Here is a 72089-nt window from a genome sequence, read left to right as displayed (position 1 = left end):
AAATCATGACAACAGAAATATATTAATTATCATTTATACAGAAAGAGTGATTCTGGGAAGTCAAAAATGAAGAAACTTATCCAAAACTGTGATCCAATTTGAAAATAAGACAACGTTCTTTCTCTTCCACATTTTTTTGCCTGGTAATTGCTAAATAAGTCTCAATTTCAAGAACCCCCAAGTCATTCACTCTTACCTTTTTTTCTTATACTCAACAAATATTTATTGAGTGCCTCCTATATGTCAGGTTCTGGACTAGGTGCAATAGGTTTTGTGATAGGTATAATCGACCAAGTCCTTGCCTTCCTGGAATTGATACTCCAAAGAGAGAGAGAGAAAACCAAACTGAACAAATACTTTATGTTTCAGAAGGCTGAGAGTTTTGGAAAAAATACACTGGGAGTAACTCAGATTTGGAGGCTACCTTAGAAGGTAGTTAAGGAGACTTCCATGAGACGGTGTCATTTGAGCTGAGAGCTAAAGGATAAGGAGGAAAATGTTAGTGGAAGACCTTGGGAAAGAGAAGCATAGAGAACAGCAAGTGCAAAGGCACAGAGGCAATAGGGTTTAGGATGTTTAGGAAACTCAGAGAGGCCATTGTGGCCAAAGGCAGAGATGAATGTGAAGCTATGAAGGTGAGAGGGGAGAAGGGAGGGCCAGATCCACAACCTTGGAGGCCTTGTTAGGGGTTTGGATTCTGGTCTGTATCTGATGAGAGGGTTTAGGTAAAGAAGTGATTTGAAGTTCCGGTTGGAAATTTCTCCCTTGGACATCTACCATGCCCTGTCATAGCACTCACGGGACACTTAGTGTCACTGCCTGGTTACTTGCCTGCCCGTCTCATGCCCACTGGACTAGAAGGTGAGCTTCCTGAGGGCAGGGTTTGTGACTCTTTCATCATAGAATCTCATGTAGGCATCCAGTCCAGTGCCTGACTTTGCTAGGCACTCAAGAAATCCTGTTGGCCAGGAGCGGTGGCTCACGCCTGTAATCCCAGCACTTTGGGAGGCCGAGGTGGACAGATCACTTGAGGTTAGGAGTTCAAGACCAGCCTAGCCAACATGGTGAAACCCTGTTATCTACTAAAAATACAAAAATTAGCCAAGCGTGGTGGCGCATGCCTGTAGTCCCAGCTACTCCAGTGGCTGAGGCAGCAGAATTACTTGAACCCAGGAGGCAGAGGCTGCTGCAGTGACTAAGATTATACCACTGCACTCCAGCCTGGGCAACAGAGTGAGACTTCTTCTCAAAAAACAAAAACAAAAAAAAAAAAAAAGAAAAGAAAAGAAAAGAAATACTTACTGAATTAAATAAAATATGAAAAGCGAATGAAAACGATGAGGGAGCAGATTCCAATACCAAAGTGATCAGATGCTCAGGACTGAAGGTGTTTGAAGCAGAAGCTTGTCACTTCCAGCTGGGATGGTCAGGGGAGGCCACCTGGGAGAGGGGGCCTTGCGTCAGAGACCAGAAGCATGAGAGGATGGAGACGGGGAGGGGAGGGGAACCTAGGCAGATGAAACCACGTGTTCAAGGACTGTCAGCCTCTCACAGAATTAAAACTGATAAGTCTTAATTTCACCAAGCTTCCAAAGCTAAGTGGATTGAAAATACACACAACAGATAATTCTGGAGAACTGAGCAAGTGTGAGCTCCCTCCAGCACGCAGATCCCCCTGTGAGTTTATCCAGTTGACTGTGTATGCCCTAGGGGATTCAGAAAAGAGTCTCCCATTCCATCAGCTGGTAAATCTCATCCTCGTTGTGACAGCAAAACCACCAACTGGTCCCATCCCTTGAAACGTCCCAATATTTCTTGATAGACACTTCTGTTGTCTTATGTGCAATAGAATTGTAATCACCTGTATTTAAAACTAATGGATTTGAAATAACCTGCAGGCTTCCACTTTAATGAGAGTTAGATTAATGAAAAAGGACCTTTTGCCTCAGATTGCATGACAACATTTTCAAATTACATTCCTGGAACAGAGAATTCACTTATTCAGAGTAATTGGATGCTGACTTGGGTTAATACGTACAATGTCCTTAAATGAAAATGTTCTATTGTAAGTGGAACTGTATGATACCTGAGGCTTTCTCAATAGATTTGGTTGGGCTCTGAGTTAATTATACTGCATGCTATTTTTTGAATGAATTCAAGCATGAATTCTACACGGTAGAGATTGGGATAATTATATTCAATTCTGCTTGGTGCCCCGCTGAAAGAATTGACCTTTTAGATAAAACGAGTCTCCCAAGCAAGAAACCTGAAGAAAGTCTACACAAAGCCGGCAGATGCAAGAGCAGAGAGCGTCTTAAGTAAGAGGGGGAAGTGGGGGCGGGGTGGGGGGAAGCAAGCTCCAGGAACAGTAGCATCAGCAAGATTGATTTTTTGTCACGGGAAAGTATTTCTGTTTTGTAGCTTGTTTTGTATCCTTGGTACATAAAGGTATAATTTAAAACCATTGATTTTACTAAGCTGTTTTCTCATCAGTAACACGGCTAAAAAGTAGCAGCCTGAAGAATGAGAAGCCGACAGAAAGCAGTCTCTGGAGGCGAGGCCCCTAGGAGGGAGCAGAAGCGACGGGCACAGAGAGGCCAGCAGGGTCCTGACTGCCAGGCTATCTGACCTTGAGCCGTGGCGTGGTGCTGAGAGCGTGGGCTTAGAGGCCAGAGAGCCTGGGTTTGGAGCATGGCTCTACCATTTACCAGCCATGTGGAGGTAGGCCAGGTGCTTACCTGCTCTGTGCCTCAGTTTCCTCATCTGCCCATGGTGTAAACCGCATAAAGTTGCTGTGAAGCACCTTGCGTGGTGTGTGCCCAGTAACCACCAGCTGCTGTTGTTAATACTGTGATTCTTGGTAGTGAAATCTCTCCCCGCCCCAGGATGATGAAAGAAAGGTAACCCATTAAGAGGATTAAACATATCAGGATGACTCAAAATATTTCTCCCTTTGGGGCCAGGAGAACACTGTAGAGAGTGGGACCTGCTGGACACTGCGTGCCAATGAAACATCCTTCGAGGGCAGCCACAGGACAGGGTGAGATAACCGAGCCTTATTTCCTGCCCAGCCCAGGGCCAGCCAGGCATGCTAGCCAGAGGGCAAGCCATGCTCCCCGCTATAGGACACTCCGCACTCCAGTGGCCCTCGGGAAAGCAGAGGACATTGTTTTGTCTCCTTGTCCCGAGCAGCTTTTCTCAGTGAGTAACAGGCTCCATTATTCCAAGTGTGTGAACCGGCAACATGACACATGTAGCATCCGTCTTGAAGGAAGTCCTGGGCCCTGACCACCACTGCGGGTCAAGAGATGACTTCATCCCTCCATGGGAATCTTTGGGTGTTGGTGAAACTTTTGCTGACAGTGTGACCACATGCCCTACTCATCAGCTTTGCCGTGGCTACACTACCTCCATCCCAGCACTGTTCTTGTTCTCCCTTCAGTCCTGACCTCACCCTTTCTGCTGTTGTACACACTTCCCTCATACTGTCTGCATTCGTGTCTTGTGGCCTCTATAACAAATCACCACAAACGTGGTGGCTTAAAACAAATGAAGCTGGTTCTTTCACAGTTTTGGAGGCCAGGAGTCTGAAATCGGTGCCACTGGCCCAGGTCAAGATGTGAGCAGGGCCACGCTCCCTGTAGGGGTCTAAGGGAGAATCTGCTCCTCGCCTCTTCTGGTTACTGGTGGCTGCAGGAATTTCTTGGCTTTTAGCTGCATCACTACGATCTCTGCTTCCACTGTCACACTGCCTTCTCCTCTTTCTCTGTGTCCAATTTCTCTCTGCCTCTCTCTTACAAAGACCCTTGTGATGGCATTTAGGGTACACCTGGATAACCCAAAATTATCTCCCCCTCTCCAGATCTTTAACTTAATCACTTTTGCAACATGGCTACCATAGAAGATAACATGTGGACAGGTGTGGTGGTTTACAACTGCAATCCCAGCACTTTGGGTGGCCAAAGTGGGAGGACTGCTTGAGGCCAAGAGTTTGAGATTAGCCTGGGCAACATATCTAGACCCCATCTCTATAATAAATTATCCAGGCATGGTGCTGTGCACCTGTAGTCCCAGCTACTCAGGAGGCTGAAGTGAGAGGATTGCTTAAGCCCAGCAGTTTGAGGCTGCAGTGAGCTGAGACTGCCCCACTGCACTCCAGCCTGGACAACAGAATAAAATGCTGTCTCAAAGAAACAAAAGAAAAGAACAGGCACAGGCGCCATGAATTAGGACTGGATGTCTCCAGGAGCCACCATTCAGCCCCCTCCATGGGCTCAGGATTTTGCATCTGCCTCTGTCTCCTCCATGGATCAAGAAACTTTAACCTCATCAGCACCAGCTTTTTCTTTGCTGTATGTGGAAACATTCATTGACCACTGACCTGGCATGAGCTTCGCAGGAGCCTGTTCTATCCACCCCTTCCTCCCAGGTTCAGTTGCCAAGCTTTTAACCACCTCTAAGGTACTATCCAGAAAAAGCCCCAAGTTCTCTCTGACTTCTGCTGGTAATCCTATGGTGTTGGTAGCAGAGTGGTGGTTTCCTTTTGGGGAACCATCTCCTCCCACTGTGCCCATGTAGTATGAAGGGACTGACCTTTCCTGTCTTTCCAAAGCTATACCTTGAATGATATACCTTTCTTAAAACTTACTGGTGGCTTAATAAATCTTAGTAGGAGTATATGGTGCCTCGTGTGGAACCCAGCTGGGCCAATCAGAGGGTTCCATTGCCCTGGGCCAGAGTAAGTGCTTCTGGGATGAGCGTGTGTCACCCAAGTCACAATATGACTCAGACCTGGGTGGGGAGCAGTGGCTCATACCTGTAATCCCAGCACTTTGGGAGGCCGAGGTGGGAGGATTGCTTGAGCTCAGGAGTTTGAATCTAGCTTGGTCAACATAGTAAGATCTCATATTTACAAAAAAAAAAATTAGCCAGGTATGGTGGTGCACACCTGTGGTGCACTACTCAGGAGGTGGAGGCAGGAGGATCAACAGCCCAGGAGATTAAGGCTGCAGTGAGCTGTGATCACGCCACTGCACTCCAGCCTGAGCAACAGAGTGAGACCTTGTCTCAAAAGAAACAACAACAAAAAAACACCAAACACTCAGACCTGGATATCTGCAACAATTATTGCAAAAGGGATCTCTCCCGTTCTTTGATAGACTTGCTGTTGGGAGGATACAAGCCCACAGCTGCCAGGCACTACCATATGGGGGGTCTGCCAGAAAGTAGAGCCAACAAGAGGAGCAAAGAACCAAAACACAGAGGGAAAGTCCAAGATCCAATAACCAACTTTCCGAGCTAATCATGCCTGAGTTTATATCTCACTTTGGCATGTTAGTTCCATACATCAACCTTTTTTGTTTAAGTGAGTCTGCAGTGGGCTTCTGTCCAGTTAGAATTCTTTCTACTGTCACGTTTGTCATGCCAGGAGTTGACGGCTTGAGTCTAAGCAGGAGACCACACAACACGATACAGTGTCCAAAACCCACCTGCCCTGTGCTCAGTACTGTGTTTGGACCTGACACACAGAGAGTAAGCCTCCATCCCTCCTCTCAAAATTCTCCCTTCGAGCTATGGAGCCAAGGACTCAGGAAACAAGGGACACCATGCTTCTGGAGAATCTCATTTATGATGTTTTTTGTTTGTTTTTGTTTTTTTGTTTTTTGTTTTGTTTTTTGTTTTTTCTCTCTCTTTTATTTTTAGAACTCTGTTGGCTTCTTCACTCTGACCTTCAGATCTTTTTCTACTGTATAAGCGTTAGCCAGTTCTGCCTTACCTCTCCTAATACAGTCGGATTTTTTTTTTCTGTAGGTCTGGGTGCTCAATCGATATTGTTAAAAAATCACTCTGATTAATTGAGGTCAGTGGATCTTCAGTTATGACCCAAGAGGGCTGGTTTCAGCCTGGAGGAGCTTGGGATCTGCTTCTTTATGGAACTGTCTGAGTATGGGGAGAATACACTCTTTCTCTGCTAGTGTCATGCAGACATAAACTATGCCGCTCTCTTTTCTTTTAGGATGGTCAGAATTGCCTTAGGAGCTGCTGGAACTCTGAGGGATGGGATGGTGGGAAAATCTCAGGCTCTTCTATTCTCTTCCCAGTTCTGACCACTTGCCACCTTCTGATTTTGGGCAATAGCCTTCTTTGGTTTGACACCTCATTTCTTAAAGGAGTGATTTGAGCTTAATCAGGTTTGACATTATGTTTCACTCATCCCACACATTTCTAGTTGATCTCTATGCTTTTTGTTGCTGAGCCTAAACACAGCCTCAGAATCCTTCTCCACACCAAGCTAGATGATCTTGAAGTTTCTCCTAAGCCTTAACATTACATGATGCTAAGATTTCTGGGCCAAGAAATAGACATTTTCATTAGATGTAGATTTTAAATATTGATTTGGCAATGTTCTCCCTTTTCATTAGTATTTGTGATCCCTTTATCCAGAGACATGGGGCAGGGATAGGGGCCTTGTATCGTATCTCCAGATTCAGGGATGTCAACAGCATAGCTCAGTATTGTGAGATGGTGGCTCACTTAACAGCAGAAAGATATTTCCATAGCTCCATGGAGATTTGGAAGCAAAAAGACTCCGTCAATTAATTCCATTATGCAGTTAATACAATTAGTCAGATTTATGTATAAAACCCAACATTTGTGACTCAAATTTTTTCATTTTTTCCCCTCTCTTTCCAAAGGTTCCAGTCTCTTAAATTTGTACATTATCTGTGACTGATATATCATTTATCTAGAGAATACAGTTGTCATTCACTTCATTTAATTAGCTTATGGGTTCTAAATTATCTGCTACCATAAAATGGGATTTTATACTGCAGATTACAAAGGTTTTCAGAAATTTAATATGCCACTTTTAATTGGTGAAAAGTACCCTAAAGGATTCATAATATTTTTTACTGCACTTGCATTTAGGCTCAAGAGAGAGAGAATGAAGATATTTAGGAAGAAATGGGATCTGGGTCAGTGAGATTGGTGATGATTTATTTGGAATAAAGGCAAATCTGAAGAGATGAAGTTGTAAATATAGACGTCAGAGGATTGTGTTCCAGCAGTGAGACCAGTGAGATGAAAACTGAATATCTCCTGGTTTTCATATCCCAGTTAGTCACTTTGATGGGCTAACAATGTATTTATGGCATATGGCTCCACATTTGCAGTCATGACTACGAATAGCCTATTTTCTGCTCTGCTTTTTCAACCATTTAATCCATAATCTTCTATGTATATGGTATTACCACATCTTCCTTAAATACATTCTTGGCCTTATTGATGCCCTGGCTCAGTTGTACAGCTGGGCGGGTGTTTGTTCAGCAAAAACAAACAGCTCTTTTTGATCCTTAGACTATGGAAATGCCATCCATGGTGGGGTTACGGGCATCATTAGAGGCTGGGTTATTGGGGCAACTTCAAGGATTTCCATATGCACCTGTCATAACGCACTGCCAGTAAAAGTTCATAAAACATGATAATGAGCTTTACAAATCTAGAGCCTTAAGGGGAAGGGTTGGGAGGGGCTAAAGGCCAGGAAATGTGAGTGAGACTGGCGGTTTCCACTCCCTTCTGGGACCCTCCCTCTCTCGGAAACTGGGTTCCCATCAGTCTGTAAAATCAGCAAATTATGAAGCCTAAACTTGTGCTTTTAGGTTAAGGTGTTGAAGATTTCTGTTCAAAGTGAGTGTGGAACCACTATTGAGTCAATATATTCATAGTAGTTAATGTCATTGGTTGAATTTGGCTATGAGAATCTGATTATTGTCTGGAAGGTTTTCCTGGGGGAAAAAGGAAAAAGAGAAGACTTTGGTATTAGGATAGGAAAAAGACCAGGGCTTGGGAAGGTCAAGCTAGAGTCGGGACTGGAAGAGGGGAGGTGCAGAAAATAATAACAATAATAATATTATCATGAATATATCATAATGTCATAATGATAGTAATAATGAATCACAGTCATAATAGTATAAATGCCTACGTTTTATTGAGCACCTACTATGTGCCGGGCACCATGCTGGGCTCCTTACATGCATTACTTAGTTATACTAGCCCCAGATCCTATGACATAGGGTAAGAATATAGGGTACATTTTACAGACAGGCAAAAGGGGACTTGGAGATGTGAAGTGACTTGGCTGTGGTCTCACAAGTAATATTATAAAAATCCTTGAAGTTGCCCCCATAATCTAGCCTCTGATGATACCCATAACCTCACCACATTTGGCACTTCCATAATCTAAGGTTCAAAACAGTGAATATGATATTATTATTGTTGTTGCTATTATTATTATTTTTCGCACCTCTTCTTGTTCAGCCTCTAGCAGGACCTTCCCAAGCCCTGGTCTTTTTCCCAATACCAAAGTCTTTACCTTTGTCTTTCTGCCACATGATCTCACCATTGGCAGAATTGGGATTTGCACACAAGTCTGTCTACTTTGAAGGCTTTGAAGGCCCACTGGGCTAAAGAAAATCTTCAAGCAGTGATAAGAAACAATAAGAGGTACCCTGGGTGAGGTTTCTCACTCAGGCCAGTCACTTCCAGAGGGCAGCCAGGGCTCCCCCAGCTTAATTCCACCCTGATGAAACGCGTCCTCCTGGAAGCAGAGCACTGCTCTGGGAGAGGGAGTCCGAGGGGAATGAGAAAGAATCTCTTTTAGGACACAGCACTCTAGCTCCTTTTGATTTTCTCTGTCTGGAATACACTCACCCTTTTTTTTCAGTAGGTATACATAGGGTATAGATTCCCTGTGGTAAGCTTTCTTTTCCAGGCTGAAAAACATCTTTGCCTTTTTCTCACAAAAAGTAAATGTATCACCTAATTTTAGAAAAATAAGAAATACAGGCTGGTTGCAGTAGCTCACTCCTGTAATACCAACGCTTTAGGAGGGGAGGATCGCTTGTGGCCAGAAGTTTGTGATTAGCCTGGGCAACATAGTGAGACCCCATTTCTAAAAAAATTTTTTGTTTAATTAGCTGGGCATGCTGTTGCTCACCTGTAGTCCTAGCTACTCAGGAGGCTGAGGTGGGAGGATCGCCTGAGCTTGGGAGTTTGAGACTGCAGTGAACTATTATTGCACCACTGCAGTTCAGCCTGGGTGACAGAATGAAACCCTGTCTCTGAAGGAAAAAAAAAAAAATAAGAAATACAGATAAGTAGGCCAAGCATGGAGGCACACACCTATAGTCTACTTGGTGGGTTGAGGTGGGAGGGTCACTTGAGCCTGGGAGGTCAAGGCAGCAGTGACCCAAGATTGTACTACTGCACTCCAGCCTCGGTGACAGTGTGAGACCCTGCCTCAAAAAAGAAGAAAAAAGAAGACAGTCATAAAAAAGAATGAGTTCATGTCCTTTGCAGGGACATGGATGAAGCTGGAAGCCATCATTCTGAGCAAACTAACACAGGAACAGAAAACCAAACACTGAATATTCTCACTCATAAGTGGGACTTGAATAATGAGAACACATGGACACAGGGAGGGGAACATCACACACTGGGGCCTATCAGTGAGTGGCATGAGGGGAGGGAGAGCATTAGGACAAATACCTAATGCATGCAGGGCTTAAAAACTAGATGACGGGTTGACAGGTGCAGCAAACCACCATGGCACATGTATACCTATGTAACAAACCTGCACGCTCTGCACATGTATCCCAGAACCTAAAGCAAAATAAAAAAAGAAATAGAGACAGTTAAAATGAAGAAATAAAAACTCATTATCTCACCACACACGGAAGAAAACAACTGGCTGTGTGTGCACGAGCACAGGGGTGTGTGTGTGTGTGTGTGTGTGTGTGTGTGTGTGTTACCTGCTACTGCATTTAACAAGAGAAAATATGACATGAAGTGATTTCAATTTCACCCCTTCTTAACCTCAGATTTCCTACCTATAAAATAGGGCAAGTAATAATGCCTTTCTTACATGACTTTTGTGATTGCTGAATGAAGCAAGTTGGTAAAGGACTTAGCAGAGTGGCTGCATGTAATAGCACTCAATAAATATTATTTATACTTTTTAGTATTATTATTAACACCATAACATAAACATTCCTTAGTGGTATTAAGTATCCTTGCATAGCATCACTTTAGCACAATTTTATTGTTTTTCATTATGCAAGCAAATATACTTATTTATAAAACTAGGGATAAACAAAATGATAAACAATAAACCATCCATAATCTCACTGATGGAGAAATAACTACTGTTAATTATTTTTTCTTTGAGACAGAGTCTCACTCTGTCAACCAGGCTAGAGGAACAGTGATGCCATCACGGCTCACTGCAGTCTTGACTTCCTGGGCTCAAGCCATCCTCCCACCTCAGCCCGCTGAGCAGCTGAGACTACAGGTGCATGTCACTAGTCCAGGCTAATTTTCAAATTTTTATATAGAGACGGGGTCTCACTATGTTGCCCAGGTTGGTCTCGAACTCCTGGGCTCAAGCGATCGTCCCACCTTGGCCTTCCAAAGTACAGCAATTACAGGCATGAGCCACCATGCCCTGCCACAACTATTAAATTTTAATATATATATTTCCAACCTCATTGCATGTTTACATATAAAACAGACATATAATGAGGTTGGAAATATATATATATGTGTGTGTGTGTGTGTATCACAATATATAAAGTTTTATACACAAAATAGATACAAATGTATGCATAATACATCCGAGCCCATGTAGCACTTGTTATTATATTACCTGCTTTTTTTGTCTTAAAAGTATATTGTGAATGTTATCTTATGTAATTTTAGGATTTTCTACACATGAAAAATTCTGATGGCTAAATAGTAGTCCATGGACTAGAATTAACATAAAATACTGAGCCAACTCCCTGTTGCAAATGTTTAGGCTGGTCCCAATCTTTTGCTTTTGTAAACAATGTTGCAGTGAACAGCTCTGTAACCAAATCTTTGGGTTGCAAATCTTGTTAGAATAAATTCCTTGAATTGGACTTTCTGCGTCAAAGCATTTGCAGATCTTTAAGGCTCTCAACAAAGAAGCAGCACCACGTGCTCTCGGGAGACACGGCATGGCACCATAAGGTGATGATATTGGTGCGTGAGTGCAGGGCTTCCTCTGCTGCTCTGCGGCATATTTGGAATCCCAGCCTGGTTACTGTATTATGCTTTGTGCTTCTGGGCCACTAACCCTCATGGTCAGCTGAAGGGTAATCAGAAAATGCCTGCTCCCTTTTGTGTGTGTGTTAGTCTAAGGATAGCAGAGGGCATACTTGAAAGAAATAAATGATTAGGATCGACAATGGAAAGGTAAACAGAATCATATTTCATGAGATTCCCCATTGTTCTTTTCTGACTTGCATTCTATAATCATAAAGCAGGCATAATCGGCTATTCAATTCAACAGATTCTTCTTGAACACCTACTTTGTCTAAGTCTGGGGAGAGAGGTGCGAAAAAGTAATACTGAATATTTGTACAGTGTTCACACTTGACAAAATGCTTTCATATGACTCGGGGGGGAAAAAAAAAAAACAGCCCCAGAGCCAGGACTCAGGAGACCTGATTTCTAGAACTGTCCCTACCATTTAACCAACATATGACCCCAGGCTGATCTCTCTGCTTCTTGTTGTAAATCAGGCTAAGAGAATCCATGCCTTTTCTGTTGTACAGGGGTTAAGTGACGCTCATGTGAGGTGCTATAAATGCACAAATTTACAGATTTCCAGAAACTTCAAAATGGACAGTGGTATTTAAAATATTTTTCAGTTAGACCTAACCTGAAAAAGACCTCGGAGATCATTTAGGGCAGTGACTTTTCTAGCCGTGTTCTGGAGAGCACATGGGTGCTGTGGGGACCAAGGGGATGGAGGTTGAACAGGCAGAGAGTGACTCTCTGCTGCCCGCCCGAACCTGGCTCCAGAACCAGGCTGTTCATGTGTAGCTCTGGGCAAGTTCCTTAAACCCCTCTGCAGTCTCATCAGCTTTCCCATCTGTAATATGGACACGGGGCTGTTGTGAAGCTTAGTGAAGTTAATAAGTATACAGTGGTCGGGACCGTGTAGGCACATAGCTAATATTGCTGTTATTTTATGGCCCACTTTGGGTTTTTTTTCCTAGGGTCAGGTTTCACTGAAAGTAATGTTTGAAAAAAAAAAATCATTGGCTTCTCTAACTTTTTAATTTTACAGATGGAAAATTTACAAGCCAGAGAAGCCAGTGTTGAAATGCACGCTGAGGATCTAGCAAAAGCGTACACACGCATGCACGCATGCACACAGACGTCCTCCTCCTCCTCCTTGGCACTGTCATCATTGCAATCCTCTATAAGCTGCAGCACCCGTCACCAGCCCCTGGTGACTACTCACTCACCTGCTGGTAAATAACAGGACACGTGTGATGACTGGTTTACGTGCTATTTCTGGGGCTTATGAGCGGCCTCAGAAGACCTCACCATCTACGTATTGAACAGCAAAGCTCTTGTAACTGAGAAACCAATATCCTCTCTGACAGCACTCATGTTTCCAAATGCCCAACAGATATTAACCTTTGAGATCTGGGGACAAGAACTTGGAATTCCTCAAATTGTAAGTTATACTTAAAATACTTTGAACATTCTTCATACTCTTTTCTTTAGTAATTATCACGAATACCTAAAAACGTTGATGGATATATGAGAAATAGTAAGTTGAATAGAATCTACTGAGAGCTTTACAAAGAATTTATTAAAAAATATTTGCCTCTAGCAAATATTTAAATCCTGGAAAGTGCCAGTGAACATTACTGGGTAATATTTGAATAATGTGACATTCAGTTCTCCTAGCAAGGTTGAAAACACTACACAGATTCAAGAAGTTGCCACAGAACTTACTTTGCTTCCAACCTTGTAATTTCTTGGAACTCCACCCACAGGACTTGAATAAAGTACACTATACATATAAATACATTAATATTTTATTTTCTTTGCAAGAATGGCTCACATTAGCAGCCTACAGGACCACAAACACACAACTGCAAACAAGCCTGAGTAGGCGATGACTGATTCGCTCCTGTGTACTCTGCTTCTGGTTCCTGGAAATGTCATCGGCTTAGGCTTCATGTGCCAGTGTCTCCGTTTCTGGCTTTCTGCTTGACATCACTAGATTGCTTCCAACAAGTAATGCCCGCATATTGATTGCTAAGCTGTCATGCTCGCGGGAAAATTAGAATACTTTTTCTCATTTTCTCACTTCCTTGACTAATTATCCTCAGGAGTTGGAAAAACATAAATTTCCCGAAAAATGTTGGAAGGGAATTCCCACATGGAAGTACAGCTTGGTACCACCGCCTCAACCCCACTAGGTAGAGCTGGAAAAATTCCTTTTGCATTGCTGTGTCATGCATTACTGAGAGTTTCAGGTGAAGGATGAATGAAGGCATGTGCGCCAGGCCAGGGACCTGGTTCTAGTGCTGAGTCTGCCATGAACTCACCTGTGGCTTGTGGGACCAGTTGTAAAACCAGAGAAGGGCGTACACACAGAGGAGGTGTACAATTGTTTCAAGGTTGGGAAAGCATTCCAAATGGTACCTACTCCAGCTGATATCAGGATGGCAAATGGCAAGTGCGATTATGAGCTCTTTGCCCCTCACCCAAATAGACAGTGTTCTAAGATATCTGCCCTCAGCCCCTGGATGCCATCTGCTACATACATGTACTTCCAAGTCCTTGTCATAAGGTGTTAGTTCACTTCAGTTTGATATCTGCAAAGGCTAGAATCATTTCTTTAATGATATAGGTAAATATTTCCAACGTGTGTGTGTGTGTGTGTGTGTACCTTTCTTTCTCCCTCCCTCCCTCCTTTTCCCTCCCTCTCTCCCTTCCTTCCCTCTTTTTGCTCACTCTCCCAGGGCACAGTATCCAAAAGCTCATGGCTAGGTCTTTAACAGGAATTAAGGTTGCTTCCTCCCTGTGACTTGTGTGTCTGTTTCATGACCTCTCCTGTAAGTCACAGCCCCTGTCTGAAGGTATTTTCTGCCTACTTGGAAAAACAAGTCACAAACCTGGAAGACAGGAAGGAAAATAAAGAAAACTGAGATTCTAGACCACGTGTTTGGTACAACCACAGTTAATATAAGTGTTTGGAGAGGAAGGAGCTGCTTGGGAGTCAGAGTAGCCCAGGAAGGCTTCTAGGAGGAGGTGGTAGTTGAGGTAGGGCTTGCAGGATATGTAGAGTTTGAAAAGGTAACAGAGCAAAGAAGAGGCATCCCAGGTAAAGGAGAAGCCTGGCAAAAAGGGGAGGAGAAGATTGACTGCGTTTAAGAGAAGGGCACACTTGTGGGGAGAAGAGAGTCAGGTCAGGGTGGACCAAAGAAACCAGATGTTATTAATAATATCCCAAGGATAGTAATGAATTGGTCTGTTTGTTGGTTGGTTTATTATTTTTGCTAGAATTTTTAAACTATAAAAATAACACATGGGAGAAAATTCAAATAATTCAGAAGGGTATAGAGTGAGAAACAAAAGTTCCCCCACTTGCCTCTCAGACTCCCAGTCCTGACCAGTGTTCTCTTTGAGTCTTACACAAGCACATACATGTAATAAATGCTCACTTTCCTTTTAAGCACCTGCAGGTCTTTGTCTTGAGTTTTGCTGGCTGCCCAGGGCTCACTGCAGGCCAAAAGGGCTGGGGAGTTAATGAGCAGCCCTCCCACAGCAGCCTTTGACGAGTGTGTGATGGGAGCTGGTGTGTAAGTACCTCAGCTGTCTCTCCCTCAGATCCCATAACTCTGAGAGTTCCCCTCCCCTCCCGAGTTCCTCTGTGGAATTAAGCTCTAGTGACAAAAGTAACTCGATTCATTTCTTCCTCTTCCCTCTCCCCTTCTCACCTGCTCCTGGATTTCCTGGGATTCCTCCTAAACCAACCACTTCTACTAAAACATCTCAGGGTCTGCTTCTGGGGGTTCCAAATTAGACCAAATTTTAAAACTTTGCCGGTCTGCTTTTAAAAGATAATGTTTTAATTTTCATTATTTTCGTTGTGGATAAGATTGGACTTCTTTTCCTGTGTCACTGGCCAAATGTGTTGCTTTTCTCTGCTATCTGCCTGTTCCTGTACTTTGCTCATTTATCTATTGGGCTGTTTGTCTTTTCCTTATTGATTTGTAAGAGCTCTTTGTAAATAATAAAAATTAGCCCTTTGTCTATTATGTGATGCTGTTTCCCACATTGCTGCTTGGCTTCTGACTTTGTTTAGGACTTTCTCTCTCTCTCTCTCTTTATTTTTGGCCATACAGAAGTTTAAAATTTTAATGTAATCAGAGAGAAGATCAGGTTTTAAATCACTGTTTCTTTCCATTTATTTTCTGCTTGGCTTTACCTCTTCCCATAAATGATGGATGGAACTCTAAGATGAGAAGGAGCCCTGTCAGAGCGCTCTTCTGTATACAGACAACTTTATATGTATAGCTATAAATTATATATAAAATCACACACAAACACACACAGTGACGTTCACTGCTAATCTCTCTTTCCTGGAAATTATCCACGTGTGACTACAGAAATTCTCTGTTCTGTGTGCATTTCTTTCTTGTTTCATAAACCGAGGTTTGCAGCATCAATATGCTTTTATGTTACAGCCCGGTCTGGGGGAAGAAGTCCACCTGCATTTAACACCGGTTGCACAGAATTCTCAATTCTCCTGTGTGCAACTGCTCAGAGTTAAGTATTGAGAATAACCAACTGCATATTTAAAGTTCTATCCATCTCTCTTCTTTAGATCTTAAGAGTTAGGGTTTGTTTTCTCTCTCCCTTCGTTGCATCCTACAGAATGCCTACAGCCCTAGTTTGGGCTGTTTGGTTGGTGCTGTACATCTAGACCTGCCTTTTCCTGGCTCAGCTGTGTCTGGGAGTTAGTCTAAGCTACAGGCGTGGGTGGCAAGAGGGCTTCACTGCACTCAGGCTGTGGATGGAACTAGCAGCTTAGGCTGGAAAGCTCGATGGAGGTTCAGGGCATGGATTCTTGGACTCTCTGCTCCATTATCAAGTGTTCCCCTTGGCCGCTGACATTTGCATGGGTGTGGGGTAGAGGGAGGTTGCTCTTTAACCATTTCATGTCCACCGTAGCAGCATATGCTGTAAGTGAGGACACCAAACTAGCTATTTCCCACAACTTCTCTAGGTCTCCAAATCAACTAAGGAATAGAAAGGCATTTCTTTCTCTTCCTTGACAATGTCTAGCTTATTCTCATCTCGGCGTATCTACTTGCCCTCCCCCACTCACATTATTTTAGTCTTTACTCAAATGTTCCTTCTCGGAGTGACAATCCCTGCCCACCCCATCTAGAGAAACCACCTCTCCCACCAACCATGCACTGTCATTTTACTATTTTATTATTACTACTTTTTGCAAAGCATTGATCTCTACTGGGAACTGTGGTATGTATTGATATGCTTGTTTATTGTAACCTGCCTCCTGGAATGTCCTCTCGGTGAAGGTACAGACTTTGTCCCAGATGCTAGCACCTGACAGATACACAACAGGTGCTCCGAATGATTCTCAACAGGATTCTTCCTCTGAAATGGAGGGGCCTAGGATGGATAGGGGAAATCAGTGCAGACTCTTCAGCTGGGGATGACCTGGCACCCTCTCACAGGCTTCATGATCATGGTGCCCATGGAACAGACACATCTCATTCTCCCAAGAGGACTGAGGATCCAGTCTAGACTTCGTCCAGAGTGTCACTTATGTTTACAATTCCTAAAGGGAAATGATTAACCCTGTGATGTCAAACAGAACTTGAAGGCTGCTCTAGGAGGTGGAGCTAAAAGAAAAACACGGAGTTGCTAGAAAGGAAGGAGGAAAGTCATTCGGAGAAGGCATAGGAGCCTAAGAAGGCACTGTTTGAAAGAGGAGATTCCATGGTAAGGGCCCCGCAAATGCCCAAGAAGAAGGGGTGATCAGCCTTTCAGACACCTGTAAAACTTTCCAATGCATGGGCCAGTTGACATATGACCAGGAAAGAACATGTGCAACTTAAAGGGAACAGTCTCTTGGGTATAAGCTATTACTTTTCAAAGCAGCCTAGAGAAAGAAATTGCATTGTGTTATTCTTATTCTCTCCCTCAATGTCTTTCCCTCTGCATTTCTCTCTCTCTCTCTCTCTCTCTCTCTCTCTCTGTATGTCTTTCTGTCTCCATCCTTGTCTGTCTTACTCTTGTCCTGGAGCTCTCTACTTTATGTTCTCTGTGTGTTTTCTGATGTCTGCCTCTCTTCCCTTCTGAGATCCTTTTCTGATGAATGTGTGAACGGATGGTTTTGCATGCAAGCTCATCAGCAGTCACTTGAGTGGATTCCGTAAAAACTTTCTGAAACTAAATCAAATGAAAGCCAGCCCATAAACTGGGGGAAACAAAAGGGCTCTTTGGACTTGAAAAGGTTAGAGAAGACTGCAGGAGCTGCACATACCGTTCGATCGTGTTCGAAGCTGGGGTTTTAATTTAGTTTTCCTATTTACCCCGTTGAAGTTCCTCACTGCTCAACTGCTAATGCATTTCCCACTGAAATTTTGTAAATTATATTGGGAAACATTCTCAGCTAGAGTAGATTGTGCAAGCTCTCCTAATGGCTTCCTGCTGCTGCATCTGGCAATATGGGGCTCTTTGGGAGCAATGTGTGTGTGGACTCACGTCTTTAAGAACTCTTTCCACTTTATCCCTCTTGGCCAGAGGCTCTGCACTCTCGGTGCCTGACTGTGAGCAGATCTAGACTTTCCATCAGCCCTAAAAGCAGGATCTTGGCACTTCTTCTTTTCCAACTTGACAGGATACCCCCTCAACCTTTTCTTGTTCGTCTTTAATAAAATCACTCCCCCCCATGACTTTATGAGCTCTTCTAAAGGGTAGCCCATGCCCCTGCACCAAACCCTTCCAAGGCGCCCTGCTGCCTACAAAGTAAAATCCTGGAGGTTTGGTTTGGTTTTTAGCAAGCCATGTAAGGTTACCACAAATTTCGACCCCAGTCTATTTTCCTAACGATGTATACCATTCCTTCTCTTCATGGATAAGATGCATCTCATTGCTTGCACCCCTCTGTGTTTTCATCCTAGACAAAGGCCTCATCTCTCACCTGGACAAGTGTGCAGCCTCCTACCTGGCTTCTGCACCTAATATCTGCCCCACCCCCAACCCACACACAATTCACCTTGCAAAGGAGAGTCCATGGTAAGGACCCTGGAATGCCCAAGAGGAAAGCATGAACAGCCTTGTAGAACCCCCGATATGGTTCGGCTCTGTCCCTGCCCAAATCTCATCTTGAATTGCAGTTCCCACAATTCCCACGTGTCATGGGAGGGACCAGGAGAGAGGTAATTGAATCATGGGGGTGGGTCTTTCCTGTGTTGTTCTCATGATAGTAAATAAGTCTCATGAGATCTGCTGGTTTTATAAGGGGGAGTTTCCCTACACCAGTTCTCTCTTGTCTGCTGCCATGTAAAACACACCTTTTGCCTTCTGCCATGATTGTGAGGCCTCCCCAGTCACGTGGAACTGTGAGTCTATTAAACCTCTTTTTCCTTATAAATGACCCAGTCTCAAGTATGTCTATCAGCAGCATGAAAATGGTCTAATACAACCCCCTTCCTGTGATTTGCCAGGCTCTTCGTAATTGTTCTCTAAGTTGCTTTGCTCAAACGCACCAAGCTCATTCCTCCCACCCATCCAGGGCCTCTCATTTGCTGCTCCCTCTGCCCGGAACTCTCTTTCCTTAGGCAGCATGGGAAGATCTACCTTAATGCATTTGCTCTCTGCTCAAATGTCATCTCAAGAGCCTCCCTGCCCACCTGACTTATGATGTAAAAGTATGGGCAGGGCACAGTGGCTCATGTCTGTAATCCCAGCACTTTGGAAGGCCAAGGTGGGCAGATCACCTGAGGTTGGGAGTTCAAGACCAACCTGACCAACATGGAGAAACCTTCTCTCTACTAAAAATAAAAAATTAGCAGGGCGTGGTGGTGCATGCCTGTAATCCCAACTACTTGGGAGGCTGAGGCAGAAGAATCACTTGAACCCAGGTAGCGGAGGTTGCAATGAGCTGAGATGGTGCCATTGTACTCCAGCCTGGGCAACAAGAATGAAATTCTGTCTCAAAAAAAAAAAAATATGTATTTATTGTTGTCTCTCCCCATGTGAGAAAAAGTGCCCCTCTAAATCCATCCTTCCCTTCTCCCTGTTAGTAATAAAACCCCCAAGTTTTATCTGTGCAGATACCCAGCCAGCTAAAGACTACATTTCCCAGGTTCCCTTGCAGCTAAATGTGACCGTGTGACTAAGATCAGACCAATGGGATGTGAGCAAAATTGACTTGTGTGCAGCCCTCAGGTCAAGTTCTTGAAGGATACTGCCTGCCCTACACTGTCCTATTTTCAACTTTGGTCATGTGGTTGACAGGATGCTAGGAGCTGGCAGAGGAGGGTATAAGAAACCTGAGCCCCTGGATGACTTGTGGAACAAAGTCACCTGCCCCTCAGATAGCCAACCAACGTAGGCTCTCAGTGAGAAAGAAATAAACCTGTCTTGCTAAAGCATCATTACTTATTTTCTGTGAATGCACCTGAGCTAATGTAGGAACTAAAATACACCCATGAACTACCAGCTCCAAGAGGACAGGGGCAGGGTCTGTATCATCAGCACTCAGACCAGTGACCGGGTGTCATAGACACTTAGTCTCGGTTTCTCCCGTTGTGAAATGGAAGTATGGTAGCTACTTAATTCCATCAGGAAGAGGCAAAGATGCTCATGGGTGGGGTTACTTGAGAAGGACCAATGCCCCTGTGGGGGAAGGGCTGTCACTGTTTGACCAGGACTCAGACACTTCACCCTCTTCCACCAGAGCTCTGCATGCCACCAGATTACTTTCTGGAGGGAGCTTCCTTCCAGCTGCCACCCATCCCACAGGCTGGGCCTCTACCCACAGAGTAATGGTGGATGGTTGTCCAGACTGCAGGGGAAAAGCCAGGCTTATCTGACCAGGAGAGGAAGGGGATTGGGTGGAATGCATTCACTTTTGTACAGTCACAGACAATCTCTCCAGGTCTGATTGCCAGAAACAATCAAGCCTGTAAACTGATAGAGGAAATACATATAATACATTTTTGCGGGGGATGGGAGAGATGGAGTCTCGCTCTGTCACCCAGGCTGGAGTGCAGTAGCGTGATCTTGGCTCACTGCAACCTCCACCTCCTGGGTTAAAGCGATTCTCCTGCTTCAGCCTCCTGAGTAGCTGGAATGACAGGAATAAGCCACCACACCCAGCTAATTTTTGTATTTTTAGCAGAGATAGGGTTTTGCCATGTTGGCCAGGCTGGTCTCAAACTTCTGACCTCAAGTGATCCGCCTACCTTGGCTTCCCAAAGTGCTGGGATTATAGGCGTGAGCCACTGTGTCCATCAGGAAATACATTCTTAGAGAGAACCCCAGGCTTTCAATGAGAGTGAGCCCCAGGACCCATGAGAGCCACATCCTGACCTCTGAGTGGTCAGCATCATCCACATCTGAGTGAAAAGGGGAATTTTACTTATTTACTCATTTGTTTATGTATTGGTTTACGAGGCTCAGCCGCTCAGAGAGCAGCCAAGTGACTTTTAAGGTTTACTCAGCCATTCATCAAGCAAATATTATGTACCTACTCTATACCCTGCACTGTGTCAGGTGCTCTGAAAGGCAAGGAAAGGAGAAGGGAATGGGCTTTTATTGGAGGTACATCAGGTTCCAGATATTATGCTGCATTTGTATGTATTTTATTATTTTGTCCTCAGAGCACCCTCAGGAAGTGCATAGTATTCTTACAGATGGTAAGGTGGAAGCTCAGACAGGTTAAGCAACATATTCAAGGACACACAGCCAGGAAGAAATAGAACGGGGAAGGGTCCTGGACTAGCTGGTCCCAAAGACCATCCTCTTTTCACAGCAAGTTCCTGCTCCTTCAGAATTCTTGGTCATTTGTTAATAGCAACAATAATTATTGGGCATCTGCTTAAACAGTTTTTATTGGAGTATAACATACTCCACATATCATATCAACATCACGTATCAAGCCAGGAGCAGTGGCTCATGCCTGTAATCCCAGCACTGTGGGAGGCCAAGATGGGTGGACTGCTTGAAGTCAAGGGTTCAAGACCAGCCTGGGCAACGTGGCAAAACCCCGCCTCTACAAAAAAATACAAAAGTTAGCCGGGAAGAGTGGAGCATGCCTGTAGTCTCAACTACTCATGAGGATGATGTGGAGAATCATTTGAGCCCAGGAGTTTGAGGCTGCAGTGAGCTGTGATCATGCTACTGCACTCCAGCCTGGGTGACAGGGTCAGACTATCTCGAAAAAACAAAATAAAACAAAACAACACACATCATTAGGGTGCAGCTCAATGAATTTTCACAAGATGAGCACATCTATGCAACCTTTGTAACTGTTTCTTGTAATGAAACAGAAACAGATCATCAAAGCACCCACCAAGCCACACTTTCCTCTTTCCAGTTACTACTTCAACCCTTCAGAGGAACCGCTCTCCTGACTTCTAACAGCTCAGATTAGTTTTGAGCTTGGTGTCAGTGGAATCACACAGGCTGTTCTCCTCCACACTTGGCTTCTTTCACTCAGCATAAAGCTGGCGAGCTTCATCCAGGTGGCTGTGTATGGTTGCATTTCTTTCACCCTCATGACTGGATAGGATCCCATTGTGTGAATGGACCACAGGCTATTTATCTGTTCGCTGTTGACGGGCACATAGGCAAATTCCAGTTTTGTGCTGTTACAAACGGTGCTCCTATGAGCACAAACATTCCAGCACATGTTCTTCAGTTAGGCACATGGATACATTCTTGTTGGGTGTACAATGAGGAGGGATGTGCTAAGAGTCTTACAAGTAATCTCTCACTGACCTCATGAGCTGGGGCAATTATTAGCCTAATTTTACAGATGAGAGGGTTAAGTTTAGTGATATTCCCAGATAGAAAGTAGTAGAACCTATATAATTCCAGGTCTTTGACTCCAGAGCCTGAACCCTTCATCATGACATTGTGCTACAACATGCTGTGTGTCAGTTCTTCAACTATGAGCGTACAAAGTCCCGAACAGACAAAGGAGACTGACTTTAAGAGAGGTGGCTAAGAGCACAGACAGACAGCTGGACTGCTTGGGTCTAAATCCCAGCTTCACCACTTACCAGCTCTGTGACTCTGGACAAGCTATTTTACCTTCCCGTGCCTCAGTTTCCTCGTCTGTAAATCGGGATTGTTGCGAGGATTAAATGAGTCGATGCATTTAAAATACCTAAAATAGCATGCCCAGCATGGGTGAAATACATAGTAAATATTAGCTGTTAGGACACTGTGAGGTAAGTAACATGTGGTTATGAACAAAGCAAAATTGCCCTAAAAGTAGGTTTAACATTGTGTGGTTTGCACCGGATCGTTACAGTTGGAGGGGAGCTCTGTGATCTCCAAATCCAAAGTCCCCCCTTTACAGAGGGGAACGCTGAGGCAAAGGGAGGCAAGGGAAGGAGAAGTCTTACTCCAGGCCACCCAGCCAGTTAATGGTAGGGTGGGGACTCGGATGGCTGACAGGGCTCTTTCATGACAGTGGTGCTGTGGATGAGGGAGGTCGTCAGATTTCTTCCTTTTGCCCCATTAAAAAACCTCGAAACCAACAGCAGAACTTTTCGGCTCCCATTTCACCCTCCAGCCTCTGATCTCGGTTTCTCCTTTGTCAAGAGACGCTTTGCAGGTGGGGTGACCAACTCGTTCTAGTTTCCCTTGGACATTCTAAGTTTTAATATTGAAAGTCCCACTTCAGTCCTGGGAAAACCGGGAGAGTTGGTCCCACCTCCTAGCCAGCCTGCTGCCTGGCTGTTGTCCTCAGAGTTAATCATTCCTGGAGCCTGAGTGGTTTGCTTCGATGCCTCGTTGCTGCTGGAGAGCAAGAAAGCAGGCAGCCAAGTCTGGAATCGAAGCAGTTATTTTCCCAGTAACGGACATGAGCTACCCTTTCAAAGAGGAGTGAACAGAAAATGCAATAAACTTTCAGAAATATGTAGATGGACACGTGCCTGTCCCACATGGCATTCTGCAGCTTATCGCTAGTTCATGCATGTATCTCAGTGGCTGCTCACTCCACCCGATGAGACTGTTCCTATGTGTTCATGCACACATGTACACAGGCATGCACACGCACTCAAATACCTATTTTGTTAATCTATACACACATCTGGCTCATTCTTCACTTCTCCCTTCAAGCTATACACAAAGGGTACTCAGTAAATATTCGTCAAATGACTGAAAACATTTATGTTTGATGTCTGCAAGACTATGTCATGACCCACTGGAAGAGCCACAGGATGGGAGCAGAGGAATCTGGCGTTGAGTCTCAAGTCTATGGATTTTAAAGGAGCTCAGACACAGATGGAAACAGGAGCCAGTAGGAATATTTTTAGAATCCACGAAAGGGGGTTAGACCATAGAGACTGGGGATCCCTTATTCTATCTAAAGGGGGCAGCCTCTACTCACTTCCAATATTTGCTGCCAAATAACAAATCTGATTTTTTTTTGTGGGGGAGTTGGGGGAATAGGGGTCAGTTTTGCTGATTTTTAAATGTTGGAAACAAATAAAAAGCAAAAACAAGTAAAAAATAGCGTGTGCCAAATCAGACAGAACTGAGGCCTCTGTTGACTTCTCAAGCCCCTGAGCTTGCAACCTCTGACTTACAAGCTAGGGAAGCTTGGGCACATCACCACGTCTCTCCAAGCCTCAGTTTCCTCGGCTATAAAATGAGGAGGCGATTCCTTGCCCTGCTTTTCTCTCTGCCGGGCAGCAAGGCCTTTGCATGAAAGCACACATAAGATATTATCACTCATTGCCACCTGGGGTAGCCACTTACTTTTAGCATTCTCTCAGAATGTATACACTTATTGGTGCATGCACATTTTCTAAATACATTGCAAATTTGTAATGCTTCTCCCACACTGTCAGCTTATAGCAGATTTTTTTTTTCTCCTTTTCTGCATTTCCACAGACATGTTGAGCTGATAATTTTAGGTAGGAAATTTATCAATGGCTTTGAAAGGAGCCATTTTGCTGAAGTTAAAATTCCTCTAAATTTAAAGCAAACCCACCCAGTTGATGGAATGAAGGGAAACCGGATAATTTCGGTAGAGTCCAGCCCCTGGGTCAGGTGCAGGAGGAGATAGACGCTGGCAGATATATATATATATATATATATATATATATATATAATTGTTTTATTATACTTTAAGTTCTAGGGTACATGTGCACAACGTGCACGTTTGTTACATATGTGTACATGTGCCATGTTGGTGTGCTTCACCCATTAACTCGTCATTTACATTAGGTATATCTCCTAATGCTATCCCTTTCACCCTCCGCCCACCCCACAACAGATCCCAGTGTGTGATGTTCCCCTTCCTGTGTCCAAGTGTTCTCATTGTTCAATTCCCACCTATGAGTGAGAACATGTGGTGTTTGGTTTTTTGTCCTTGTGATAGTTTGCTGAGAATGATGGTTTCCAGCTTCATCCGTGTCCCTACAAACGACATGAACTCATCCTTTTTTATGGATGCATAGTATTCCATGGTGTATATGTGCCAGATTTTCTTAATCTAGTCTATCATTGATGGACATTTGGGTTGGTTCCAAGTCTTTGCAATTGTGAACAGTGACGCTGGCAGATATATTAGTCAAGTTTAATCAGGGAAGCGGAACCCACCAGGACATATGTGTCTGCTACATCAGTGTGACCTTACGCACAAGACAGCTGGTCAGGTGGGCTCTGTCAGGCCCTGCTCCTCATGCCTGATGCTGGGACTTGAAGTCCACAAGGCAGTAGTTGGGAAGGGAAGATGGAAGTAAAGTGGGAAGAGCAGGAGGAAGTCAGATGCACGGTGTGAGCTGGAGCCCAGGAGGACAGACTGAAACCCCTGTCAACTCCTGTTGTCTCTGATCTCAGTGTTGTGGGTGTCCTACAGGAGAGAGGACCCTTCATCAAAGTCCAAGAGGCTGGAGGAGGAACCGGGGGAAGTGGCGCCTTGCAGGCTTAGTTGTAGCCTCACACCAACGAGGTGAGTCAGCAGATACGAGGTGAGTCAGCAGATCCATGAAGGCATGTGGGAGCCACAAAAGGGGCTGCTACCTCCCCTCTGACCTCCATGTCTCCCATGAGATGCTCCTTTCTGGCCTACCCTCACCTGCAATCTATAGGGAAGGGTATTCTGGGAAATGTAGTTCAACCTGGAGAAACTGACCCCTTACAAAGCCATCACAGCAGATAAATTGGAATTCAATGACGTCAAACAAGAACATGTTTTCTCCCAGTGATGAGGCTGGAAAATCGACAGCTGGACACTGGATGTCTGGTTGTTCTTATGTCCAGAGGGTTGGGTTTGGGCCAACTGATCACATACAACAGGTCTCCAGACAGAGAGAGGTGAGGATCAGAGCAGAGGGGAGATGGGCCAAAGGCTTCTCTAGTAACCCTGGTTCTAGCTCCAGGCAGGGCCATGCAGGAAGAAGAGCCTTGTTGAGCAGGACAATGGTGGGAACTGGGGTGTCTTACTCCTCAGAGGCCAGAGGTGGAAACGCAAAGCGATTCACCATTTTTGAGCAACAAAAAGGAGGATGTCAGGGAGGTAGAGCTCTTCAGAGGGTGAACAGGAGGGTCCTTGGGGCGAGTGGTGATGATGTCTAAAGCTTGGTCACCACCTCAAGAATTTTGTGGCATGAGAGAGAAAGACCAACTCATGGTCAGTAGACGATAGCCTATTTCAGAGAAAAGGATCACAGGGTTAGAAAAATACAACAAACAAAACAAAATAGCCTGCATATAGCATTTTATAGTAATCCCCTCCTTCTCAGAAGCCAACATGGACCACCTCACCCAGTCTCCAGCCTCCTCAGCCCCGTCAGTGACCAGTGACAGCCTCAGGTTGGGCACCTGGCTGCAGGGTGGCTATCACTGATGTGCTGAGCTGGGCAGAGTCGCCTCTCTCCTAGGAACTTAAATTAGGAGACACTGAGAATCGGGAGGGAATTAAACAGAGGACCATGGGGCTTGAAGCAGAAAGGCTGGCAAATAGAAAGGGCCAGCTAGTTGTTAGAGAAAGTGGCCATCTTGGGCCCTGCCTAGGCTGGGGTGTGATGGGAGAAGCCACTCAAAAGAGAGCCAGAGGGAGGTGAGAGGGGCAGAGATTGTCTAAAAGGAGGCTGTCTCCCCAAGCCTCTGCACCCCGAAAGATATACCCATTTTAGGACTTTTCTATTTCTTTTCTTTTCTTTTCTTTCTTTTCTTTTCTTTTCTTTTCTTTTCATTTTCTTTTTGTTTTTGAGATGGCGTCTCACTCTGTCACCCAGGCTGCAGTGCAGTGGTGCGATCTCGGCTTACTGCAACCTCCACCTCCCAGGTTCAAGCGATTCCCCTGCCTCAGCCTCCCAAATAACTGGGACTACAGGCGTATGCCACCATATCTGGCTAATTCTTTTATTTTTCGTAGAGACCGGGTTTCACCATATTGGCCAGGCTGGTCTCAAACTCCTGACCTTGTGATGTGCCCACTTCAGCCTCCCAAAATGCTGGGATTACAGGCGTGAGCCACTGTGCCCGGCTTCTTCTTCTTCTTCTTCTTCTTCTTTTTTCTTTTGAGACGTAGTCTCGCTCTTGTCACCCAGGCTGGAGTGCAGTGGTGTGATCTTGGCTTATGGCCACCTCCACCTCCCAGGTTCAAGCGATTCTCCTGCCTCAGCCTCCTGAATAGCTAGGATTACAGGCTCCTGCCACTACACCTGGCTAATTGTTTTTGTAATTTTAGTAGAGACAGGGTTTCACCATGTTGGCAAGGCTGGTCTTGAACACCTGACCTCAGGTGAGCCGTCCGCCTCGGCCTCCCAAAGTGTTGAGATTACAGGTGTAAGTCATAGCGCCTGGCCTCTTTTTTTTTTTTGAGACAGTGTCACTCAGTTGCCCAGGCTAGAGTGCAGTGGCACGATCATAGCTTGCTGCAGCCTCTGACTCCTAGGCTCAGGTGATCATCCCACCTCAGCCTCCTGAGTAGCTGAAACTACAGGTATGCACCACTATGCCTGGCTGATTTTTTTGTATTTTATTTTTAGAGATGGGATCTCATTATGTTGCCCAGGCTGGTCTCAAACTCCCGGGCTCAAGGGATCCTCCAGCCTTGGCCTTCCAAAGTGCTGGGATTACAGGCGTGAGCAACTGCCCCCGGCCCTCAGGGCTTTCCTAGCCCCTATAAACTAGTTCTTATTTATAGATGCCTGCAGAGCCCTGTAGCCTTATAATAATTCCCACCCACCTCATTCCCCTTTCTTTAGCTCCATGAGGAGAATTTCTGTTACTGCAGCAAGAGCTCCTTGATGGATCAAGGCTACGCCTCTACCTCACCCCATCCTCGCAACGAACCTAGGAGAAAGAGGCCATCGGGATCCTTCTCTGGAAAACCCGGGTACTAGGGCCGAGGCCAGACAGGGCGTAGGGGGAGCCGGGACTCAGACCCAGGCCTCCAGGCAACAGTCTTTGCTGTTCTTCTTCATTATCTCGCCCTCTAGGGTCTGGACAGTTGAAAGACGCTGGGCAGGCAGTGTCCGTGCCTTCCCTCTTAGGGCTGAAGAGGGTCGAAGAGAGCAGAGGCCCGAGGGCTCATGGAAGATGCAGGAAGCTGCACACCCTCCCAGCTTCTGCTTCTGGGGTGTGGTGGGGGGAGTTCACATTCAGCAGCCACATGTGTGAGCCCTGCCAGAGGCTCTGGAACGAGGTGACAGTTCTGAACTGACGTGAGGAGCCTTTGGTTCTAGCTCCAGGATGCTGCCCCTCACTTTCAACAGACGGGAGCAAAGTGGGCCCTCACATCTGCTGAGGGGCTATTGAGAAAGAGTGACGTTTAAGTAAGAGAGTGCAATGTGGTCACACTGATTCTGAAACACGCACAGAAACGAAAGGCTCCAACCCTTGGAATCTTCCTCTTGGGACTTATTTTAAGGAATAAATCCAGAGAAAGAATAAAAAATTCTGCATGCAGAAAGATGTCCAGGGTGTGTGCTGTTTTCAATCAGGGCCCTGCTTTTGGGTCTATAAAATGAGGTCTGTGAGGTAAGGGCACCCATCACATCACTCCCTGGGGAAGCAGCATTGCTGGGCCCCACACCAGCCTCCCCACCCAGGTCCCCAGACCTCCTGCCCCAGACCCACACAGGAAGACAGCCTCGGATTCTTCAGGCTGTGAGCTTCTGCCTCCTGAGTTGCACCTGGTGCTGGGCCCGCCACGCCTTTCATGAGGCTGCTGCCTTCTCCTACCTCAGGCCCCACCTCTGCCTGGCTGACTAGTATCCAGCCCCAGCCATATTTCTGGTCTTTCAACATACCGAGTACTCCCTTTCTTCAGGGCCTTCCTACCTAGTTCTTTTTGCCTGGAACTTAGATGTCCCCTTCCAAAATACCACAGGCCGGGTGGCTTGATTGATAGAAATGTATCTTCTCCCAGTGCCGGAGGCTGGAAGTGCAGGAGCAGAGTGTCAGCAGGCTTGGTTTCTGGTGAGGTCTCTGCCCTTGGCTTGTGGACGGACACCTTCTCGCTGTGTCCTCACGTGGTCTTCCTTCTGTGCGTGCGTGGCCCCCGGTATCTCCCTGTGTGTCCAAATGTTCTCTTCTTATATAAAAACACCAGACACATTAGATTAGGGCTCACCCTAACAGCATCATTTCAACTTCATCACCTCTTTAAAGACCCTATCTCCAAACACAGTGACATTCTGAGGTTCTGGGATTAGGGCTTCAACATATGAATATGGGGTGAGGGAGGGACAGAATTCAGCCTGTGCCACCACCCTTCAAGTCTCTCCTCCAGTGGCATTTTTCCAGGAGTGTTACCAGAGGCCTCTCATAGGGCTGCCTGGGCAGCTCGCTGCGGGTGCTGCATGGCTGAGCCCTCTTCTGCTGGCCAAGACCCTCGCGCTGCGTGGAGCTCCACCCATCCAGGGAAAGGAGAGCCTTTTTCTTTGCCAAAGGCGCCGTCTGCTCATGAAGCCATGCATGGGTTCTGTCTGCCCTGGGAGAACCCCATCTCTAACTCTAGTACAGGACCCCCATGAGCACTTGAAAACACAGATTTCCCTTCTTCCCATCCTGCCACCTGCGCCCTTTCAACTCTCCCCCATCACCCTGTATGTTTTCTGTGATACAGGCCAATAGCTCGTCCTGGTGGTTGAGGGTTCTGCTCTGTATTTGACCATCTCAACCTCTAGAAAGAACCTGGCCCTATTCAGTGTCACATCCTCCTCTTAGTGCCAAGCCTGGCATCTATGTCAATTCACCGGAGGAAGGAAAATGCCCTGCTCACCCTTCGGAGCCCTTTCTGGCAGATGCCAGACTCCCCTCTGCCCACATTTGTTCCCAGCTCTGATGAGCTCACCCCAGGAGGAAAGAGTAGTGAGTGGGAGAACCGAGGGGCTGTCCAAGGAATGGGCAATGGGAAGAGTTCACCAGAGGTCAGGCGGCTGCTGGCTGCCTGAACCCCAGCGGGTGAAAATGCTGAGTGAGATGGAAAAATGTCTCAAGCAGAGAGGAAGGAGCTGAGTGAGCCTTGGAGACGTATAAGGTGCACTTATGGGAGGAGAGGGAAAGAAAACACAACAGCCATGTGAAAGAGCCCACAGTCTGCGGGAAAATGCCACCAAAGGCAGCCCTGGCCTCAGATGGGTGGGAAATGTGCAGGGCCCAGACGACCGGGGCCAATGCCTCGGTGAGGGCCGCCCATAATACCTGCAAGGCCGGCATGTAAATCACTCACGTGCATGGCATGTCGCAGAAGACATTAGCCTCCAAGGAAAATCCCTTCCTGACCCACTGGTTCATCTATTTCAGGGGTGTTGTTTTTGGAATAATTTCGGGCATAGAACTCACAGGAACATCATTTGGATGTTTTTCTTGAGGCCTGGTGAAAACAGGATTGGCCGGCCGGGTCGCTGCAAGCCCAGAGGTACCTTTCTGAGATTTCCTCTTCATGGCTTACAGGGCCATTGTAAATCCAGGGTAATATTTTTCCTTGCAGGTGAACATATTCATTTTTTGGGTTGTTGTTAGGTCACACAAAGTCCTAGGAAGTGGCCTATTGTTCAGGGTTGGGAGGCAAAGGCATATAAGTAATGACATCCTTATTAGAGGTTTGATGAATGAAATGCAATAATCGAGTTTCTTTTGTTCTTGCCTGTGGGGTCCACAATTGTTAATCTATAACTTGCTATATGGATTCAAACTTATTAATCATTTTAAAGCAAAATTCCACTTAACGACTGAAATAGAAAATGAGACCTTGATGAAATGAAATGTCAGTCTGGTCCCATTGTTCTCCCCAGTGGATGCCAACTGGCAGATTCTTGAACTTCCTCCCCAGAGAGGGTTTGGAGGAGCTGAGGCTGTTGAGACAGGGGAAGGTGGGCGGAGCTCAGGGGTGAAGTGTCATCTTTGACCCATGCACAGGCGTGGACAAGGCCTTATGGCTCCAGGTGAGACCTCTGGTGTCTCCGCATCCATGCTAGCAGTGGCTTCCTTAGAAGGTGGGCCTCACCCCGTTTACTGCCACAGTTTGCTGTCAGGACTAGAAAGCTGGGCTGAAAAGGGTTCAGTCTTCCTGGACAGAGGTCATCAAGATAATTCTAGTTTCTTTTCTTTTCTTTTTTTTTTTTTCTTTTTTTGAGATGGAGTCTCGCTCTGTCTCCCCGGCTGGAGTGCAGTGGGGCAATTTCAGCTCATACCAACCTCCGCCTCCCGGGTTCAAGTGATTCTACTTCAGCCTCCTGAGTAGCTGGGATTACAGGCGCCCACCACCACACCCAGCTAATTTTTGTATTTTTAGTAGAGACGGGGTGTTGCCATGTTGGCCAGGCTAGTCTCAAATTTCTGACCTCAGATAATCCGCCTGCTTCAGCCTCCCAAAGTGCTGGAATTACAGGCATGAGCCACCGCACCTGGCTGGGAATTCTAGTTTCTTACATCTGTAGAGCTCTTTAGAATCTGTGAAATATTTTTACAGCTGTGTCCCAGGTAACCTCACAGGATTCTTGGGAGGTAAGTAGGACTTGTTTCTCGGCTCCTTTGAGATAGGTGAGTAAATCGAGGAACAGGGTAGCAAAGTGACTCGGCCCTCACCAGATTGAGGACTCCAAGCCAGGTCTCTTCACTTGCAGTCTGGTGCACCTTCCCAGCCCACAGCGCACCAGGCTGGACCCATCCAGGGACTCCAGCCTCAGTCCCTGGGGAAAGGAAAATGGGCCTGTCTCTCTTTACAATGGGCTTGTGAAACAGAAAGTTCTGGTCCTGATGGTCTGCAAGAAGTGGGTATGGCTCATCTGGTTTCTTGTCTGTCTCTACCACTAGAAAGTGAGAAGGTGAGTGAGAGAAGGGACATTGGTCTGTTTTGTTTACTGTGTTTCCCCAGTGCCTGAAAGAGTGCCTGGCACATATAGTATGTGCTCAATAAATATTTGATAAATGAATTAGTGGACGAACAAATGAATGAAGCAACCTGTCTCAGGACTGAGGCTCCCCCACATCCAGAAACCATCTAATGGTCCTTCTCTGGATCCTCAAGACCCTTCTAGCTCTTCTGTCTGAGAGGTTCTATGCACAGGGACCAAGGATCCTTGCTTAGAGAGCAGAGTCGGCACCTGTCAGCATAGCCTGTCCTAGAAGGGGAACCCTCTGCTGTGGCCCCATCCCATCTCATACTTCCCAGATATTCTATTCTTCAACACTTACAACAAATCAGCACAATATTAGTTTGTCTATTTTTTGGAATCAAATCAATCAATGCAATTATTCTGCAAACATTATTGGAGCAGTACCTCTGTGGCAGGCCCTGCACTAGGCTCTGCAGGAGCTGCCGGGGACAGGCTGGGCCCCGTGTGCCAGGCCCCTTTGTGCAGGAGCTCTGAGGGCACAGAGGGAGACAGCTATGGCCACTGGCAGCCTAGTCCCTTTCCCCAGAGCTCTAGTTGTCTGTGTTGCATAACACTGTACCTTCAGTTTATTGGAGTAAAACAAAAATGACCATTTATTATTATTATCTTTCATGGCTCTGAGGTTGACTGGTGCAATTAGGTGGTTCTTGTCTGGGACCCTCATTTAATTATAGACAGGCAGTGGCTGGAGTCACCTTGAAGGCCTCTTAACTCTCACATCTGATGGTTTAAGTTGGCTGTTGGCTAGAACCCATGAGGCTCTCCTTGTGTCCTGGGCCTCCTCACAGCATGGTCAGTGGGTTTCAAGAATAAGTATTTCAAGAGAGCCAGGTGGGAGCTGTATCACCTCGTGAGACCTAGGAAGTCACTTACAGTCACCACTGCCCTGCTCTGTTGGTTGAGGCAATCACAAAGACCCACTCAGGCACAAAGGGAGGCACAGAGATTTCGCTTGATGGAGGAGTGGCAAGGCCTCACTGTTAAGAAGAATCTGCAGGATGGAACAAAGTGTGTGGCCACTTAGGCCAATCCAATCTGCCATTCCCAGAGACCCTGGGGTGGAGGAGGAAACTTTATTCCTTTATTTTCTTTCTTTCTTTCTTCCTTCCTTTCCTTCCTTCCTTCTTATCTTCATTTCTTCTCTCCTTCCTTTGCTTCTTCCCTCCTCTCTCCCCTCCTTTCCTCCTTCCTCCCTCCCTCCTCCCCTTCTTCCCTCCCTCCTTCCTTCTCTGTTTCCCTCCTCTCCCTCCTACCCTTCTTATTCCCTCCTTTCTCCCCCATCCCTCCCTCCTTCGCTCCTTCCTCCCCTCCCTCTCCCCTTCCTACCCTCCTTCGCTCCTTCTTTCTTTTCTGCCTTTCCTCCTTTTTCCCTTCCTCCCTCTTTCCCTTCTTTCTTCTTTTTTTCCTTCCCTTTCTCCCTCCTTTCTTCCTTCCTTACTCCTTCCTTCCTTTCTTCTTCCTTCCTTCTCTCCTTCCTGCCTCCCTCCTCACCGCCTGTCCCTGCCCATGCTAAGGCCAGGCTGGGAGGGGGAAGGGCTCTTGTTCACCCAGTTTCTTGAGATAGCTGCCAGGTCCATGTGGCTGCCAGGTCAGCTCTCAAGGCAGGAAACATGGAGACCTTGCCTCCTCAGCTGTCAAATCAGAGGAAGAGGAAGAGCACAGGCCTTGCCTTCCTAGCGCGATTGTTGTCATGAGTGTAGGGGCCAGAAATGGCAAAATATTTAGAGTCTGGCAACCTGGGTGTGAATCCCAGCTCTTCCCATCCTAACTCTGTGCCTTCGGGACAAGAGCAACTCTAATACTGAGTATTTGTCAGGCCTGGGTCCCAGTGAAAGCTCTTCATGTGTACTTTCCTGCTTAAACCTTATGACAACCCAGTAGGTGGATATCATGGTACCCTTTTTGTAGATTAAGAGACAAAGGCTCAGAGAGGCTGAAACACTTATCTCAGGTAACACAGCTAAGGGGCAGAGCCAGGCCCATCTTACCTGAAGTTTGAGCTGCATTCTTCCCCCTCCCCACTGACCTACCCACGTGGACACGGGGCTTCCTCATCGAGGACTACTGGGCTTATTCACACCCACTGTCCAGGCTCGTTCTGAGAGAGATGGAGGGAAGTCACACCAGAAGAGGTCACAACAAATATCAGCCAGGACAGCCCAGCTCTGTGCGGAGCAGAACCAAGGCCCCAGAGCCTTCAGAGCAGCCCATTTCCTGGTGTTCCTGCTGCTTGCCTCTCCCCTCCCCACCTTTCCCCTGCAGCCTCAGTTCCTTGGTCCTCTGGGCTTTCCAAAGCAGCAGGGCTGGTAGGCTCCTCACTGCCCCCAGTGGGAGAAATGGCCTGGAAAGGGCACCAGTATGAATGGCCATACTGAGACAATCATATTTGCCAAGTCCCTGACCCCCCAAAGTCCTCGCCTTGGTCAGCTCTCAGGTCAGTGTCTTCTGCCAGTCCTTCTAACCTGGCTCCCCTCTTCTTCACCCCTTGGCCTACTCCTGACACACTGACCTTCCTCTTTGCCAATCTTCAAAGCTTTCAAGTTCTTCTCCTCTCAGGGATTTTATACTTAAACTTCTTTCTGCTCCCCCCCACACCCCCCAGCCATCCTTCACGTGGCTCTCTCTGCTTTTATATCACCTCCTCCATGCAGCCCTCCCTGATCACCCTGCCTAAAGTAGCCACCTTTATGCCAACTGCTTCAATCTCTTTACCTTGCTTTACTTTCCTTCATGGCTCTTATTTTTATTCCCATCTAAAAGTGTATTTTTATTATGTTTATGTCTTTCTCCTCCGACTGGAACTCTCGGGGCAGGGATAGTGTCTATTTTGTTCACTTCTGTATGTGCAGCATCAACAACACCGCCAGAACATGGTAGGATCCCCCCAAATATTGCTGAATATATAAGTGAATAAAAGAATGAAAATCTCCCTCTAGAAACTGACTGGGGCTGCATAAAGGAGTCAAGGACCACCGCAGTCAACGGGAGGAGAGGGCTGTCCAGGAAGTCACACAGTGGGAGGGGCAGGAGCAGGTAAGGAATTGGTGGTGGGGGCGGCTCAGCAGCCCTGTCTGAGGACCCCCACAGAGCTGGAAGACCACCGGAGACCTCATCTATTTCTGATGCCGGAGTCATTCCTTGGCCGTGGAAGACTCATAGGAGTTAAGTAAGGAATTGGGAGTCACATCCCAGTTCTGCAACTTGCTAGCTTTGTGCCAGTGAGACAATGAATTAACTACTCCCAGTCTCAGTTTCTCCTTCTGTAAGATGGTGTGGAACACAAGGCAGTTTTTGTGAGGATCAAACAGCAGGTGCATGTCAAACTCTTAGACTCCGTGGATGTGCCTGTTACAGAGGCCAGGCTCATAGTCACTGCCTTGGTCCTCTGGGAACCAGGATCTGAAACTCAAATCTCTACCTGAGGGGATGGCATTTGCTTATCAGAATACGTTTTTCCTTCCTTTCATATTTTACAAGAGTTTGTTTGTTTCAGGGGGAAAGCACAAGACCTGCCTCAGAACACCTGGGCAGGGACTCAACTCTGCTGCGTGGCCCTGGACCCATCATTTTGCCTCTCCAAGTCTTGCCTTCCTCATTGCACTGAGATGAACAATGGTGCACCATCCCCTACGCACACCACATTGAATTGCATATTAGCCCTTTATACTTAAAATTCTGCTTCTTTCACTGGATCTTAATTTTATATTTATTTCCACAAGATATAAATTCACTTTTTGTAAATATTTCATGTATGTGTCTATATATATTTTATAAATCATTATATCTACTTCTGGAATGTCAGATATTTACATATAGAGGGGCAGCAGGATGTGAGGGCGAAGAGAGGAGACTATGGAATTAGAAGGTGTAAGCTCATATCACTTCTAGACTTTGGGCATCAACAACAGTGCCAGAACATGGTAGTTACCCCAAAGAACCCCAAAATATTGCTGAATGTGAATGAATAAATGAACAAATGAATGAAAATGAATGAATGAAGTGGCTCTACTGTTTACTAGAGGTGACCTTTGACAGTTGTGTTACCTTCTGTCTACGTCAGGTTTCATCATCTGAAAACGAGAAGGTATGAGGACCTACCTTGTAGATTTGTTTTGAAGAGTAACTGACAAAAACCACATGAAGTTGTGAATTGGGCTTCATATCAGCATTATTTGTAACAGCCAAAAGGCGGAAACAGTCCTAATGTCCATGAATGAACAAAATGTGGAATATACGCGCAACAGAATATTCTTCAGTATTCAAAAAGAAGGAAATTCTGACCCGTATGATAACATGGATAAATTTTGAAGACATTACACTAAATTAAATACACCAGTCATGAAAGGACAGGGATTGTAGTATTCCACTCATATGAGGTCTCTAGAGAAGTCAAATTCATAGAGACAGAAAGGAGGATGGGAGTTGCCAGGGGCTAGGAGGAAGGGGAATGGGAAGCTGTTGTTTAAAAGGTAAGGAGTTTCAGCTTTCAAGGTGAAAAAAGTTCTTCGGATGGTTGCACAACAGTACTAACGCACTTAATGCCACCTAACTGTACACTTAAAAGAGTTAAAATGGTAACTCTTATGCTATGTATATATATGCACATAAAAACATACAAATAAAATATAAAACCTATACAACATACTCACTTACTGTGGTGCCTGGCATAATAAATGCTAGGTTTAAAACTAAATAAATGAAGTAAGATACCCTTTGCAAGAATGAGTGATGTCAAAGAGTTTTATAACCTGTAACGTGCCATCAAAATACATCATGTTCCCACCATGCTTTACCTGCAAGGTGAATTCTAGTGGCAGTGGACTGCACCCAATGCGACAGCCAGTCGCTTCTGGAAAGGCTTCCTTTCCCACCATTTCCCTGCACATCAGCTTCTTGGCCTCTCTGCTGATGGGCAGTGGATGCCCCTAGAAACCGATGCAGACAGGTGTTTGGGCATCTCACCGTTGATGGGAAACCAGAAGCAAATCACTCTCTAATTTGTTGGCCGATGAGTCCAGATCTTCATGATTCATGACTTGTTGGATGTTGTGTTTCAAAGCAAAGCTCAGCAGTGGGTGGTTTTGGTAGTGTGGGAGAGAGGGCTTGTCTGAGTGTGGGGAACGTGGGGAACGCAGCCCACCACCCAGTCCTCGGAAGACTTGCCAGTGTTACTGCTGATCCCAGTGCTGAAGGCAGGTTTGCATTTCAAATGTCCCGTGTCCACTCAGGAGGAAAAGTGGTCTGGGCTCTCTGGCCAACTTAAGGGAAATCAGAAGCTCTCTTATTTTTAGAAGATTCTACCCCTACTTGCCTCAAAAGAATGCTGCCACATCCACACTGGCACAGGGCTACTCAGGCTCAGGGAGTGTCCCCGGGGTTCAATAACTTCCTTCTTTTCCTCTTAGGCACAGCCCAGGTCCAGGAGGCAGGAGACCTGGGTCTTGCCCTGCCACCTGCCATCAGCATCCCAGGAAACTTGCAGAGACACATCTAACTTCCCTGCACCTCAATCTCTGGTGCTGGAAAACTGGGACTCACTGTTCAGATGCGAGGTGGGTTGAGGAAAGGAGAAGGTGCTGGTGATGAAAAGGGCCTTGGAATGAGAGTCGGGGTCACACTGGCTACAACTTCTCCCGTTCTCTGCTTGAAGCTCCTTTATGATTGGAGAGGCTGGCAAGTGAGGGAGGCAAGACCATCAGCTCTGGGGTCCGATGGCCCAGGTTTCAGATCCCAGTTCTACAACTTACTGACCTGTTTCAGTTTCCCCATCTGCAAAAGAGATTAAAAAACAAAATAAAACAAAAAACAACCATGCCTACCTTGTGTCATTACCATGAGGATTAGCTAGGTTGATTATTGTTAAGCAATCAGCACAGTTCCTGGCACATAGTAAACCACAGGCAAGTGCTTGGTCTCCTTGTCCCCGTTGCATTTGACAGAGGACTTGCCTTAGTAGCGAGCTCTCTCTCCCCTGATCTGTGTGGCTCTGGGATGTGGCCTAATAGAAACAGATCTAAAGGGCTGGTGAGGATTGGGTGGAAAAGAGATTGTGAAACAATGATCAACACAGAAACTGCCCTGGAGATTTTCTAAAAGGTTCTCGCATTCCTTTAATTAACTTCCATGAGGGAAAGACAGAAATCAAATTAATAAGTCAGGAGAGAATGCTGACATTTAGGGAAAGAAATGAGCTTTGATGTCAAACAATCTTCAGTTCAGATGGACTCTTGCTGTGTGGCTTTAGGAAAGTTGTTTAACCTCTCTGAATCTCAGTTTCTGTACCCAAAAAGTGTGCATAGTAATCCTTTCCATTCAGGGCTCCTGTGAGAATTAAAAGAGATGACGTAAGTCAATATCTAGCTCAGCCCTGCTGTCTTAAACACACCTACAAAATTTTGCAGCTCTTCCTATCAAGAGGTGGAGTTTATTTTCCCGTCGCTGAATATGGGTTGACCTTGTGAGTGGTGTTGATCAGAAGAATGCAGTGGAGGTGACCTTAAGGGACAATGCAGCTTTCACCGGGGCCGTCCTGAAGCACTGCCCAGAGGCCTGAGATCAGGAAACTGATCTAGTCTTCTGGAAGACAAGAGGCCCCAGGGAGGAGCATCAGGATATCCAGTCAAGTGTCCCAGCACAGCTGCTAGACATGTGCCTGAGGTCATCTTGGGACTTTCCGGCTGAGACAAGCAGAAAATCACACAGCCAGTTTACAAAATTGTAAAGCAATTCTGGTTGATTGAAGTCGTCCAGTTTTGTGGGGAGGTTGTGTTATATAGCAAAGGCTACTTGAAACAGCCCTCAGTATAGACTGGTTGAATTGAATAACCGTAGAGGTGAAAAATCCCTGGACAAACACAGCACATGCTTTTAAGCACAAGCTGCTATTATTATTCATACAGACTAGTTATAATAAGAATACAATAAGAGGTAACAATGTAACAATCATGGTTATCTGATGACTTCTTATTTCCTGTCCCCTGGGAGAAGACCACCGTCAGCTGGAACAGGTTTTGACAGGCTCAAATAAGCAGCAAACTTCTTTGCACACAAACATTTTAAATCTCTCCGTCTTTTCCTGTCTGTAATAGCTCTGCATCGCCTCGCTGGGCCACCTGGGATGGTGCCACAACTCCTATTAATATTGCCATACGTGGCAGCATTGCACTCAAGTCCCACGCTCTCAGCTGCCTGTGTGTGGCACAGAGCCTATTTTTAGTGTTTTACATCTATAATTATGTATGTTTCACTGCCTCTCAAATGCATATTTGCTCTGGGGAGAGGTTGTGCTTATGTAATCTCAGCTATTTTTGATAGGACAAAATGTGTTATACCAACCTGCTAAGTCTCATTCAACCAGAGCAAACAGTCCAACAGTCTCTTCCTCACTCAAACTCCCATGTAAGCAGGGGTGATATTTGAGACATTTTGAGTACTGGTGAAACATTGTCACTGACAAATCAGAATAGAAGCAGCCATTACATCACATCGGTGTTTATAGCTCTGTTTTTAAGGGCCAGTTCAGACTACAAATCTATTCATGATTTTTACAAATTAACATTCCCTGCAAGGAAACCAATCAACTGGGAAGGGGAGCTCAGTGTGATCCTGGTGTTATCCGGATGACATCAGCCTTGCTGACTGCCTGGATCAGTTTCCCAAGGTGTCATGTCCTTGGCCAAGAAGTTTTTCCAATGCAGTTTTCTAGCTTGGAAGGAAGAAGAACTGGCAAAGTCAAGACCAACTTGGTGGGCCTCAGTGATGGAAATCTGGGGCCCAGGCCTAGCAGATGAAGCAGGTAACCTGGGGAGGTCCCCACTGTGGACATGCTGCAGAGATCCAGACAGGGAGATGGGTGAGGGTCAAAGCAGCTGAGCAGCTGACAGTGGGAAGCAAGCAGATAAGGGCAGGACCCCAGGCCTGCAGAAACCAGGAGATCATAAGATGCCCCAGGAAAGGGGATTCTGCCTAGGGGAAACACACAGTCTTTTACTCATTCACTTACTCATTCAGTGGATATTGACGGAAGTGTCTACTGGGAGCCAGAGACTGCCCTAGTTGCCAGGGAAACAGATAAAAACTTCTAGCTTACTTACAAGATATCTGTTTTTCTCTCTGTATTAAAATGTTTAAATAGAAAACTTAGAAAACACAGAAAAGAATAAAGAAGAAACCCCGTCTTCTGGATTGTCATCTCTTGAAGACCATCCTTGTTAAGGTCTGGTTCATGTATTTGTACATGGTATATGCTTTTTAACCTCAGAATTGGAATTGTATCATATAAACTATTTTTCACTCAGTATTATATTTCCAGAAGCTTCTTACACCGCTAATAGTTTTTGTGAATATGACTTTTAGTGGCTGCAGAGAGAATCTCATTTTGGGGACTTGCTATAAATTTTATAATGGCCCTCAATTCTCATCAATGTTGCCTCCAAATAAAAAATATTATATTTCCCCTAAAATTGTCATTTATGGCCGGCCATGGTGGCTCATGCCTGTGATCCTAGCACTTTGGGAGACTGAGGTGGGCAGATCACCTGAGGTCAGGAGTCTGAGACCAGCCTGGCCAACATGGGGAAATCGTCTCTACTAAAAATACAAAAGCCGGGCGTGGTGGCACATGCCTGTAATCCCATCTACTCAGGAGGCTGAGGCAGGAGAATAGCTTGAACCCTGGGAGGTGGAGGTTGCAGTGAGCCGAGATCATACCACTGCACTCCAGCCTGGGCGACAGAGTAAGACTCCATCTTAAAAAAAAAAAAAATTGACATTTATATGCCACAAAAACATGCCACCTAGTACCTTCATGAAAAATGAAAATAGAGTGGTGGTGTCTTCTATTTGAGAAGTATATCAGAACACAAGTGAGTGAAAGTTATAGTACTATATCAAATAACCTTAATTTGCTCTTGTTTGTACAAAAATTTTTAAACTTCCATACTTTTTCATACATTATTTTCACTATTATAACTAGCAAAATGGTAATAATTGTCATTGGCAAGAGTACAGAGAAATTAACACTTATATATTTCTATTGAGAGTTCAAATTTCACTGTGTTGAAAGATTTTTAAATGCTCAGACCCAGCATTCACCTTCTAAGAATTTATGTTAAGGAATTAATGTTATAGATGTGTACAAAGATTTATGAAAAACAATATTTATATCAGCATTATTTTTGTGCTTAATACATAGTAACTTCTAAAAATGGAAGCTATAATTACCAGTACTAGCATCACCAATTCCTTTTCCAGCCCCATCTGGCTTTTAGAATAAGAATATTATAATTAATACATTTTTACATTGGGTTTCATCTCTTTCCAGAATTATTTTTTGACACTTGCATTGTTTTATAATCACGTTAACTGCAATTATTAAGAAATTAACTTGAAATTTTGGTTCTCTGTTAAGCAATGTTTCTTTTATATCGCTTTTCCTCATATCTGAATTATTTATTTTGCTTCATTTTTCAGCCACCTGGAGCGTTTCTTTGATGATTTTTGCTTTCAAGAAGTAATAGTCACAACTTATGTTGTTTATGAATCTGTCCGCATAAGATTATCTGCACACTTTCAGAGGGCTGTGACTGGGATTGCAGACACCACGCCAGGAGTGGAAACACCAAAAAGATTACAAATATACAAGAATGGCACCTTGGCTGCATATAGTCTTAGTTCTCAATCTCAATCCTCTGAAAGTTTGTGGATTTTGATAACATTTTATCTTAGAATTTGCTAAGAAGTGTGACCTAGTGCAATTTCTTTCTTTCTTCTTTTGGAGGTAATTTGGGTACTTCTACCCCCACCCCAAAGGACTAAATGATTATAGGATTTTAAATTTTGTTATCCTTGAAATGCAAACATTTTAGCCATGTATGCATCAAAGAACTCTTAGAGGGGATAGCAGATCTTTTCTTAGAAGGCCATACAGCTTTCTAAGTAGGTCATAGGGTCTGTAGAGGCGAGCATGCAATTCTGCTGTTGTAGCAGGAAAGCCGCTAGAAACAATGAATAAATGAGCAGGCATGGCTATGTTCCAATAAAACTTTATTTGCAAAAGCAGGTGAACAGCCTGCCAGGGCAGTATGCCTCTAGATTCTACAGACACAAGTCTTGCTTCAACTCAGGGGAATTTTCTGTCATATCTTGAGTTATTTTTTATCTTTCATTTGCTCTGTTGCCACCATTTAAAAATCTTACATAGAGAGTTGATCTGTAGCTTCCTTTGTAGTTTCCTCTCTCCTTTTTCTTTCTCTCTTTTCTTATTTTCTCCATTTCTTGTCTTCTTTTCACTCATTCTGGGAGGATTCTTTGAGCTCACTTCCAAATTCACAGATTCTGTTTTCTGTTCTATTCAATCTGCTCTGTATTGCCCTAATGACACTAGAAAATTTCCATGATTATGCTTTTCACTGGGAAACTGTCTTTCTGGATTTCAGGGATTTCCATTAAAAGAAACAATATCTCTAATCTTATGGGAAATACCAAAATGAGAGATCACTTTCACCCTTGTTTATTGGTATAGTTTTACATCATGAGAGAGGATTTGTTTTGATTTCTCAAAATAAGCTCTGTTTTTTAAATCACAGACACTTTTCCTACCTCTGTTACATTTTCTTTTATTGTACATATTTGCAGAGGGAAAACCATTGATCCACTGTTACAACTTGAGAATGATTCTGTTAGAAACTTATTTAAGTATGTTACTCACAGAGGGGAAAAGGATTTGTTGGTCTATTCTGTAGGTATTTTTCTAGTTTGGAGGTTCAGTTGACTATGATGAACAGAAGGTGGGTGAGTGGGAAGGTGCAGCAGGAAAATGCACCATTTTCTCGTGGTTTCTTTTCACCCTGTGCAGGCACTAGGGCAGCAGCATCCGCAGTCATCTGCAGGGCTGAGATTTGCTCACTCCACTGCTAGGGACCCTCTCCTGCTCGTCCTCACCTAGCCTTCCCAGTGAGGGCTCCATTTACTCTCCTATTGAGGCAGGAGGCAGAACTCGACTCTGGAGGTGGGGCTTGGACACCAGACCTAATGGAGGACCAGCTAAAACAGGTCAGGGGCAGAAGCCCTTCCCCATAAGACGCACCCATCAGTGTGCCATGTCAGTTTACCAGTGCCATGGCAACACCCAGAAGTTACCCCCCGCCCTTTCCATGGCAACACTCGACAACCCAGAAGTTACCTCCCTCATTCTAGACATATCTGCATGGACCACCCCTTATTTTGCATGTAATTAAAATTGGGTATAACTACGAGTACAGTGGCACTTCTAGGCTGCTACTCTGGGCACACAGCTTATAGGGCAGGCCTGGTCTGTCTTCTGCTGTACATTGCTGCTTGAATAGAAGTGGCTGTTTAACACCACTGTCTTGCCCTTGAATTCTTTCCTCAGGGAGGCCAAGAACCTCTTGGGCTAAGCCTCAAACCGGGGGCTTGCCTGTCCTGCATCAATATGGCAGGAAGGTTTATTATTGTCCCGAGCATGTACTTCTCTGCCATGACTGTACTACCAGCCCTAAATCGGGGCAGCAAATCCTTGCTTTCAATGAGTCTCCTTAGCAATAGCTGTTTTTTCCTTCCCACACAATTTACACCACGTAAAGTCTGGTGTGAGTGGTGCTCTTGGCCGTTTCCTATAAGGGACAGTGGAACAATTCCTCAAGTCCTTTAATCTGCTCCATACCAATGACCCTGTGGTCCACCATAGTAAATAACATGAACCCAAGATTTAGGGGCTTTTGCAACTCCTAGGGAATCCCCTCCACTTTTGCAGGGGCCCTTCCCGTGCCTGCATTAGACAGTAGCCTTCCTTCAACCGCTTTCCTTCTCCATCACATCCTTTAAAGAAAAGTACTCCAGTTTCTAGGTTATCCATGGCTTAGTTTCTTGTGCTGATAAAGATTTTCTTTCTTTCTTTTCATTTCTTTGTTTTTTAATTTGGCCATAATAACGTTTGGAGAGGCAAGGGAAGTAAACAGATAAACTCGAATCACTCTCTGAAAATGGAAGCCACAGTTTCTTCTTGATTCCTTCTGACAACTTGAATTAACAGACTTGGAAACTTTTCTCTTGTGTCTTGCAGTAACTCATTTCCGTCAGGAGGCACTTGTGGTCCTCCTTGTTCGGAACAGTTCTCTCTTCTCATACGCCTGTAATTTTTCTTTGTTTGCTTCTATTCGTTAACCCATTTCTAGGAGTTCTGTCAGAGATTGTGTGGGTCCCTGTGTGAACAATTCAGGCCAGGATGATGGGAGAATGGAATGGATTAAACTGGATGGAGTTGAGTTTGGCTGATTCGAAGATCTAGAAGCTGAAGGAAGAAGAGGGAGCTAGAAGAGGCCAGGGTAAGGAGGTCAGCCTGGAAGGGAGTGGTGGCAGGAAGTTTGGACTCCCTGCTCAAGGTTCCTGGTCTGTGTTTGGTATTTGCATTGGGAGTCTTTCTATCGTGAGCGCAAAGTCCAACTTAGAGGGAGGTCACTGAGGAAGGGAAACCGAGCCGTAGTTCTGGTTTCAAGTAGAGCTTAATTTAAAATAAAAACAACATCCTTGAGAATCCAGTTTCTGTCACCTCCTTGTGCTTCCTGCTGTGTTAGATTGATTCTGGGGTTCACTGTAGTGGCCCCTAAAACTTCTGGGTGATAAAGCGGATACAACAGCCCCAGCCTTACCCCTCCTCCTCCCCACCAGCTCAGTTCCAACAGCGTGGAGCTTGGATCTTTCCCTTGGTTTCCACTAAATATGTTTTTTAAATTAATAACAGCTTTATCGAGATGTAATTTACATACCATACAATTCACCCACTGAAAGTAAAATTCAGTGGTTTTAGTATATTCACAGAATTATACAACCATCAACACAATCACTTTTAAAAAATTTTCATCACCTCAAAAAGAAACCCCATTCCCATTAGTAGTCACTCCCCATCCCTCTTTCCCCCAGCCCTAGGTAACCACGAATCCACTCTCTGTCTCTACGGATTTGCCTGTTCCAGACATTTCATACAATAGGTGGTCTTTTGCATTGGGCTTCTTTTACTTTGCGTGATGTTTGAGAGGTTCACCTGTGTTGCAGCATGTGCCTGAATCTTATTTCTTTTCATGGCTGAATAATACTCCATTGTATGGATGCATCACATTTTGTTTATGCATTCACTGGTTGAAAGATACTTGGTTCGTTTCCACCTTTTGTCTATTACAGTGCTGCTGGAAACATTTGTGTGCATTATGTGAACGTTTGGTTTCATTTCTCTAGGATATGTACTAAGGAGTGGAATTACTGGGTGATATAGTTCACCTTTTGAGGAACTGGCTGTTTTCCAAAGCAGCTACACTATTTTACACTCACACCAGCAGTGTCTAAGCGTTCAATTTCTCCACTTCCTTGCCAGTCTTGTTCAGATCTCTCTATCTGGTGACAGCCATGCTTATGTTGTAAAGTCATATCTTATTGTGGACTCCCACTAAACTTTTGAGATTGGACCACCCTGAGTGCTGAGACCATTCCTGAATCAATCACTGTGTCAAGGTCTATTTTGTGCTGGATTGACCAGACCTGGGTCAAGAACCTCATCCTGGAGATCCTTCCAGACCATGTGGACTCAGAATGAAGAGAAGGGTTAACTCTAAGTTCAAAATCAGAGTCATTACTAGAGTAAGAGGAGCTGGAATGCTGGTAAGATGAGAATTCGTGTCTACTAAAGCTCGGCTGCCAGTAGTCTGCTAGGGCTGTGCCCTGACCCAGGCCTGGCTGTAAGTTGGCTTCAGGATTTAGTTCCAAGGAATTGCTGGTCTGGATTTCCCCTTCACTGTGCCCCTGACACCATGGCCACTTATCTGTGGCACTGACCAGTTCTAGAGGCTTTAGCCTACTCTCTCCTCCAGTTCTCACTGCAGCAGGGCTGTTGGTGAGGATCTGCAAAGACAGTTTTGAAATTTCTATCAAACAGACCACTCCTTCCCATTCTAGAAATCATGAATTCTTCAATCTGGCCCATCTGCCGTGTATCTAACAGATGTTCCTCAGACCTCCCGGCCTATAAATACCACCCTTCGCTAATACCCAGTATGGATAAGTTTTTTCTTATTTTTATTTTTATTTTTATATATAGTGGGTCATTTTCTGGGGAATCTGGGAGATAGATAGGTATGTGTTTATGTTGTTGTCTTCCTGCACTAGATAAGTAACTCCAGCGTGCTTATGACTCAAGCTATCTATTTCAAGACTGGGTTAAAAATGATCCTACTTCTACTAAAAATACAAAAATTAGCCAGGCATGGTGGTGTGCTCTTGTAGTCCTAGCTACTCGGGAGGCTGAGGCAGAAAAATCACCTGGGTGACAGAGGGAGTCTCTGTCAAAGAAAAAGAAAAAAAAAAAAAAAGATGATGCTACTTCAAAACACATCATGTCTCATTGGACACTCTCCACATGGTCAATAATATAATAGAAGTCAGCTGTCACCTACTGAAGGTTTACTACATGGTGGGCGCTGCGGAAAACACTTTCACGTATTACCTCATTTAATCATGAAATCCCCATGTTATTCTCACATTATAGGTAAGGAAACTGAAGCTCAGAGAGGTTAAGTGACTTGTCAAAAGTCACACAGTAAACCCTGACAATTCACATGTAGTGCTAGAATTTTTAAGTGACCCTGCCTACAACTATGATCTTCCCATCACTTTATCTATCCAGACCCTCCCTCCGATCCTGCAGAGCCTCCTTGTGAATATGAGAAACCCATCCGCCGTTCCTGGTTTGGCCATCATCAGGGTCTGCCTGGCCTCTGGAGTAATCTGCTCTCTGGCTCCCTGACCCCAGTCTCGCTTCCTCCGATCCATTCTTTGCCGTCCAGCCAACGTGAACTTTCTCCAGTGCAGCACTGATTGTATCACTGCCTGATTCAAAAGGCTTCAAAGCCAAGAGTAGGAAACTCCTCAGTGCAGGGCATGGCCAGGCTCCTGTGATACCGTCTCTCTTGCTGCCTCCACACCCTGTGCTCTGCTGCTCATGTGAACCATTTGCAAGTCCATCAACGCACCATGCTGCTTCTCACTTCTGTCTTTGCAACACTTTGTCATTTTGTCTTCTTACCTCTGTCCCCACCCCTTACCCCTCACCAGTTTCTCTTCTCTGTGCTTTTCATCCTTCAAGGCCAAATCTATGTAGCAGCCTGTAGAAGAAGACACTTCTTCAAGACCACCACCACAGACATAGCCACCAGGCCTTTGGGCAGGGACGCAAAGGCCGCGTAGCTTCGAATCACACCAGTCTACCTGGTTGGCCTGCTTACTAGGTTGTCCTCAGTGTCAGAATAGGAAGACCGCTGTGGTCATCTGGTCGACCTGAAACCCTTTTCTTAACAGAGTTCAAAGCTTCATCCATATTCCATATGGCCCAGCTCATGTTCCCTGGACCATTTCAACAACTCAGGCATAAGGAGACTTGGCCAGTTTTTCCATCTGCAGATTGAAAGGGAATGTTTCCCCCAGATAATCTCCAAGGCCCTTTTCTACTCGAAATTTCAAGATTGCAAGTACTCTCTTATCTTAGGGTCGACACTCAGCTAAACATGGTCTCACATTTCCCCATCTCTCTCTGTCTGCTTGCCCCTTGTTCCTTGGTTACTTTAGGGGTACGGCCTGCTCCTGGAAAATCGTCTGGGCTGTAAGGAGTGGGTACTGCACTTCCATTATTCCTGAGTCCCAGGGATGGCAGTCCTGCAGACTGAGGATTTGAGCCGCGGGTCCCCAGCAGGCTGCGTGTCCTACTTGAGCAGGAATAAAAGGCCAGGTTGGATGCCTGCAGGAAGGGTAAACAAACCCATACATTTTCTACAACAAAAAAGGAAAGAAAGAACGAAAAGAAATATTGATTATGTGGCATTGAAGTGCCTGGGGCTTTAACAGACATTCAAAATTGGACGCATTGCTCAAGATCAATAGTAGGTTTTATGCTTCTGACCTAAAAAGTACCAGCTCTATGTAATTTAAACACTGACAGCCATGAGGATATCTCCTAGCATCTGGCCTGCTTTCCTCAGGTACCCTGGACACATCTGCTGGCTTCTCTGCAGCCTTTTTACTTTTCTTTTCTTTTTTTTTTTGCTGGAAGATGACGGTAGATAAACAAAAGGATTCTTTTCAGAAATGTGGGATCAACTGCTTCTGATATCATTGCCTGACATGGTAACTTCAGACAGCAGTGTTGCATGGCTGAAGACAGGCAGGTCAGCTTGTAGACAGGAGGCAGGGAACAGGGGTGGGTTTCTGAGGTTCGAAATGAAGGACAGGAGAGATGGGTGCTTCCTGGCCAACCTCCCAGGCCTGGTGCTGTGCGAGGTGCACACAGGTTCTCCCCTTGTCTTTGTGGCAGCCCATGGGATGGGAGGTGCCCGGTTTACAGAGGAAAAAATCACAGTAACTTTCTTGATTGAGTGGGGATTTGGCTGCAGCTAATGGGGGAGAGGGGGGTGAAGATGATTTCTAGGGGGACATTTGGGTCTAAGAATTTTTATACGTGCATATGCATGTGTATGCACACAGTCACACATACTTCTTGTTGGCTGCGGGACAGACAGAAGCAGAGGAGGACTGTCGCTGTTGTGGCAATGGGCTCTGATGGCCTGAGATTCCATCCTGGCTCCATTGATCATCAGCTGTGACTTGAGACCAGTTACTTAGCTTGCCTTTCTCTCAGTTTCTTCATATGTAAAATGGGAGTGAGAATCATAATTAATCATAATAATATCTACAGATTAGAGTTCTTGGGAAGATTAAAAGGGTCACTGCAGGTAAAGTTCAGCACGGAACAAGCACAAGATAAATGTTAGCAAACTTTAGTAACCAGTAGGCAGGCAGGTTTGGCAGAGACTGTGGCTGTTTCAGGTTGCCAGGATGCAGGTTGAGATGTTGATTTCAACAGTGAGTCCAGTTCAGCAGGGGCCAAGGTGAGCCAACACCCACCCCAACATCCCAGGCACATGCACACAGCTAAAGTATGGCACTAGCCTTTCAGGAGGAAGGTTCCTACCTGTGGCTCCAGCTGCCCTCACAATATCTCAGGCAGTGCCCTCGGGTCCTCACTGGAGGGGGCACCTTAACTGGGTGAGCCTGCAGTTTTTCTGGGTGCCTAACCCCCACCCAGAGATGATCTGTGCCCCTTCTGTGCTGGCTTTGTTTAGGGGCACAGAGTGCATTTGTTGGGCAGAGATGTATAAAGTTTTTTTTTCCCCCCTTAATTTTGTGGCAGGATAAGACAGTTAATCTGTTTTGACATGCTATCTAAATGGCCCTCAGATCAGTATACGGAAGAAGCCATCCATAAGTCATGTCTTTTATACACATGTACTGGTGTGCACAACAGGGAGAGTTATATTGGCTGCGAGAGGCAGAATAATAATGGCCGTTATTATGGCGAATTCAGGGTCGCCACATTCACTCCACATATCAAATCCTCTTTCAATGAGGCCAGCTCCATCAGCTGTCAGATTCTATTAAATATATCCCTCAGACCCACTGACCAGCTGACAGGAGAGAAACTCAAAACCACACACCCCCCATTAGCATCATAAAATGTGAAGTCAGCTGGAAGGGATGATAACAGAACTGAAAACAGAAGAGATGAAAATCTGCAATGCCCTTGTGTCCTCCTAAATAGAAACCCCAAGAGTTACAAACACACCCATAAAATACCAAGGTAAAAACAACAGCAACAACAACAACAAAAACAAGACAAAGATCATCCTGTTGTATGCTTCATAACACAAAATGGTTCTTTTACCTTTTGTTAATGTGAGATTTGCATAAATGTTTCATGAGGTTAATACAATGCATAAACCAAAACGTTTATTAGGCAACATCTGTGCTGTTTTCCCAGATAATGCAATGTTTCTTCCGAGTCAATGAAATATAACCTATCATAAGTTTTGGTTGTTAAAATACTTGTACAATGGTTGTGATCATATTTAACGCTTTTGCAGATGCTCTGGTTCTACCAGAGAATTTCTTAATCAGACAAGAGCTCAAGATGGCTGGCACCTTAAAAGAAGGTGTAGAGGTTCCCTTGGAGACAGAGCAAGAGAGGAGAAGAAAGATTTCTGTGAGCTGACTAGATTTGCTTCTCTATTTCTTCAATCTAACTTTCTAAATTTGGATTTGTTTGCAGAGATATTCACTTAATACTTGAAGGAAAAAACAATTAGATCTGTACTTAGAATCTACCAAGAAGCAGAGAGTGGGTCAAAATGCCCAATGGCTTTGTGCAGCTACAATCCTATCATGATATTGGTTCCATATGGGACTCTTTAAAGCAAAAAACAAAAAAAGTTATGAGACCAATAATTTTTAATGAAACTTGGCTTAGCTCACAAGCAAGTCCAGCAGATGAAACAGCAGCCCAAGCTGGAAACACGATTTTTCTTCTTCCTGGCAGGGATGAAAGAAAGCATCGTTTCAATTAAGAAAGAACCTAATGGAGATATGTTTTGTATTATCAATTTTATGCAAGTAGACATTTAGACATTCTCTCTCCACATCTTTAAGGGAGTCCCTTTCTTTCTCTGATGGCTGTGTGAGATCATTTTAAATGTGGGAGCTTTCCTGACCCTACTTTTTGGGTTGGACTTTTGATGGAAAGTTTTAGTAAAAAAATTGTTGAAACCTCTTGTCTCCATCAATTTGGGGCAGATTTCAGAGGTAGAGAAAGTTACCAGAAAACGAGGAGGCGGTCTATCTATCTGTCTATTATCTATCTATCTATCTATCTATCTATCTATCTATCTCTCTATCTCACTGTAGCATGAGATTTCCCAGTAGTGACATTTTGGCTGGATAATTCTTTGTTGTAGGGGGCTGCCCTGTGAATGGTATGATGTTCAGCAGTTTCCCTGGCCTCTACCCACTAGATGCCAGTAGCATCCTTCCCCCAGTTCGTGACAACCCCAAAAGTCTCCAGTTATTGCCAAATGTCGCTTGGAGGGTAACACTGCCCACCAGTTGAGTGTTTTAGTATTTTTCATGAAACACTTGGACATTTGTTTACTGCCATATCTGGGTGTCCTCTGTAGGACTATTTGCTTAAGGACAAGCGTGACTTTTTATTTAGGTAGCATCTGAGTCTGCTCGTATCTAGTGGTCTAGCTGTGTCTGGGTTGGAAAAACTCCACATGTTAGAACACAGAGGAAGAACACATGTTAGAACACAGAGGAAGAACATGGGCCGCCATTTACAAATGTAAATGTAATGGCGGCCCATGCTGCCCATGCAACCGTGGAATGAAATGAGCTATAGAAGGATCCTCTTGCCCAGGTTCCTGCCTTCAAATGAAACAACTAGGCTCAAAGAGAGTTGGTTCAGCCATCACAAGCGTCCAACTGGGGTGGGGGATCTTCCCAGCACCTCCACCTTGTCTCTGCCTTGCACATCACTCCATTTTATATTTCCCAGAGCTCTTACTGCTATTTGAAATGATCTTGCTTATTTATGTGTATACATTTGCCTCTATTTTCAATTGACGGTCTCCCCCACTAGAATGCAAACTCCATGAGAATAAGGACTTTGCTTGCTTCAAGTGGCAATGTAGCCATTTTATCCAAACTTGGAGGCTTTGGTATCAGACCCAACATCTGCTGCTGATTAGCTACCCTGGCTTTGGGCAGCCTTTTAGCTTCACTAAGCTATATTTTGCTTCTCTGTAAAATAATAATATTAATAACAAGATTGGTTCCTATGTGATGGAATTAAATGAGATCATACTTAACACATAATAGGTGCTCCACAAGTATAAGCTCTTACTGCTCAGCCACCATGATTATACCTAACACAGTGGTGCCTGGCACAGAAAGAAGCACAGTCAATGTTAGTGAAGTAAACGAATGAATGAATGAATGAACAAATTCTCTTGTGTCTGTCTCTAGTTTTATTTTATTTTTTTAAGACAGAGTCTCGCTCTTGTCACCCAGACTGGAGTGCAGTGGCCGAATCTTGGCTCAATGCAACCTCCGCCTCCCAGGTTCAAGCGATTCTGCTGCCTCAGCCTCCCCAGTAGGTGGGATTACAGGCACCCACCACCACGCCTAGCTTTTTGTTTGTTTGTTTGTTAGTAGAAACAGGGTTTCACCATGTTGGCCAGGCTGGTCTCAAACTCCTGAACTCGGGTGATCCACCTGCCTTAGCCTCCTAAAGTTCTAGGATTACAGGTGTGAGCCACCACGCCCTGCCTCTAATTTTAAATTTCTCTTGTCACAGATGATAATTTGCTATCAAATCCCCTTTTCTATTTTCACTGGAGCTGGAATGCCATGGTCTAATAGAATGTTTGTTTCTAAGCAAGTAATTATAGCAATCATATATAAATAAAATATACAGGGAACAATATATACCCCATTTTTTTCTTGATAACATCCAATTGGTGGTATGTCTTCTCTTAGGAAATATCATTCTCTGCAAAGGACTTCATTATTTTCTGAAATTCAGTTTCATGCTGAGCCAGACAGTCTTCTTTTTCTCATGGGTTTGTGGGGAATCTGTCAATATCCCAAACTAGGGGAAAGTTGGCGAGGGACAGTGGCAAGTGGAGTGCTTGGGTGAGAGGCAGTGCAGTTCTGGAAGGGAGATGCAGTGCTTGGGTCAGAGGCAGTGCAGTTCTGGAAGGGAGATGCAGTGCTCGGGTGAGAGGCAGTGCAGTTCTGGAAGGGAGATGCAGTGCTCGGGTGAGGGGCAGTGCAGTTCTGGAAGGGAGACACAGTGCTTGGGTGAGAGGCAGTGCAGCTCTGGAAGGGAGAGGAGTGCTCAGGTGAGAGGCAGTGCATCTCTGGAAGGGAGAGGACTGCTCGGGTGAGAGGCAGTGCAGCTCTGGAAGGGAGAGGACTGCTCGGGTGAGAGGCAGTGCAGTTCTGGAAGGGAGACACAGTGCTTGGGTGAGAGGCAGTGCAGCTCTGGAAGGGAGAGGACTGCTTGGGTGAGAGGCAGTGCAGTTCTGGAAGGGAGAGGAGTGCTCGGATGAGAGGCAGTGCAGCTCTGGAAGGGAGTTGAGTCCTTGGGTGAGAGGCAGTGCAGCTATGGAAGGGAGACACAGTGCTTGGGTGAGAGGCAGTGCAGCTCTGGAAGGGAGATGCAGTGCTTGGGTGAGAGGCAGTGCAGCTCTGGAGGGGAGACGCAGTGCTTGGGTGAGAGGCAGTGCAGCTCTGGAAGGGAGACACAGTGCTTGGGTGAGAGGCAGTGCAGTTCTGGAAGGGAGTTGAGTCCTTGGTGAGAGGCAGTGCAGCTCTGGAAGGGAGATGCAGTGTTTTGGGTGCATGTGACATCGCTCAGTCTCTTCCTGCATCCAAGTGGCAAATCACCATGTGTGAGAAATATTCTCAATCAGAGAAGAAAAAGAGATGTAATTATGTCATTTATAATGAATTCTGAAGGAAACAAAGAATTTAAGAAGGAAAACTCTGGAGACGACCAGAGATCCGAAGCCTTTCGGATCATCTGAGCTGCCCTGGAGAAGACGCATAGCTGATCAAACATTCGTGCCGATCATAGGAGGCCATCCCAGCCCCTGAGAATGCTCTGGAGGAAGCAGAAAAACTCAGGAGCCCCAGCAAACACAGTCCAGCTTTTATTAAAGAAATTATACGCTCCTCTCAGCTTCCACTCACATCGATAATATCAACTTTTGGACAAACGCATCTCTCTGGGGAACAGGTTCTGAGACTGGCTCTTAATCTTCTTTCTTTGAAGTATCCAAGGGCTTAAAGGCATGTGTCAATATCTGGGGCCTCTGGCCTTTGTAGGAGGGGGTTTGAAAGGGTCCTGCTGTGGAGGAGAGTGAGACCACCAGCATCCACATCCCCCTTTCCAGGCTGACTGTTTCCATTCAGCCAGCCTTCAGCCTCCAGTCCACCACCTGCCCACGCTGCAGTGAGAACTCCCCGAGGATCCTGGTGTCTCATAAAGAGGTGGTCACCATGCACCTCTTGTTTTAACACAGGCCATTCTCAGGGGGTTCCACTTTCAAAGACAAAATATTTCTGAAAGATTGATTATGGCACTTATTATATCATATGATATGGAATACCATTTACTAACTCTTTTGAAATTTATAATCAGAATTGAGTTTACGAATATCTTTGTATATTATGGTCTTGGCCAGCATTTCCCAAGTGTGCTGCTAAAGTAACAGCCAACACGTAGTTCCTGTGTGTTCTCTCACAGGCCCTGTGCTAAGCACACGCTTCATCAGATGCACTCTTCACACCAGCCCCAGGAGATAAGTATTTTTATGCTCATTTTATTGAATCCAGATCCCATATTTTAACCTAAGTTTTTGTGGTCAAGTGAGTTTGTAAAAGTCAGAGTTAACCAAGATTAATGGATTTTGTTACTATAGAAATTCTCAGCTTTTTAATATGTTTATATCCATTAGAAATCTCCGAGAGGGAGAATAAAATATGTAAACTTTTCCAAACAAACTTTACCATGGAACACTTTTTTCCCCTAGTGTTATTTCCAAAGGGTGAGTTTTCTGCAGGAACCTTGCTAGGGAAGGTTATGTTCCTAAAGAGACACAGACTCTACTTTCTGGATTAGTCACAAGGCTACAAAGTGGATCATTGAATGAGTTTTTTAATGAATTCTTATGTTTCTACAAACTACTTTCAAAATTGCAACATCAGAATTGAAAACTTGATATAGAGCCAGGGTTATACCATGCTGGATATCAAAAGTCATGGGAATCTTTGGCAGAATTTTCACTGCTTATAAAAACTCTCACCAAGCTCCTTCATTTTACCCTCTAGGCGATTTCCTAACTTACAAGATTTTTGCCAGGACTGGAAGAGATTCTTTCAGCAGAACCTCTACAACTTACCTAACAGCAGGGGCTAAACAGTCCATAGACTAAATCTGGCCCGCCGCCTGCTTTGTAAATAAAGTTTTATTGGAACACATCCATACACATTCCTTTACATACCGTCTAAGCTGCTTTCCCACTACAAGGGCAGAGTTGAGTACTGTAGCAGAGACTGTACAGACCACAGAGCCTAAAATACTTACTATGTGGCCTTTTTCAGAAAAAGTTTGTCAATTCTTGCCTTAGAGCAACATATTTACAATGATTACAGAGCCTGGCTACAATGCAAAACTTCTTCAGTAGAAGCCACTGCCTAATATACCAGAAATTCAATTTGAGGCAAGCTATTGCCATGGTTTACCCATTCTTTAAGTTCAGAGATCCTATGTAAAGCATGTTTTCTGCAGAAAGAAAAAGGAAAGAGACTCCAGCATCGATTGAGCTGTGATTAGGTATCTGGAATGGTGCATATACTGTCCCATTTGTAACAATTTAGATAAGCAGATGGTGACCTCATTTTATGCAGAAGAATATTAATTCAATGAGATGAAGTCATTTGATGAAGGCTATACAGTAAAAAATTTGCATCTCAAACTCTGACTCAAAGATGGGTGCTGATTCTATAGAATGGTTAAGAGTGAAAGATCTGGAATTACCTGGCCAAGATTCCAATTCTAGCTCTGTCACGAACTAACTTTGTGACTTGTGCAAGTGACATAACTGTGTGCCTCAATTTCCTCACCTGTGAAATGGGAAGGAGAAATACTATTTTAACAGGGTTTTGAGAACTAAATGAGTTAACTCGTGATACCTGGCATATTAAAGGTACTGAGCACGTGTTCGTTGTTAATGTTAAATGGGGAGAGCCATCAAAGGATGGAGGATGACATCTAAACTTCTGGCTTGAACAAATTCTGAGTAGGGATGGTATATTCACCTCATCAAATATTTAAGTGAACCTCTTGAGAGCAGGGAGTATTTTCTTGTGTCTTCCGTACATCCCCTGTCCCCTCAAGTGCCCTGGACAACATATTCCACTGATGCTTACTAGTTAGTTGAAGGTGGAATTGGGGAAAGGGGACTATCCGGAAAGTTAAATTTTCTTTTAATTTTTAATTTTTATAAATTTAGGGGGTAAAAGTGCAGTTTTCTTACAGGCATGTATTGCATAGTGGTGAAGTCTGGGCTTTTAGTGTGCCCATCACCTGAATAGTGAACGTTGTACCCAATGGGTAATTTTTCAACTTTCACCCCCTTCACATAGTGTCCCACCTTTTGGAGTCTCCAGCGTCTGTTATTCCACTCTGTGTGTCTGTGTGTACCCATTGTTTAGCTCCCACTTATAAGTGAGAACATGTGGCATTTGACTTTCTGTTTCTGAGTTATTGCACTTCAGCTAATGGTCTCCAGTTCCATCTATGCTGTTGCAAAAGACATGATTTTATTCCTTTTTATGGCTGAATAGTATTTCTATATATATATATATACACACACACAAAATTCAGGAATACTGAATAGTATTCCTATATATATATATCTCCTATATATATCCTACATATATATCTTATATATATGTCACATAGGAAAGTGGAATCTTGAGCTCCTAAAACTGTTGGCAGAATGAGCTAATGTGGGGAGCTTGGTTGGCACTAGTGACTGATTTTTGCTTCAGAGGACTGCGCCTTTGTCTAATATTTCAGTGATCCACCATCCCAAACTTAGTGCCTTAAAACGACAATCATTTATCATCTCTCCAAGTTTCTGTGAGTTGATTGAACACTGTGGGGTCGTTCTTCTGTTCCAGGTGTTGCTGATTAGAGCTGGAATCATCTGGGGACTCAATTCTGCTGGAGAAACCAAGAGGGCTGTTTGACATGGTTGCAGTTGATACTGGCTGTGGGCTTGGAGTCCATTCAGGGCTGTTGACCAGAGCACCTTGATTTACCCTCATGTGGCCTCTCCTTTGACTTGGACATCTCACAGTGTAACCACTGGGTTCCAAGGGAAGAAAGTTTAACTGTCTTTCTTAAAGTCTGCACTTGGAAGTCCCAAGACAATTTTTGTGCCCAAATTCAAGGAGAGAGGAAATGGACTGCCTTTGGATGACAAAGAATTAGTGGTCATCTTTAAGCCACCATAATCAAACTCCTAGACCCGTGTCTGACCTTGCCCTGGAGCTGGTCAGCTGCAGCCAGCATCTTCCTCGCAGACAAGTCACTCCCATTATTCTGTTTGTGAGGTTACCCAGGTCTTAACTTTCAGTGGGCATCTCAGTGTGTGACCACTGCAGTCTGTTCATAAGGCCTGAAGGAAGGTATTATCACGCTCCCTCGTTGCCCTTTCATTGAGCTTCCTAAAGCAGTTTCAACCCTGCCCACACCTCTGCCTCCTCAGATCTTCATCCTCTACACCTATATAACTCTCACTTGCCCTTCCTATCTCAATTTAGGAGCCACTTCCTCCAGGAAGCACTCCCCTATGTCAGTGTTCTCAATGCATCATGTTTTAACCCTCCCTTACCTGGCTCTGCCCTTCCAGTCATTGCATTTCTCCTTCAAGTTGTCACAGGCTGCTCACTTCTTGCTCATCTCCATTAGACAAAAGGTTTCACAGAGGGTGGGATCATGCTTAATTCTCCATTGCATTCTCAGAGCTTCACATGGTTCCTGGGATCCAGTTGGTGCTTAATAAATGAAATCTCCCCACTATTTCCTACTCTCCTACTCCCAGAATCCCAGGCTAAAGATTGACAATTGGAAGAGCGGAAGCCAAGGAGAAGTTAGTAGGGAAGGCCTGAAAGCCCAGGGGGAAGGGAACTGAGAGACGCTAAGAACACGGTGCAGGTAGGGGACCAATTTGCTGGGCCAAGAATTCTGGTATCATTCACTCAAAGTCAGGCACTTGTGTCCCAACGGTTTCCTGAGCTATGGTAAAGTCTTAAACCCCAATAAATGCTTTATTCGCATCCAAGAACACATTACATCTTGGTGCGGCTCAAAGACCCTGCCTACAGTGGAGAAGAGGGCACGCTGAGAAGGTCACATCTTTGGGCTCCCCCTGAAAATGTTCTTCCAAAGCAAACACATGTGAGTTTATAAAGGCAGGTTCATAAAAGAGAAATCAGAGGGGAAGTTGTGGATCTAATAATGCCCCAATCCCTTATACTTTCCCACAGGCATCTGGGGCCTGACCTCCCAGTCAGATCGAGCCACCCACCCAGATGATAGCTGGCCTCTAAGCTGAGGGGCCTGGGGAGGCTTCAGTGATCCCTCTGCTGTAAATGTTGCCTCGGCTGGCCTATAACTCTGGGGCTGTGGAGGTGAGTTTTTATTCATAATAAGTAGCACCTGGCTGAGCAGGGGCCTCTCCCACCCCCAACATTCCAGGTCATACAGGCAGAGCCCAGGCTGTGGTCTTCTGGGGACAGGTTTCAAAGCAGCTCCATAATGATCCTCCCCTGGGTACTAAACAAAACGGCTCCTCTGTTCACCCTGACTTTTTCGTGTCTAAGAGCCATGTCCCACATCCCAGCTCACAGCATCGACCTCTTCCTTACTTATTCTGCACAAAATGCAATTGTATATTTCCTGCACCCCTTGCTTCTGGTATCCCAGAGCAGAGAAGAGGATCTGAACTAAAACTGTAGGGGCAGAAAAAACAAAAGCAGCTATCATCCTTAGCTTCCCCGGGCACGGCATTCACATGCCAACATTTGTCACACGCAAATGAACGTGCTGTTCCCAACATGATAAATTTCACATCAGTCCTGCTGACTTGGGTTTACTAATTGCCAGATAGCATTTTCTTTGTTAAGCTTCACTGTGATCATCACACTTTTTGTTGAACTGACAGTAGAAATATTCCACAGCCAACAACCCAAATGTAGCCCAATGCACGAGGACCCTGATCTTTCATGATGGGGGTACACGCAGGTACAAGTGTCATTGTTCAGGCCTCTAAGCCTCCAGTCTCTGAAACTGATGTCTGTGCAGGGCTTCCTGGGGCTGCCATAATGCACAACTTCAGGAAGATGCCATTCACACTGTGCTCCTGTGCCCAACATCCCTGGAAGTGAGTGGAGTACAACTTGTGCATGCTACACAGTGGCCCTGGAAAACTCCATTCTGAATCTGGGGATGTGGCTGGGCAAAATGCAGGGAAACTAGTGAAGTTGTTTACTAAAGGCAACTGGAGCAGGGCCCAGGGAGAGAGCACCTATATTCAGAACGCTGTTCTACATTGTGCTTTTTAAATTCTGAGCTGCCTGCCTCCCTCCCCAAGGCCCTTTGATGGAGGCATCATTAGTTTTACTGGTCAAGTCCAGCTGTCAAATGATACCCAGAGAAAGAGAGGCAGCCTGGATACTAAGGGATGATTAGAATACAACTGGCGTTTGGGGAGAGTAAGGGGAAACCCTGTGGAACTTGGGGGTCCGTTCCCTGTGAGGGCAGTGACAGAGTGAGCCACAGGGAGGTCTACTCACCTAATCTGCATGCTCCCTTCCAGCAATGAGATGCAGCCTTCTTATCAGCTGAAGAATTCAGCCAGCCGGTCAGGGTCGCATACCACACAGTGACTGGGCTTGGCTCGGCTGTCTAGCCAAGAACAGACAGGTCTTTGTTCCTGTGTGACTGGGGGTGCTACTCAGGGATGGAGAATCTAGGGTGGGTGCAATTATGAGATTTTTTTTAAGGTATAGAAATTGTATCTCACATCTTGGACCATGGGAAAATAAACTGAAGGAGTATGATGTTGAAAGAGGAGAAAGTGGGGTCATTTTCATTGCTGGAAATTCCTCTTCCCAAAAGTGAACCATGAGTTCACCTGCCTTCCTATTGTTGCAAGAGCCACCACTGGGATCAAAACAGTGCACTTAACTTTCAAATCTGGTTCACCTTCTCCTGAAGTCATATCCCCTAAGGACTCATAATCCCAAAGTCTTGAAGTTTAAAGAATTCTTATAGGTCATCCATTCATCCAGCCATCAATCCATCCATCTATTCATCCATCCATCCATCCATCCATGCATCCACCCACCCACTCATTCACCCATCCATCCACCCCCCCTTTTACCCACCCATCTACCCATCCATCTGTCCACCTATCTATACATCCACTCATCCATACAACCACCCGTCTACCCATCAATCCATGCACCCACCCATTCATCCATCTAACCATCCATCTATCCATCCATCCATCCATCCATCCATCCATCCATCCACCCATCCATCCATGCAACAACCATTTGTTGAGAACATACTATTTGCCATCCAGTGGTGAACAAGAGAAACAATGATGCTGCTGTCATGGAGCTGACATGCTACTGGGGAAAATGGACAGTAAATAAGTAACCAAACAAATAAGCAAAACAATTACCAGATCATGGTAGATACCCAAAGAGAGAAAACCAACGAGACATGAGAAAATTAGTGGAGAGGCCTAGTGTGATGAGGAAAGGCCTCTCCAGAGAGGCAACATTTAAGCTGAAAGCTAAAGGACAAGAATAAGCCAACCATACAAACTAAAAATGAAAACAAAACAAAACAAACAAATGAACAAAAAATGGGAGAAGAGCATTCCAGGCAGAGAGAACAGCAAGTGTTAGTTAAGAGGATTCTCTCAAGTGGTCACAAGCTTAGCAGGTTTGAGGGGCACAAAGAAGCCCAGCATGGCTGGAGCAGGGGGAACTTTGCAAAAACCTTTTGTTCAAGTGAGAATAACACAAAATCTAATATAAAATAAATCAGAGCAGAGGGATTCAGATAAAGTCTGGTTAAAACCACTGATAAGATTCACCTCTGCCAGAAACTAAGATCTCCCCTGTAATATTCAGCATTTGTTTGAACTCTTTGGTGATGCCAAACCATTACCTCCAAAATCAAAGTTTATGGGCAGCTCAGGAGTGCATAAGTCTCAAGGGAGCAGGGCTTATGGCAGGCAGGGCTTTCCTTGAAGTAACATCTTCCCAAACAAAATTTCTGCATATTTGCTGAAGGGTTGACACTCCATCGGCCAAATAACATCAGGCTGTGGCTTCCCCCTCCCAGCCAGCTGTAGGCTTATCCAGCTGGTTCTCACTGAGCAGTGCACAGGACATATTTCAGACCAGGAGACTTTGAAGTATGTGTTCTCTTAAGGCTTAACAATGTCAAGCTTCATAACCCAAGAACTGGCTTGCTAGCTTCCTACTTTAAATTGCTCATAATTTGAAACATGCAAACATTTCCACTTTATCAAGCAGGGCTACTAAACATATTATTGCTGGAACCTGCATGTTTTATGGTCTCCATACAACCAGGGAGCTGAGTTTTATTAAAATAGACTGTTAAGAGGCTCAATTCATTATGGAATCTTTCAAGCCCCAGAATGAAAGAGTTTTGTTTATTCTAAGGGCAGAAAAAAAGTGTGGGGAAGAGAGTAAGGATGACTCTGTGTGTGTGTGCATCTGTGCTTGTGTGCACGTGAGTGTGTATGGCAGGAGAAGAGGTGGGAAAAAGGTAGAGACCACCAACAGTCTCAGCCCTGGCCCTCACTGCCCCTTGCACCCCACTTCTTGTACCAGCTGCCTAACTGAGGCTGAACATTTGTTTGTGAGTCTGTTACTTATGGTAGAGCTGGGTCTGGCTTCAAGACAACTGGAATTTAGCAAATAAGGGTGATCCTCTAGAGGGAAAAAAAAGAAGCTCAAGGGATCCCTTGAGAGTGAGCACACTAAGGATTTAAAACATGGAATCTATTGAACAAACATGAACCAGGCACAAAACTTTTAAAAAGAATATTGACGGTGCAAACAGGTCAGGCTACATCTTTCCATTCAGTATATTCCTGGGATGAGGGCAGTGTTTAATGATTTTTAAGGATAAGACCATGTAACAAAGCCATTCCTATGTATTTAAGCAACCTTCATTACTTGCTGGAGCAGAGATATGGAACTTCTTGTAGCATGTTGCTCCTAGCCTACTATATCTCATTGGCATACTAGTCCCCATGTTCTCCTGATTACAGAGGTAAGGTCTTGAGACTATGTGGGATGGTGAAGAGGTATCCACCTGTCCCCGTATCCAAGTTAAGCCTGCAGTTAGATTCTAGCCCCAGACTAGTGTCTGTCTGGCAGCAATTGAATGAGAGACCCCAAGTGAGACCCACAGAAGAGCCACCCAGCTGAGCACAGTCAACCCATAGTAATGGGAGAGATAATAAATAGTTGATGTTGTTTTAAGTCACTAAGGTCTAGGTTGATTGATTATGTAACAATAAGTAGTCAAAACACCACAGTTCACTCCCTTCTTTTACTTGGAGGATTTGGGAAAAAAAGCAGTTCTCAGAGGGTAGACAAAAGTGTCTTCCAGTCATTCTGATTATAGTGATGATAATAATAATAATGATAGCTGTCATTTATTTAGCACCTAGAATACACCAGACACTATTTCCAAGTGTTTGATTTTATATGTCACCTGAGTCACATTCGACTATTGTCTCCACTTTACAGTTAAGAAAACTGAAGCTCAGAGTCTGAGTCCACAGTCCTGGCTAACTCTACAGTCCACCTGTTGCAGCCAGGCCTAAAACCCTGTGACACTGCTGTCAGCACAAGGTCCTGCACATGGGAAGTGCTCAGCAATGTTAGCTGGCACGAATTACACCAGCAAGTCCTCTGGACTCTCCCTTCATCCCACCTTTACTAAGTATTGCCTGGTTTCCAGGAACTGTGCTGGATTCTAGGAGTGTCTCCAAAGTCTGGCATGAAACCCACTGGCCTCCCTCTGAAGAGGCTGTCACAGGCCTTGTCTGGTCATCCTTTAATCTCTGCAACCACAGTGCCTGATGCAATGGTTGATCCTGCATTAGTGAACAGTGTTTAGGAAATGGGTTTATGAGTAAATTACATATGAATAAACAAGGGATAGGTGGGTAGCTGGATAGATAGACAGATGGATGGATGTACAAATAAAGTATATTATGGTGCACATACATTTTAAGCCTCCTCTGGAGTATCTCTCATAGTGCCTTTAATTTTATAGTGTTATTCTCATCTCTCTCTGATTTTTTTCTCTATTTTTTTTTGGTCTGGGTCCAAGGCAAATAGGGTAGGGGAGTAGGATCTGGCCATGCTGGAGGTTGGAAAGGTGTTAACAAGCTATAAATGACCTTCCCTGGCCTATTCAGGCATAAGTAATGTCCCCAAATTGCCTACAGTCAAAACTGCCAATTCCAAGCTGATTGCAATGAATCAGGCTCCCCCTATACACAATAATGTGATCAATTTCTCATTTCGCTGAATAAATAAGCTGGAAGATGGGGAACTGTCTCTGACCCACCGTTAACCTTCTGCCTCATTATTCATATCAGACCTATGACATACATGTAAGAAATCCCTGGTTCAATTTTAGCTAATTATTTGTTAGGAATGAAGCCTCTGTGAAGTGTTACTGAGGGTACAAGTATCCAGGGACCTCCAGGCAGAGAAAATCAGACTGAGAAAGCCTTTGTCTAGAAAGAGGAAGGCTGGGAAGCAGCTTCCTTTTCTTTCCCCAGCCATAAGCTTAGTGTTGGTGTGTTCACGTGTTTGGCACATTTATTTGCTTCCAACTGTGATGCCCTGGGAATTTATGACAGCGTTGACTATTGTTATCTTACACCTTTTTATTGTAATTAGTGCAGATCACCCTCACAGATCAATTCCTTCATTGGGAATAAATGCTGCAATAGTCTTTCCCCTCCCCCTGCCCCATGCAGTGTCCCCCTGGTGTGGACACTGAGGGACTAGAGCTTTGGGAAACATTAACAATGTTCATTTAATTGGCTGGTTGCCTCTAGAGAGATTTCTGGGGATGTGCAAAATTATGTTTGTGCTTACTGGGAGGGGTGAAGCCCATTCAGTGACTTTGGCAGGTGCTGCCTGCAGAAGTGCCAGACTCTATTGACCTGGCCCAGGGGACAATGGTGGCTTCCTTCCCTGGAACAGGACACTGGTGGTGGGACCCTGGACCTGCCCCAGAGGCAGCTTGGATGGAAGGTTACGACTGTTTGCCCTTGCCAGAGCTCTATCTGAAATCAGCTTGGTAACTCCCCTGAAATTTCCCAAGACTAGCAGAACACATGCTATTCTTAGGAGTGTTTGTGTTCCTTAAGAGAATAAAAGCCTCTGTCACACGGTGGCTGCTGTATCACCTTTGTAATGCTCTAGTCCTTTTCCATTTTCAGAGTTCCTGAGAATTTCCCCCAAGCACTCTTACCTCATGAGATTTATTCAATGAGCAGGTCCATTTATTTTATTCAACATACACATTCTAACATGTGTCAGGCACTGGGTTTGACTTTGAGGGTAGAGTATGGAGGAATAGCATTATCAGGTAGTTTTGTCTCAGTGGAACTTTCAGTATAGTGGGGAGTCATAATATTTAAGATAGCATTGTGATGAGCAGTGAGTTAGGGGACATCCATGAAGGTGTAGGGCACAGAGGAGGTGGTGGATTTGGGGATCAGAGGGGCTGACCTGATGGTCATTCTAAAGGATGAAAAGCTGTGATTTAGGTGAAGAAAAAGATGGGGGTTGGGTTGTAACTCTGAAGGCTGTGCCACTGCATGTGGGATGGGTCTCTTGAAGACAGCATACTGTTGGATCTTGCTTCTTAATCCAACTTGCCACTCTGTGCCTTTTAATTGGGGCATTTAGCCCATTTACATTAAAGGTTAATATTGATATCTGTGGATTCGATCCTGTCATTATGTTGTTAGCTGATTATTATGCAGACTTGTTTGTGTGGTTGCTCTGAAGGATAAAAAGCTGTGCTCCATGAGAAGAGGTAGAAAATGGGTGGGGTGGTGGGGAAGAGGAATGTCTACTGGAAGCAGCAGCACATGAGATATCTTGGAGGGAAGAGGGAAAACAGTGGGCTGGAAGAACAGTTTGACTGCAAAGAGGTAAAGAAAAGGTCAAAGAGGTGAGCAGGACCAAGTCATGAAGAGTTTCATCACTTCCTGATGTAATGTTCCAATGCTGACAGCAGTTGTGGGCTCCATGAATAATGACTCTAGGTCTCAGAGTCTAGGATAATAGACTCCAATCAGGACTGTCTCAGACAAACCAGTGTATTCAAAAATCATGTCCAGGAGCTTTGATTTCTAGGATTTTATCCCAAGGTCTCTTGAAAGCAAATGAGAAGATCAGCTTTACACCTTAGGAAGATCTCAGTCTCCTGTGGTTGATGGTTTGGACGGGGGCAAAAATGATGGAGAGGGATAGGAGGACCCTGTGTCTTCCATGAGGTAGGCTGGGGCATACAGTAGATAGGATTTGCTCCATTTTGCAGATGCAAAGACTGAGATCCAAGGAGACAAAGGGGCTTTCCAATCAATAGCAATCATTGAGCGATCAGTTTCACCCAATCAGTAGAAATGAAAGTTCCAGTGTGGACCCAGTTTTGCTGTTTTACACAGTGGAAACCCTATTTTCTGTTTGGGTCATAAGAGTGGCCCCAAACTTAATGTTCAGTATATGAAGCCCAAGGATGGTGGGCTGGGGGGAGCGAGTGAGGAATTTGTCACCTTTAAAACAGAATGGTCCCCTGGGGACCAAAACCTGTGAATCTCAAAGGAACTAAGAAATCTGTATTCTGCAAGACAGTAATGTGACATTTTAGATGAGCAAGAACAAAAATATCCTCTTTCCCCTGGAATGTGGATGACTGAGCCAGGGTTCCTCAAGTTGTTATGAACCACAGGCCTGGTCAGAGACCTCTGAAGCATGTGTCAAGCATCCTCTCCCTCAGGGCTTTGTATGTGCCTTTCCTCTGCCAGGAACAGCCTTTCCCTAAAGCATCACATGGTTCATTCAGGTCTCTGCTCAGATGTGGCCTTCTCCAGGAGACCTTTCCTGTCCATTCTGTCCAAAGTTGCTTTACTCTCTTTACCTATGATTATTTTTCCTACCTAACACCAGGTATTCTAATTTTGTAATCTGTTTCCCAACAGATTGATATGAACGTCCCAAGGACAGGAGCTCTGTCTCACTCACTCTGCCTCTCCAGTGCTTGTATGCAGTTGGTATTTAATAAATATATGAATTGTATAGATCAATATTGAAGTCACTGCTTCCATGAAGGATTCTTAGACGGGCGTCTCCAAGATGCTGAGAAGGGTCAGTCACATGAGGACAGACACAGGCCCTCAGCTGCCCTGGTGGTGAACTCAGCACACCAACCTCAGACTAGAGGCTCCGTCTCTTCCTAGTCCCTCTGCATCCTTAAGACCAAGAAAGAGTTAGGCACAGGGCACGAGTCCAATAGAGGTTTGTTTGAATGATGAATGACTGAACGACTTGAATGAATGACCACATTAAATCTCCTCTGAGGTCAGGACCAGAAGCAGACCCCAGCTGGAGGGAATTGTGGAACCATGAGGAATAATAGCATTATCATGACCAGAGCTGCCATTTATTGATTGCTTATTATGTGCCAGATACAGTCTAATCATTTCACATCCATGATCTCATTTAATCCTCCAAAACCCTCATTAATTGCTACTATTATTATCCCCATTTTACACATGAGCAAAGCAAGACCCAGTGATGTTAAACAACCAGCCGAAGAGGATACAGCAAGGGCATAGCACAGTCAAGATTGGAATCCAGGACACTCACTTCCAGAGCCAGCTCTGGGCTGTCCTATGGGCAGGGAGTGCAGGGGCAAGTGCTCAAATCCTGGCTAATGGCAGGTCATATTTAGTCAGTGTGCACAGTGGGAAGGCCTCCATACATAGCTATCTGCAAAGAAGAGGGAGAAGAAGAAATGCTCACCTTGGGGGATCTGACAGGGGAGGCCTGCCCTGTGTCCTCCAGCCCTTTGGGAGATTTCAGCTGGGTAAGAGAAACCATTCCTCCATTTGATTTGCTTTTGGTTTTTGTTTTTTTAGAGATGAGATCTTGCTCTGTCTTCCAGGCTGGAGTACATGGGTGCAAACATAGCTCACTGCAGCCTCAAACTCCTGAGCTCAAGTGATCTTCCAGCATCAGCCTCCCAAGTAGCTGGGACAGCAGGTTTGCACCACCATGCCCAGCTAATTTTTGTATTTTTAAATTTTTATAGAGAACATAAAACTCACTATGTTGCTCACAAGCTGGTCTCAAACTCCTGGACTCAAACAATCCTCCTGCCTCAGCCTCCCAAAGTGTGGGGTTTGCAGGAGTGAGCCTCCTCATCCAGCCATCCTTACATTTGTATTAATAACTATGGAACAGCGAGCTCCTTAAGAAAAAAATACAAATGGATTTAGACTTCATTCCTTAGTTTGATCATTCATTAATTCAGCCATTTGATTGAGTTTCTACTATGTGCCAGGCACTGTTTTAGGGGCCAGGGTTTCAGCAGGGATCCTATTAGGCAGATAGGATTCCCACCCGCATAGAACTTACTGTCTCATAGGAAAGATAATAACAATACAAAGGGGCAAGCATGGAGCTGGGGACAGTCCAGAAGCAGGCAGAGCAAAGAGCACCTGGGCTGAGGCTCCTCAAGAGGCACCCTCTGGAAGTGAAGGGAGAGCAAGAGTGGGCCAGGCAAAGGGGCCTGGGGAAGGGGCACAGAGAGCAGCAGCCTCACGATGGCAGTGCAGGTGGGGGGAACGAGGTGTCTATTTTGAAGAAAGGGATAAAGCTTAAGCTCAGACTTAAGAAGGAGATCACTTGCCTAAATATGCCCAGTCGGAACGAGGTGTCTATTTTGAAGAAAGGGATAAAGCTTAAGCTCAGACTTAAGAAGGAGATCACTTGCCTAAATATGCCCAGTCAAGGCAGGGAGTGTGGCTGAAACCCTGCCGAAGAAGCTGCTTCAGGCTGGACACAGTGGCTCACACCTGTTATCCCACAACTTTGGGAGGCCAAAGTGGGAGGATCGCTTGAGGCCAGACATTCAAGACCAACCTGGGCAACATAGCAAGACCCACTCTTCATAATAAAAATTTTAAAAATTAACTGGGCATGCTGCACATGCCAGCTACTCGGGAGGCTGAGGTTGGAGGATTGCTTAAGCCCAGAAGTTCAAGGCTGCAGTGATTAATGATTGCACCACTGCACTCCAGCCTGGGTGTCTCTGTCTCAAATAAACAACAAAAAAGGAACCTGCTCCAAGCTGATATTGAGGCTCTAAGTCCACCCAGAGCAGATGCCTTTTTTGAGCTATACCCTATCGCCTGTGAGCCAGCAGTGGCTCGCATCAGGTAGCTTTATAAACATGCCCCTGGCGTGTTTCTACTCTCCAGAAGTAGCTGGGCTCTGGAGGGGGCCAAAGCAAATATTTTTTGAGCCTGGATGGTGTGGCTCCAAGATAGGGACAATTTATGGTCAGGTGACTGACTTAGGGACACATGGCAGCCTTCCATCCTCAAACCAGAGCAGGGTGGCAAAAGCCTCCTAACTCTTCTATTGGAAGAACTAGCCCGGGGCCACTTCTTTATCCCATCTTTAAGGTCGCTTTCATAAAGACATCTTCAGATGTGTTTCAAATTCACCACAAACTCTATTTTTAAATTGTTCTTGCTTTTTCCATTTCTTAGGATTCCTCCAAAAATTAATGATAACTATTCACTAATGGGTTTCTATTGTTGAGATCCAGGTCCTGCCCTGAGGGGTCCAGGCCAAAGCTAGGTCCTCCTAGGGCTGAGCCATAGCCTGGACAGGAAGTGAACACTGATGAAGTTTATACAGAGAGAAAGGAAAGCCTCTCTCTCCACCATTCAGGGCCCCCACTGTCTGCTCTGACCCGGAGCCAGGGATTGGTTGGTGACCAGTATCTCAGTGGCTGTTTTCCATGACAACTTTTTCTGTCTGAGCTCATTCATCAATTTCTTTGCAACAAAATCAGTTTGTGGAAAACTTGCAAGAGTCCCTGAAATCTGGCAGTAAAGGCGGGGCTCGGAGATACAAGACAGATTTTTCCTGGGACGATGGGAAAATTCCCAGCTCCCTCCAGGCCTCTCTTCCGGTCTCCAGCCATAGCCTCACATTTTCCATGGCCTTATCAGTTTCTGATAGGCAAAGACTAATCCAGCATTCAAGGGAGAGGAAACCCTGGGAAAAATAAAGCCCAGCAGGCCCCCCACCACACACACGGAAACCCACATAGAACTTCCTGGAAACACAACACCATCAAGGTTGGTCACATCTCCTCTTTTGCTGCACGTGTGGACTCTGGAATAAGGAGGAAGCCAGGCTGAACAGGAAGTTCTCAGTGATAGAAGGCCTCAGATAGCCTGAGAAGCCTGGGTCAGGCCTCTGAAATGGGGGAGGGAGAAGGGACTCCTTGAGAAGGTCTTTTTTTTTTTTTTTTTTCTGGAGACAGTTCTCACTGTCACCCAGGCTGGAGTGCAGTGGCATGATCATAGCTCACTGTGGACTCTAACTCCTGGGCTCAAGAGATCCAACCTCCCAAAGAGCTGAGACTATAGGCACACACTGCCACACCTGGCTATTTTATTTTTTGTAGAGATGGAGTTTCACTATGTTGCTCAGGCTGGTCTTGAGCTCCTGGCCTCAAGCAATCTTCTCACCTTGGCCTCCCAAAGTGCCAGGATTGCAAGCGTGAACCACTGTGCACAGCCTCCCTGAGAGGGTCTTTTGGGAGCTTTGCATAGTTAGTCCATTTGGGCCACTCACCAAATATTTCTGGTTTTCTCTCTTCCTGGGCTCCAAGTAAGATCCTTAGCACTTCCTGGCCCCTGTGTGAGTGAGTGGGACCAGTGCTAGCCAATGAGTTGCTAGTGAAAGTGACATACAGACCTGCGTTGCTTAATAATGTGGATACATTCTAAAAAATGTGTCATTAGGTGATTTTGCTGTTGTTGAAATACCAAAGAGTGCACTTATGTAAACCTAGATGTAACAGCCCACTACACATCTAGGCTGTGTGGTATAGTCCATTATTCCTAGGCCACAAACTTGTACAGCCTGTCACTGTACTGAATACTGTAGGCAATTGTAACCCAGTGGTAAGTATTTGTATATCTAAATATATTCAAACAGAAAAAGTGTAGTGAAAAAAAAATGGTAGTATAATCTTATGGGACCACTGTCATATAACCAAAACAACATTTGTCATTGACCAAAACAATGCTATAAAATGCACAGCTAACTGTCCAATATGGTAGCCACTGGCCACATGTGGCCATTAAGCACTCAAAACGTGTCCAGTCTAAACTGAGGTGTTCTGTAAGTGCATGATACACAGAGGATTTCAAAAACTCCATACGAAAAAAGAATATAAAATATTTCATTAATAATTGTTGTATTCATATTATAATGATAATATTGTCAAAGTAATAACAATTTGGATATACTGGGGTAAGTAAAATATACTATTCACTTTAATTTCAGCTGTTTCTTTTTAGTATGTCTTATGTGGCTATTAGAAAATTTTAAATTACGTTTATGGTTCAAATTATATTGATCCAGAACAATGCTTGGCCTGGAGTAGCTATTCCATAAGTACTGAACTGAGACAGGTAGAGCGTCCTGGCTTACAGAAAAGCATGTCCAGAATTATCCTAGGGAACTGCACTAAGAAGAAAAGAAAACATCTTAATATGGGCAAAATTGCAGAAATGGTTTCAATATGAAAAAGGAAATACTTCTTATTTTGATTGTGCATTGCATTAGTCCATTATCACACTGCTAATAAAGACATAGGGAGACTGGGTAATTTATAAAGAAAGAGGTTTAATTGATTCTGCAAGGCTGGGGAGGCCTCAGGAAACTTGCAGTCCTGACAGAAGGGGAAGCAAATACGTCCTTCTTCACAGGGTGGCAACACGGAGAAGAATGAACAAAGTTGGGGAAAGCCCCTTATAAAACCATCAGCTCTTCTGAGAAGTCACTCACCATCACAAGAACAGCATGGAGGTAACTGCCCCCATGATTCAATTACCTCCTACTGGGCCCCTCCCATAACACGTGGGTATTATGGAAACTACAATTCAAGATGAGATTTGCATGGGGACACAGCTAAACCATATCATGCATGGAGATGAGCGACTATGCATTTCTTCTCTCATCTCCTATCCCTGTCTACTCTCCCCGAATCATGATGATGACTGTTTCTCAGTCCTCAGGGATGTCGTTTTCTTTGGCCATGTCTGTCCTCCTGCTAAAGAAGGCCCCATATCTCTTGTGGTCCCTATTTTATTCCTGGCATCTATCATGGTACCCGGCTTAAATTAGGTATTCAACAAATGTTTGTGCAAATAATAAATTATTCCTCCAGAGGATCTTAAGACCTTTGGACTCTTACTCTCTTTATTTATCTCCAACTTTTGCAGTATTTTATAAGAGCAAGAGCTTAAGATTCAAGCTGTGCACGCTTAAGCAAGAATACAGCCTCTTAAGCCTTGCTGTTTCCATCTGTTAAATGGGAATATTACTACTTCTCTCTTTTTTTTTTTTTTTTTTTTTTTTTGAGACTGAGTCTCACTCTGTCACCCAGGCTGGAGTGCAGTGGCATGATCTTGGCTCACTGCAAGCTCTGCCTCCCAGGTTCACGCCATTCTCTTGCCTCAGCCTCCCAAGTAGCTGGGACTACAGGCACCCGCCACCATGCCCGGCTAATGTTTTGTATTTTTAGTAGAGATGGGGTTTCACCGTGTTAGCCAGGATGGTCTCCATCTCTTGACCTCGTGATCTGCCCACCTCGGCCTCCCAAAGTGCTGGGATTACAGGTGTGAGCCACCGCGCCTGGCCTCACTACTTCTCTTAACATTTATTTCACAGGGCTATTGTGGGGCCAGGTATTGAAAGTAAAGAGTGAATGAAGAAGGTAAGAATTGGGAATGTGTTAACTCAGCAGGCTTGGGCCACAATCCCAATGATCCAAAATCCTAGATCCCATGATCCAAAATGTTGAAATCTCGAAATTCAAATCCTAAAAATATAAATCTGAAAAAAATTTTTTTAAAATTATTTAAAGACATTAATTTACCTTTTCGAAAAGAAATTTATTTCAAAACATACAAAAACACGACAGAACAGTTCATGGGCCACTTTATGCAATAAAATAGGCAATAAAATATTTTTGCAAGCATAAACAGTCAGGTATACTAATGACAGTCACTTGGGTTAAGAACTATGAAGAGACAAACCATATTCACAAAGAAATAGGTCAAAAACCAAAATGTATAAAGGCATATTTCTATGGTTGGTAATTGTGTGCACCCGCCTTTGAACTGTGGTCATCTGAAGTACTATGAAGCACAACCTAAATCTTTTAATAAGATTAGTCAAAATTTGCAATGGGCACATAAGCAGTTGCCCAAAAATTGAAATCTCAAGAAATGTATCTCTCCACAAATGCACATGTACAAATCAGACATTTCTTTATTTATTGAGGAACTTTCAGTGTTTTTGCCTACACCCCCAATGCTTACACACAAAGTCAACGTTGTGATAATGCACTTTCATGAATTCAGATTTGCCAAAAAAAAAAGCATAAAACAAAATGAGAACCTCTAAAAGTCGTTATATAATTTATACCTTCAGTATTGGGAATGATGAGCAGATGAAGTACATAGCATAGTAAATTGTAACAAATAAAGCTGACAATTTAAAATAATGAGAAAAAAACACTATCAAAAGCTAAAAAGAAAACTTGACATATGAAAAAGTGAATTACAGGGATAGATTACGGGCAATTGCATGGAGGTAGTCCACAAAAGTTGGCGAGCCTCATGATCACGAACTATATTTTGAAGGCTTGCGTCATGATGCATAGCTGTTTACATTCTTTTAGGACATGGCTTC

The 72089-nt window shown here is 44.8% G+C and overlaps 1 long non-coding RNA gene across 1 annotated transcript; it reads right to left on the bottom strand.

Annotated features, from left to right (window-relative positions):
- Window positions 1-37547: 37547 nt before the first annotated feature.
- Window positions 37548-54803, bottom strand: LOC112614804. Its single transcript, XR_003117144.1, has 3 exons — window positions 54666-54803; window positions 49833-49889; window positions 37548-37787 (listed from the first exon to the last, which is right to left on the bottom strand). It is a non-coding gene; the product is annotated as an uncharacterized LOC112614804 (long non-coding RNA).
- Between the last annotated feature and the right edge of the window lie 17286 nt (window positions 54804-72089).

Source organism: Theropithecus gelada, chromosome 20, assembly GCF_003255815.1.
Source record: "Theropithecus gelada isolate Dixy chromosome 20, Tgel_1.0, whole genome shotgun sequence".
NCBI lineage: Eukaryota > Metazoa > Chordata > Mammalia > Primates > Cercopithecidae > Theropithecus > Theropithecus gelada.
The sequence above is the reverse complement of the archived record's forward strand: the minus strand, read 5'-3'. Positions and strand labels throughout refer to the sequence as shown.